At 55.2% G+C, this 68,191-nt stretch overlaps 3 protein-coding genes across 12 annotated transcripts; all 3 read left to right on the forward strand.

Annotated features, from left to right (window-relative positions):
• The first annotated feature begins 15,293 nt into the window (after positions 1-15,293).
• On the forward strand, positions 15,294-36,835 carry GGA1 (golgi associated, gamma adaptin ear containing, ARF binding protein 1). Of its 10 annotated transcripts, none has more exons than XM_058308791.2 (17): positions 15,294-15,732; positions 19,440-19,524; positions 20,861-20,936; positions 21,848-21,946; positions 22,562-22,685; positions 23,136-23,236; positions 23,955-24,035; positions 25,330-25,470; positions 25,545-25,626; positions 26,840-26,947; positions 27,609-27,761; positions 33,253-33,317; positions 33,758-33,930; positions 34,307-34,548; positions 35,330-35,499; positions 35,676-35,786; positions 35,872-36,835. In XM_058308791.2, the coding sequence occupies exons 1-17, from the start codon at positions 15,690-15,692 to the stop codon at positions 35,980-35,982; spliced, it is 1,965 nt and encodes a 654-aa protein (XP_058164774.1). In that variant the 5' UTR covers positions 15,294-15,689; the 3' UTR covers positions 35,983-36,835. The 10 variants fall into 10 exon arrangements, with proteins under 10 accessions (XP_058164774.1, XP_058164775.1, XP_058164773.1 ...); XM_058308792.2 differs by having other exon boundaries at positions 34,355-34,548; XM_058308790.2 differs by having other exon boundaries at positions 15,300-15,732; positions 33,719-33,930; positions 34,355-34,548.
• Positions 36,836-41,395: 4,560 nt separating this feature from the next.
• SH3BP1 (SH3 domain binding protein 1) lies at positions 41,396-53,956 on the forward strand. Its single transcript, XM_058308795.2, has 18 exons — positions 41,396-41,586; positions 42,769-42,811; positions 43,018-43,122; positions 44,143-44,219; positions 44,376-44,487; positions 44,578-44,654; positions 45,049-45,193; positions 45,714-45,782; positions 45,925-46,015; positions 46,303-46,448; positions 47,167-47,278; positions 48,037-48,118; positions 48,217-48,297; positions 49,217-49,333; positions 50,054-50,151; positions 50,413-50,560; positions 51,821-51,915; positions 53,169-53,956. The coding sequence occupies exons 1-18, from the start codon at positions 41,528-41,530 to the stop codon at positions 53,549-53,551; spliced, it is 2,040 nt and encodes a 679-aa protein (XP_058164778.1). The 5' UTR covers positions 41,396-41,527; the 3' UTR covers positions 53,552-53,956.
• A 1,801-nt stretch (positions 53,957-55,757) lies between these two features.
• On the forward strand, positions 55,758-66,797 carry PDXP (pyridoxal phosphatase). Its single transcript, XM_058308796.1, has 2 exons — positions 55,758-56,385; positions 59,544-66,797. The coding sequence occupies exons 1-2, from the start codon at positions 55,800-55,802 to the stop codon at positions 59,858-59,860; spliced, it is 903 nt and encodes a 300-aa protein (XP_058164779.1). The 5' UTR covers positions 55,758-55,799; the 3' UTR covers positions 59,861-66,797.
• Positions 66,798-68,191: the final 1,394 nt, after the last annotated feature.

Raw genomic sequence — 68,191 nt, forward strand, 5'->3', positions numbered from 1 at the left:
GTATTGGATTATGTTTGTAAACTGATCAGTACCTGGTCATGATTAAATTATGATTAGGGCTTTGTTGTGGGGAACTGGTTTACCTATTTGTTGCTTCCTGCTATTGTAGAAGATGTTGCAAGTTGCTTCCTGTTATTGCAGATATTGTGTTGCTTCCTGTTATTGTAAATTACCTTATTGTAGATGTTGCAAATTGCTTCCTGCTGTTGTAGAAGATGTTGCAAGTCGCTTCCTGTAGCAAACAGCTGCTCCTTAGCTTTCAAATAAATACGATGTGGAGGTTGAGGCTCTCACTTCCAGAAGTTGTTGAGTCCCCTGGTCCCATCTTTACCTCCTCTCATGTCTCTCTCTCTGTATCTTATTTTGTAAAGTTCTGCATCGCCTTCCCTTCAAGGCAACTGAGAGCCGACTTATTGCAGCTTTGATTGGACCACATCAGTAGAGTGTTGAGTCTCGTCCCTTGGTGGGTGGGGACACACAGATAAAAGACATGGCAAAGGGCAGAGTCGGAGCTTTTTGATACTGGGGTTTTCGATGTTGGAGTTTGACGCTGAAGCCTTAAGCTGGAGCCCCAGGAAATCAGCACACAGAGGAAAGAGAAGCCAGCCCCAGGGAGAGAGGACCAGCAGAAAGCCTGAGCCCTTGCAGACATCAGCAGCCATCTTGCTCCAACACGTGAAAATAACTTTGGTGAGGGAAGTAACTTAGGCTTTATGGCCTGGTATCTGTAAGCTCCTACCCCAAGTAAATACCTTTATCAAAACCATCCAATTTCTGGTGTTTTGCAGCAGCACCCCTTTGGCTGACTAATATGCTTGGCAAACCTGTTTATCTCTCTGCCCTCAGTTTCCTTATCTATGAGATAGAGGCAATCACAAGACACCTCTCAGGGTGGCTACCGGGTTTAAGTCAAAGAGAAAATATGGGATGGGGCTGGGGGTTTCGGCCAGGGACAGGGGACACACAGGTGAAGGGCTGTGTCATCCCCCCGAGGAGAAGGTGGACGGCAGCGGGGGGCCCCAGTCCTGCGACGTGGACAGGAGACCCCGTGTTTGCCTGGCGCTACCTCACTGTGACGCGCTGGGCAGACGCGGTTGAGGTGACCACAGGCCAGCCGTTCTCTGGAAAAGTGGGGAGCCAGCCCCAGCAGGCGCCCCGGGCCCGCTGCAGGAGTGTGTGAAGGGGAGGCCAACAGAGAACCCGCACAGTGAAGTCCCCGGGGGGGGGACCTCATTTACCCAGAGGCCAGAGGAGGCTTGGCGTGGGGAGGAGGAGGTGAAACTGCTTCTCGCTCCTTAAATGGGGGTGGGAGTGGGGCGCCCGGGGTCCTCAGATGCGCCTCCCTTGGCCCTGAATGCAGGAGGCTTTCCCACAGCCACCCCCAGGGCCTCACAGCAGACAAGGGCACCGCAGGGACCCGGAGGCAGAAAGGCACAGGTTCTCATGCCCCCCTGGCCGCTGCCCAGCTCTGTGACCGCAGCCAGTGGCCGCACCCCTCCGAGCCTTGCCATCCTCCTCAGTAAATGGCAATGATAGTTCCAGAGCTATTAAAAAAGTGAATGAACCCACCCAAGTCAAGCACTGGCACACAGCAGGCGCTCAGTAAGTGTTAGCCCCTGAGTTAGTTAGTGTTCTCTAGGGAAACCGAATCAACAAGGGATATCTGCCAATAGTATGTAATTACATAAGACTCTTTCACAGGGGAGCGGACTTGGCCCAACAGATAGGGCGTCCGTCTACCACATGGGAGGTTTGCGGTTCAAACCCAGGGCCTCCTTGACCTGCGTGGAGCTGGCCCATGCGCAGTGCTGATGCACGCAAGGAGTGCCCTGCCACGCAGGGGTGTCCCCCGCGTAGGGGACCCCCACGTGCAAGGAGTGCGCCCCATAAGGAAAGCCGCCCAGTGCAAAAGAAAAGCTCAGCCTGCCCAAGAATGGCACCACACACACCAAGAGCTGACACAACAAGATGATGCAACAAAAAGAAACACAGATAGATCCCCAGTGCTGCTGATAAGGATAGAAGTGGTCACAGAAGAACACACAGTGAATGGACACAGAGAGCAGACAACTTGGGGGGAGGGGGAGGGGGAGGGGGAGGGAAAAGAAATAAATAAAAAATAAATCTAAAAATAAAAGAGTCTTTCACGCCACTGTGGGGGCTGCACAAGTCCAGGTTCCGCAGGCAGGCAGTGAAAGTCCAATGAAGGTTCTTGATGAGTTCTGGGAGATGGCGATTCTCCAAAGCTGGGAAATTCTCTCTCAATGCTGGAATCACTTCCCCTTTTAAGGGAGTCACCTGGTTAGGTTAAGCGTCACTCTTGCCAATGGCAATCTCCCTGATTAATGTAATTACAACCAGCTATCTATGATTCACCACTGCAGTAAAGTTAACGGTGAGGAAAGTCCATAAATGCCCTTGTATTACACTTAGCCCAGGGCTTGCCTGACCAAACAACTGGACACAGTTACCTGGCCAAGTAGACACAGCCTAACCATCACAGCCCCCAACCACCTTCTGAGGCAGGCACCGTTATTATTGTGCCCATCTTACAGAGGAGGTCTTGGGGGACACGGGCAGGAGACACCCTGGCAGTGGAGTGACCTTGGGTAAGTCCCGTCTCCAGCCTCGGTGCCTGGGGGAGATGCTTGCAGGAGATCCTTGGGGATCCAGTGGTGTGTGTTCCTTTCAGGCCCAGGTTGGCCACTGTCACTGGGCACTCCCTGTGGCCACATGCTTGTGGATCTTGTTTTCAATGAAGTGACAGGCAGCTGTGAAAACCCCAGAAAGCCTCCTGCTGAAGCAGGACATAAGGGCTCACAGGAAACCAGCTTAAAGTGGGCAGGAGAGAAGTGATGCGCGCAAGGAGTGCCGTGCCACGCAGGGGTGTCCCCCGCGTAGGGGAGCCCCATGCACAAGGAGCGCACCCCGTGTGAAAAAAGCGCAGCCTGCCCAGGAGTGGCTGCACACACAGAGCTGACCCAGAAAGATGACGCAACAAGGAGACACAGATTCTCGGTGCCACTGATAAGAATACAAGCGGACACAGAAGAACACACAGCGAATGGACACAGAGAGCAGACAATGCAGGCTGGGGGGAGGGTGGGAAGGGGAGAGAAATAAATAAATAAAACCTTAAAAAATAAAAAATCCCCAGCATAGTGTGATTTCACCTGACTGGCAAAGGAGTCTGTGGAGCAAAACAGGTTAAGAACGCCTGGTTTCCGTGGTTGCGGATGGGGTGGTTGAGGTGCTTGGAAGAGAAAGCATTTGTCTCCTCCTGCTGGCCACTGAGAGAACAATGTAAATTAGGAAGAAAAAGAGCCTGTCAATTGCTAACCACCTACCTACAAGAAAACTACAAAATTAAGCCATGCTTGTGATTTTAAAAACACTTCAGACAGCTTAAAAGGGTCTACAGTGGAATGGGAGTCTCCTTCCTACCCAATCCCCACAGCTACCCTCAGGCGAATGTCCTTCTTAAGGCCCTTTCCAGAGGTAACCACACCACACACGCACAGTGGTGAGAGCAGCTGTGTTTTTCTTTTAACAATGTAATCTTGGCGATTGTTCCATATCACTAAAACACTTTTCTCTACCTGAAGGCATTCCACCCACAGCGGTTTTCAGGAAATCCCCTTCTGGTGGACGTTTAGGTTATTACTAATCTGGTTTTTACAAGCGAAGCAGCATGACCACCCTTGAACATGGTCCTTTACACACCTGTGTTATGCTTCCAAGGGCTAAATCAGGACTTAACTTTTTACGAAAGTTCTTGTTTTAACCACACAGCAAATTCTGACATAGGTATTATTATCTCCATACTATAAATGAGCAAACTAAGACTTAGAGAGATTAGGTAGTTTACCCAGAGTCACCCGGGAAGTGGGAACCTAGGAATGCCAGCAGGGTCGATGGTTGCCCATTCAGTACCTTTGTGTAAATTAGAAAAATACACAGCCCCACCCCAGGTAGAGGGACTGGCAGGTGGAGGTGGGCTGATTTCAGGGCCTGTTTGAACCCTCAGCCAGGTGCTAATTACACAGTACACAACCTGTCCAGCCCTAGGTGGTGGCTTTGTTGGGTTCCTGAGTTGGCACCTGAAGGTGAGTTATGGGGTCTGGTCCAGGAGATCTGGGAAGAAGGGATGAATGGCATTCATTCCATTCGCTCAACTGTGGTCATTTAGTCACTACTGTGTGCAGGGCCCAGGGACACTGGGGGAAGCAAAATAGACGTGGCTCTTGGCCTCATCCAGCGTCCACTCCAGCAGAAAAACAGACCCACAGCCAAAAGCAGCCAAAAGCAGAAAAGTGTTTAATGGGGAACAGAGAAAAGAACCATTGGCTGAGGCAGGTGACAGAATTCTGAAGTTGCGATGGCTGTGTGGCATGGTGTAAATCACAGCTCCACTCTGGGCCCCATTAGATTTGAACAAGCATCTGCAAACTGAGGATGCAAAGCAGACCAGGATAAAAAATATCTGCGTGCCTGGCATGTAATAAGGGTAAATATTGTTGCATGAAACCTGATTTACCTTTAGGAGGCCCTGCTGAGTTCAGCTCAGCAATAGGTTGGCTGCAAGGGACGGCAGCACAGAACTTTAGCAAATAAAAGGACAGAGAGAAAGACACAAGAGAGAGATAAAGATGGGACCAGGGGACTCACAGCTTCTGGAACTGAGAGCCTCAGCCCTAGTTTCCACCTCATATTTATTGGAAACTCCCGAGCAGCTGTTTGCTATCAGAACTGCAGCATCATCTACAATAATAGAGAACAACAGCAACATCTACAATAAGGCAACATTTTACAACAAAACAGGTGAAACTCTTTTTCCCACAAAGTACCAGGAATTGGACCGAGGACCTGGAATACGCAAGGCAGGATTTCGTCCAGTAAGCTAAACTGGCGCCTGATTTACCTTTATATATGCAAATACTTCTAGAGATCCAAACAGAAATAGATTTACCATGAAGCTAATGGAGCTTAAGCTCCCGGGCCCCTCCTTTGTCTTGGGAGGAGCCCTAGCAATGTTCATACAGCCGTAGTTGCACAATTTGCTTAAGTAAGAGCTTTAAATCAAGCCACATAAAGCCCTATTTTGCTGTCTGTCACCCTTTCTCTTGTGTAGGTCCTTAATGGAGTGCCCATAAGCATTTTTTTTTTCAGACATTCTTTCCCTCCAGACCATCTCCCCCATCCCATGTCTCCCTCATTTGTCTGCTCTTTGTTTTTGCTCAGTTCATGCTTGTTGTCTGTGCTCATTGTCTGCTCGCTGTGTCTGCTCATTGTGTCTGCTTGCTGTCTGCTCGTTGTGATCTCACTGTGTCTGCTCATTGTGTCTGCTATTTCTGTCTGCTTGTCTTCTTTAGGAGGCACCAGGAACTGAACCCGAGACCTCCCATGGGGGAGGCGGGCATCCCACCACTTGAGCCACGTCTGCTCCCACCGCAAACATTTTTGATTTCCAACTAATGAGAAGTTGAGTTGGACATACATTTAGTTTGAGTTTAGTAGGTTATAGTTATAGGGTCCACAGTCATTTCCGTGGAAAACTAAGTGAGTGCTAGCCACCTAGGGTAGGAATGGCTTCCAGAAATACCCCTACCACCCACTCTGCTGAGTCACCTGGTACCCTGACGTCATGGTGCAGGGACAAGAACATCGCTACGTGACCACCAGATATATCCGAAGCACCAGAAGGGGTAGAATGTGAGAGAGGAGAAACAGCTCTGCAGTGAGCGGAGCCAGAACCTAGTCTGTGGAAAATACTTCCAATCAGCAGACGTGTGAAATGTAGAGGTGTAGGGTCAGTTCCCATTGGCGCCTCGTCACAACAGAAGTCCCCTCCTATTGAACATAGTCAAGAACGCAGCGTATGTGATTAGAAACGCACCACACACTCGCCCCTTCCTTCCCCCCTCCCTCCCTCCCTTCAAATGGTATGAAAGAGAATTGATGAGAATGTTAGCAGAACGCTCCAGGTTCTAGACTTCTAGGTTTTTGGCTTATGTCACATAAAAGAATTTAAGGATACACCATAAGGTAGGCAAGGGACTAAAGAGTTTATTAAGAAACAAGAAAAGAGGGAAGCGGACTTGGCTCAATGGATAGGGCATCCGTCTACCACACAGGAGGTCCGTGGTTCAAACCCCGGGCCTCCTTGACCCGTGTGGAGCTGGCCCATGCGCAGCGCTAATGCGCACAAGGAGTGCCCTGCCACGCAGGGGTGTCCCCCGCATAGGGGAGCCCATGCACTAGGAGTGCTCCCTGTAAGGAGAGCTGCCCAGCATGAAAAGAAAGTGCAGCCTGCTTAGGAGTGGCACCGCACACACGAGAGCTGATGCAGCAAGATGACACAACAAAAAGAGACAGATTCCCATGCCGCTGACAAGAATAGAAGCGGACAGTGAATGGACACAGAGAACAGACAACTGGGGCATGGAAGGGGAGAGAAATAAATAAAAATAAATCTTTAAAAAAAAAAAAGAAACAAGAAAAGAGAAACAGTACACAGTCTGAGCCATGTGCTGCAGGATGAGGTGTGCACTTTGGGCCCCAGGTAAGGCCTTTCTAAAGTCTGTCCTCCTCCCCTTTCCTAACCTTGGGGAGGTCCCAGCTCTTAGCTCTCAGGGGGCCAATGGGGAGGCCTGTTGTTTGAGGGTATGTGGGGCTTTCCTTCACCCGGGAAAGAGGTCTGAATGGGACCTCGTGGCCCAGGTCTCAGAGGGGTCTTTCCAGCCTTGTTCTTACAGCAGCCTTCCCCTCAGGAGGTTCCGGGCAGGGTCTCACGGCCACACTGTCTGCCACCGGCCATGTTCTCTGCAGGTCTGAGCCGCCCTCCCTCTCTCACTACACTCACCTGCCTCAGCGATGGGCTGCTGCAGGGCTGAAGCCTGTAGCAGGGCTGCAAATGGCAGGTACCTCTGTAAGTCACGGCACACGCGGAGCCAGCTAGTAAGATAAGGAATCAATACATGGATCTGGAACCTGGCAAGATGTCTACGTGGGGAAGCAGACATGGCTCGACTGGATAGAGCATCTGTCTACCATATGGAAGTCCCAGGGTTCAATCTCCAGGGACTCCTGACCCGTGCGGAGCTGGCCCACGTGCATTGCTGATGCGCACAAGGAGTGCCCTGCCACGAAGGGGTGTCCCCCACGTAGGGGAGCCCCACGTGCAAGGAGTGCACCCTGAAAGCTGCCTCTCACGAAAAAAGCACAGCCGGCCCAGGAGTGGCGCCACACACGGAGAGCTGACGTAGCAAGATGATGCAACAAAAAAAAGAAATACAGATTTCCGGTGCCTCCGAGAATGCAAGTGGACACAGAAGAACACACAGTGAATGGACACAGAGAACAGACACTAGAGAGAGGGGATTTTTAAAAAAATCATTTAAAAAAAGAAGTTTATTGTGCAAGGCAGGAGATCAACTGTCCCGTGGCCAAAAATCTGTCTTCTGTAGTCTAAGGAGTTGAGGGATTTTACAGATTAGAAGAAGGGAAGTTGTTACCATTACCATAGCAAAGTGTGAACACTGTAGTCAGAGATTTCCATTACAGACGGTAAAGCTGAGAAAAACTTTCCTAAACTATTGATTTTTTTTTGGCTCAACTAGGCGAAAGGGTTGACTTTTCTTTGTCTTTATAGAAAGTATAATGAAAGTATTGCTATAGGAAGAGGATGCAGTCAAAGGCCATAGAAAAGAGATTTTATAGTGATGTGTCAGGTAGTTAAATACAAATCCCTCATTTTTCTGATTTTGTGATTGTGGTATTTATCAGCTTTTTAAAATTTGCAATATATGGGGATTTAGTTTCTCCCTTTACACACTTTTGCACCTAATTTTGCATAAGTAATTATATATATATATATATATATATATATATTTTTTTTTTTTAAGAGGTCTCCCAATTTTCTTTTACAGATTTCAGGCTCCACAAAAAACTGACCGGGTCCTGATGTAAAATGCACTTCTTATATTGTGTATCTGTCAAAAAAGACTGAAAAGTTCTAGACTAGATGATCTCAAAGATTTCTTCCAGCGCCAGAATTCTCTAACTCTGTGGGAAAGTGCCCCGCCTCCCTCCCCCTGCCCGGCAGCTGCACTTTGACAAAGAAGAAGTCCTTTCTTAGAGTTTATCCAAGTCTTTCCTGCTGTCCTCTGTAGTCTGTGTCCTGCTGGGAGGTAGGAAGACAAAGTGCCAGCAGGCAAGCTCCAGGGATGGGGAAGGGGCCAACGCATACCCTGAGGGTCTATGTCTGTGGGTGGGGGGGAAGATAGAAACAAAAGCCTCAAAAGCAGGGAAAGGAATCCTGGGCCTCTTCCAATTTAACAACAGTGCACACCACTGGAGCTTTATTTAGCATTTCTTTAACAAGTGCCTCTGAGTGGTAGGTGTTCTACTTAAGTTATCTCTAATCCTCTCAGCTCAGAGAGGTGAAGTGACTTGTCCAAGGTCACACAGCTCTGCTCACTGCTGTTCCCTACACTCATCACCAGCACCTCAAACAACACCCTCTGCCCAAACTCCCCATTTTGTTTTGTTTTGGTTTTTTAATTTATTTCTCCCCATCCCTTTGTTTTTACGCTCGCCGTCTGCTTTCTGTGTCCATTTGCTGTGTGTTCTTCTGTATCTGCTTGTCTTCTCTTTAGGCGGCACCAGGAACTGTTCCTGGGACCTTCCGGAGTGGGAGAGAGGTGCTCAATCTCTTGTGCCCCCTAGCTCCCTGGTCTGCTGTGCCTCTTATTGTCTCTCCTCTGAGTCTCTTTTTGGTGCGTTAACTTGCTGCGCCAGCTCTCCACGTGGGCCAGCACTCCCGTGCAGGCCAGCACTCCACGTGGTCCAGCTGTCCACACGGGCCGGCTCACCTTCACCAGGAGGCCCCGAGCATCAAACCCTAGACCTCCCATGTAGTAGACAGGAGCCCAATCACTTGAGCCACATCTGCTTCCCGCCCTGCTCTTAAAGACTTTACGCACCTCCCCACACACCGCCCCTTCAGCTTAGGGGGGAAATTCCTCTTTGTTCTTCAGCTCCCTGCTCAAAGGCCTCGTCTCTCTCCCATCTCTCACTCTATCCTCAGTTAGTGTTTTAATAAATCCACTTCGAATAAATCTGCACAGGACTTTTTACAGAGCTGCTGGCACCCAGTTCTGGGGGGGGTTGTCGTCCTGCCACCGTGGCTTTCTGAAATTATATTGTTCCTTCGTGTGTCTATTTGTGACTAGAATGTAAGCTCCGTGAGGGCAGGGCCTTGCCTGTCTTATTCACCCTGAATCCCCCACGCCTGGCACAGGACTGGGCACAAGGTGGGCGTTCAATAAATTGCTATCTGCGTAACCACAACCTTAAAGTGCCGCCCAAGTCCTAGAGCACAAAAAATGAGTGGGCCATCTAGCCATCAGCCAATTAACAAGGGGCAAGTGTATTAGTCAGCCAGAGGGGTGCAGATGCAAAATACCAGAAACTGGTTGGTTTTTATAAAGGGCACTTATTTGGGGTAGGAGCTTACAGATACCAGGCCATAAAGCATAAAGTCTGCTTTCATGTGTTAGAGCAAAATGGCTGCCGACGGCTGGGAGCGTTCAGGCTTCCTGGGTTCCTCCCTTCCAGGGTCTTGCTTCTCTCTGAGCTTAGGGTTCCCTCTCTTCCCAGGGCTTGCTTCTTTCCAGTCTCAGCGTTCCTCTCTTCCCAGGGCTCCAGCTTCAGCATCAAACTCCAATAACAAAACTCCAACATCAGGGAAGTGGACTTGGCCCAATGGATAGGGCATCCGCCTACCACCTGGGAGGTCCATGGTTCAAACCCAGGGCCTCCTGACCAGTGTGAAGCTGGCCCATGCTCAGTGCTGATGCTTGCACGGAGTGCCCTGCCACGCAGTGGCGTCCCCCGCATAGAGGAGCCCCACGGGCAAGGAGTGCACTCCGTAAGAAGAGCCGCCCAGCACAAAAGAAAGTGCAGCCTGCCCAAGAATGGCACTGCACACACAGAGAGCTGACTCAGCAAGACGACACAACAAAAAAACACAGATTCCCGGTGCCACTGATAAGGATAGAAGCAGTCACAGAAGACACACAGCGAATGGACACAGAGCAGACAACTGTGGGGGGGGGCAGAAGGGAAGAGAAATAAATAAAAAATAAATCTAAAAACAAAAAAACTCCAACATCAAAGCCCCCCAACCCTGTCCTTTGCCACGTCTTTTATCTGTGAGTTCCCACCCATCAAGGGGTGGGCACTCGTGCCCTAATGATGTGGCCCAATCAAAGCCCTAATCATAACTCAATCATGCCCAGGTACAGACCAGATTACAAACATAATCCAATATCTATTTTGGAATTCATAACCATATCAAATTGCGACAGTAATATTTGTATCTCGCCTTCCTATTGGTGAATTCCAGGTTCTCAAGTTTCCTTCCAGCCAGTGGGGCAGGGGAGGGACAGGGTGTCCAGCCCGCTCCACTCCCCAGCCTCTTCTGCTTCCTACCTGGGTTGGCGCGCAGTGCACTCACCTGCCAGTCTGACTCTGTTTGGCACACCTGAGCACCCAGGAGGCTGATGCTACAAAGAGCTGGCGGGGAGGAAGGCTGGGGACCAAGGTCTCACTGCACTCACTAGAGGTGGCCCACACCAGTAGTCAGACGTTGCGGGTGAGCCTGCATGACCCAGCGGGCCCATCTTGGATCAAAGGTCCTGGGGTACTCGGAGCAGGCAGGCACGATGGGTTGGGGAGCTGGGGGAAGTTAGCAGGTTCAGGCCAACTTTGCACCGTGCTTTCCTCTGTGGCAGCAGGCCCTGGGGTCTGCTCATGACCTGACCCCTTCCCTGGAGCATGCATGCTCAACTAGCTCCCTGGGGATTCTAACACAATGGTCCCCACGGAAAACCACAGCCTTGGAAATCAAGCAGAGCTGGGGCCCAGCTCCCCACTTACTTGTGGTCTCAAGGACTGCAGGAGACCTGGGGTGTATATGGGAAAGGCCTGGCAGGTGAATTAGGAAATGGCACGAGGGAGCTACCCCCAACATCTGTTCTCCAGTGGCCACAATCCTCTCCTCACACACGCAAGAAATGGCCCAGTCTCCTTGGCCCAAATCTTATTCTTGTTCTCCCATTATTTCAGGCGCTCTACGCTTCCTGGGACAGCCTAACAAACTACCAGTGAAACCATCTTCTGTAGCAGGCATTTATGTTTCCACCGAATTTATATTTCCTTCCACCTCAAAGGTCATTCTTTTCAATAAAGATAATTTATTAAATATACAAGGAAATAGGGCTGAATTTTAATAATTTGTGAGCCAATTCATTTGTGCAAGTTCATTAATGGGCAATAATCTTCTGTCAACGAAGGTTAAGAATTAACAATAATTACAATTATTGAATTTTTTTAATTATTTATTTATTTTTTTAAATTACATTAAAAAAAATATGAGGTCCCATTCAACCCCACCGCCCCCGCCCCCCACTCCCCCCACAGCAACACTCTCTCCCATCATCATGACACATCCATTGCACCTGGTAAGTTCATCTCTGAGCATCACTGCACCCCATGAATTATTATATAGATGCCTTTTTACCTTCTAGTATATTATAAAAGTAAACCTGAAATTATTAATACTAAACTTGCCTTGATCTCTGATAATGATTATAAAATTTTATGACCTTTATCTTGTGACTGTGAAAACCCTCATTTTGCACCTACCCCCTACCTGTTTTAGAACTTTAAAGTCTAGACATCTCTTAATGTTTATTCATGAAGGAACCCCACCCCAGTGACTCATTAGCATAAACTTGCTAAACCTGAATCCTATAAAACTACTAGAATTACTGCAGCTCAGGGAGGCAGATTTAAGCCTTTCCATCTCTGACCTTGCTAAGCTCTGGCAATAAAAATTCTCTCTCCCTTTAAAGCCCTGGTGTCTCAGGAATTGTTCTTTGAAATGCTTTGGGCAGAAGAGAACCCATTTTTGCTCAGTCTCACTTCCTTCTGTCGTGTGGCCTGGTTCTGATTCAGAAAATACGAGCATGTCCTCACCCGTGCACACGCCCACGCGAGGGGCTGAAGATCTACCATCTTCCTGAGGCCTGCCTCCTCCTCAGTGTGGGGACCTGGGACCAAGCATGGACCCTGGGGACAGAGACTCAGGCTTGAGTTCCAATTCTAACTCTGCTCACCCTGGCTGGCCTCCGCCATCTTCATACCATCCCATTTGGGTCTCTTTATAATTATCTCCTTGTGTTTTGTTTGCTTTTTGTGTTTTCCACCCTTTGAAGGCGAGGACTTGGTCTTGGGCAGACCCTGGTGAGGGAGGCTGGGTGGGAGCTTGGCCAGCCTCAGGAGTCTGGGTGGAAGGGAGAGGTGAGCCAGATCTGGCTGGGGCCACAGGTGCTGGAGTTGGGGCCACGTTTCAACTTCATCCCTGGGCCTTCTGCATCCACCTCCCCAAGAAAGGATCGAGAGCCCCTACATCTCTCCCCCAAGGATTCCTACCTCCCTATCTCCTCTCTGAAACAGGTAAGAGAGGAATCAATAGATGGATCTAGAATCTGGCTAGAAGTCCACGGGGCCATCAATACCCCAAGATGGCTGCTGGAACACACCCCCCCATACGATTCTGCCATTCAGAATGAGATTTCCTCTGGAAGCCAGGAGAAGCCCCAGATATTCTCCAAGGACTTTATCAATGGGCCCTTCTGGGGATTGATTGGTGGGGTAATCAATCAAAACACAGCTGGGACTCCTCCTGTGCAATTAGCAAAGGGGTGGAATAATTAATGGTTTAAAAAGCAAGCAACAAGACTTTCTGCTATCTCTTGCTCTCTCTCACCTTTGGACGCCTATTCTGGCCTTCTTCACCCCCACTTGGACCACTACACAAGTAAACTTGGGATTTATAACCTATAATGGGAAATTAATAGTCTGTAAATCAGCCCACTTTATCAGTTTTCAGTCCCTTCCTCTCTACCCTGGGACCCATGATCCGTTACTTTCTCCCATTTCTCTTCCCTCCCTACCTTAATAAATTACTGGCCTAATTCACCCAACGTGCCCTTGACATTTATTTCTGCAGCATAGTCAAGAACCTAGACAAATCTGGTTACATCTTTCTCTCTTCGATCCCATCAGCAGTTCCAGTACAGGAAACTTTTCCTGGGAAGGGTCTGAGATATTAACCCCTGGCAGTAATTACGGGCTAGGTGATGCTAACTGCTCCAAGAGCAGCTCAGCTTTACTTGTCTCTTGTCGTTCCCCTACCATCACCACCACCAGGGGCTCCCCAAGTCTCTGAGAAGAACACATTTGCAATTGGGGGAGGAGGAATAAGAACAGTTGCCAAAGGCCAAGTTCCCATTTCAGGTCTCTATCCTCCTTCCTAAACTTTCTTTTTTTCTTTTCTTTCTTTATTCCTTACACTCTTGAAGGATGATTTTCTCCTCATCTCCTCACCATTCTCAGGTTCTTCCTTCCACACAGCCTACCATGACCCCCAGCTGGGACGAATTTGAACCCAGGTCCAATCTAAGCCATCTTTAAATGTGCCTCCTGGGAAACGGATTTGGCTCAACAGATAGAGCATCTGCCTACCACATGTGCGCAAGGTGTGCCATGCCACTCAAGGGTGTCCGCCACGTAGGGCAGCCCCATGGAGTGCGCCCCGTAGGGAGAGCCACCCCGCGTGAAAGAAGTGCAGCCTGCTCAGGAGTGGTGCTGCACACATAGAGAGCTAACGCAGCAAGACCACGCAACAAAAAAAGGACACAGATGCCGGTGCCGCAGACACAGAAGAACACACAGTGAATGGACACAGAGAGCAGACAACAGGGGAGGGGGGAAAGGGGAGAGAAATAAATTTTAAAAAATTAATCTTAAAAAGAAAAAAGAGATCATGTTTAAAAAATAAATAAATAAAGGTGCCTCCTGAGAGCATGAATATATTCCTAAATCAGTGTAGTCTACCCGGTCTGCGTTTTATTTCAACAATGAAAGAAAGAAAATGAGCTCTAAGTACATCTAAGTACCCATTATGGTACTGCTTCTGTCAAGGAACGTAATAAACATATGTATCAGTTTCAGCATAATTTTAACGGCCTGAGGGGTTAATTTAGAAAAGCGTCCAGGTCTGTGAATGGCTGGGTTTAGGGGAAAAACTGACGCGATGCACCCCCCTCTTCTCCCAGGGAGGCCACTGCGGTTCTACAAGGTGAATCGAGGTCTTCCCAGCCGAGCAGGATTCGCCACATTCTCCCGCGGCAACAACTGACTCTAGTCGTGCTTCAGTCCGTCTTGGGCGCCGCTCGAGGAGGCGTCACGTCCGCCAGGGGGCGACGGAGGACAACTCACCCAGGTGAGCCCGCGTCTCGGAGTCCCCTGGGCGTGACGCCATCACGGGGGTGAGGGCTGCAGGTGGAGAAGGCAGAGCTGACGCGGGGAGAAAGGGCAGGAGAAAAAGGCACGGAGGCTAGGACAGTCTGTTCATTCCGCCCGCCTTGATTTCAGTCTGGCGCTCTCCAGTGTCTTCACACGGACGCCTCCGGGCCCTGGACATCTCTCAAACAAAAGTCTGACTTTGTCACCCTCGGTAAAACTCTTTAATGAGCTACCCAGCATTGCTTACAGGGAGTGGGAAAAAAAGACGCTAAACACACGTCTTGCCTGACCTAATTCCAAGGCATCTCTCCTGCAAACACCCCTGGAGTCGCACTGAAATTGGAATTTCAGTTTCCTGATTTCATCTTACTCTTTCTACCCTGTGAGCCCTAAAACGTTTGGACCTACCACCTGACATCCTTCTTGCATCAGGTCAACCTGGAAAAATCATAACCGACTTTCAGTTAAATACTACCTCCTCTGTGAAACCTTCCCTGACACAACAGCCACCCACCCCACCCAGTGGCCATCCAGTGTTGCCATCACCTGGACTGCCATCATATTGTGTAATAAATATCTGGCCTGGCCTTTCTCCTCCCGCGTCCCTCACAGAGCAAAGCAAATACGGAGTTCATGAAATGTTTTCCCATTGAATGCGAGAGAGTGCAGGATTCAGGCTCTACCGCTTCCTTGTGTGAACTCAGGCAACTTAACTACCTGGCCCATGGGTTTGTTGTGAAGAGTAAATGGGTTCATGCGTGTAAAACTGCTTTGAACAATACCTGGAACACCGTAAAACACTCAACAAACTTTGACTTATCTTTGCCATCAGTTTCCAAGTGGCCAATATACGTCGTTGGCTTTTTAAGGGCCCCGCCCACTTTTACACCTAAGCGGAAGTGACGGCTCGGCGTTCCGGAAGTGAGCTCAGAGCACCGCAGAAAGATGGCCACGGAGCATTCTCCCGGAAGTGGTCACAGGAATCTCCGTGACGCAGAACAAGTTAGAGCGTCCCGAGGGGTTTCCATGGTGCCGCCCTCTGCCCCAGGGCCCTCCGCTTCCTCTCCCGCCTGAGAGCTGTGGATGGGAAGACAAGCGGGGGATCGTAGACGCCGCTTGGGGCAAGGGTTAGGAAAGGAGGCGACGCTCTAGGCGGGCTCGTTCGCCTCCCTATGGTGACGAGCGCTTCTGCGCGTCGCTCCCGCGCGTCGGGGAGGACGTTGCCCCTTTAATCGGCGGAGGGCGGGGACGAGAAGGTCCCGCGAGAGCGGCGGGGGTCGGGGGGCGGTGCCGAGGCGGGGGGACCGTGGCGGATGGAGCCCGAGATGGAGCCGGAGACTCTGGAGGCGCGAATCAGTGAGTGTCCGGGCGGGGCGCGGGTCGGACCGGAACCGGAACCGAGGGCGCGAGGCGGACCCCTCCCGGCGAAGGCGGGGTACGAGGCGCCCCCTCCTCACGCCCCGCCCCCGGCCCGGGAGGGACGGCGCCCCGAGTCCGCCGCTCGGACCTGGGGAGAAGGAGGAATCCGGCGGCCGTCCGGACCCGGGTTGGGAGCGGGCGCCGCCCACCCCTCATCTGATCCCTGGGCCCAGACCCCCGTGGGAGAGGGAGCTGAAACTCCGTCTGCGCTCGCATCTGTGTCCTGAGCCCCCGGGGACGGAGAGAGTGGCCGCACAGCCCTCAGGCCCAGACCTCTTCCCGAGGAGGGAGCCAAGGAGCTGTCCCCCGGGCTGCACTTCAGACCTCAGAGGGAGGGACCCCAACTCTCCTCAGGCCCTCATCCTCCACTTTCCGGCCCTGCACGGTATCTCTTTCTCCCATCTCCTCTTCGAGTCTCCAGCTGTCCTCCCATTTGCTCTTTCTTCCTCCTAGGAAGGGAGGACCCACTGGCCCAGCTGATCCCCCGAGTTCTGGCCACACAGTGAGAAAGCCCCCAAACCCTACAGGCTTGGAAAGGGACATGAGAAGTAATTCCAGGCTCCTAGTCACCACCGTCGGCCTTCTGTGCTACTCCCCCACTCACACTTCTTTCCCAATTCTTGCCGAGCTTCCTCCAAATTTCCCTGCACCCCTTTTCCTGTCTTTTCTCGGACACAGCTTCCTGCTACTCAGGCTTCTGAGTCTTCAGACCTTTCACTTGGGCTCCCTTTTCCCCAGTACTGATGACTGTTGGCTCTCCCAACCCCACTCCTGGTCTCTGCCCCTGAAAGCTGGAGCTTGCATTCCCCTGGTCTGGTGACAGCTGTCTCCCAAATCTGCACCTCCCGTTGAGCTCTCATCTGTGCCAGGGCCTGAGAGAAGCCCTTGGGTCTAGTTTCAGTTAGAAACTCTGGACTGGGATGCACCAGGGAGCTGTGTGGAGTGGTTTGGGAGCGTGGCCAGCCCCTTGTAAGCTGGACATGAGCCAAGTGAACCCTGAGGTTGACTCCAGAACCACATAGTCTCCAGGGATGTCAGAGTCAGTCTGGCCAGTAGAGGGGGAGGAACGAGGAAAGGAGGCACTCAGCAGCATCGAGACTGTTCTGGAGCGCCATCAATTTGTGGAACCACTTGTGTCCAGGGGTCAGCAACAGGCAGGGTCCAGCATCACAGACAGCAGGGCTTGGACTCTGGGTGATACAGAACAATCTCAGGTTTAGTAACAACGGAGGTATTTTGAGAGGCCAAAGAGCCTGAGCTGAGAACTGAGAACTGGTCAGGAGATGGAGGCACCTAGGGTTGGAAGTGTGGGCTGGGCCCTGATAAGTTGAGACTGAGATTTTTCTTTTTTCTTTACCTTTTATGTCCTAGCAAAATAAATTCTTCTTTCTTATGGGTTAGAGGTAAAGAGTAGCTTCTGGTAATGTAAATGATGACATGTCACTGGAGTGACAGGGTAGAGTCACACCCTGTTGTGAAACTGGCCTGGCCCCCCTCCCTCCTGGATGATCTCCCCTGCTGCCTGCCAGGGAAAGCGCTTCCCTGCAGGTGGAAGAAGGAGGGCCAGAGGCCAGGGGCCAGGGAGGTTTGTCAGATCTCTTTGGACCCAGAGGCCCTCATTCTGAACCACATGGAGGGGAGAGTGTTGCTGTCTCGTGATGCCAGAGCTTCCTCTTCACTGCCTTCTCACTCAGGAATGGTCCCTAGAACCAGCTTCCCAGTTCTCGTGCACTCACATGCCCTTGACACTTTCAGGAACTTCCTGTTTATAGGGTCCTCCAGCCAGGCGTCTTTGAGTGGGTGATATCCAGCCCCATTCTTCCTTCCTACCCCCAGACTGGTGTTCTCCAGCCTCTGGCCATATTGGGGTTGGGGGGGGGGGGCAGCTGGAAGGCCGAAGACAGTCACACCCAAGCCATCTTATTCCTGGTGTCCCCCAGATGGTCAGAAGGTCAGAAGAGACTTCACTTCTCTGAGGGACTGGGGGGCTTTGCAGGGCACCTGGAAGGCAGACTCATACCCAAAGAGAACGTGCTTCATTCAGATCTCTCCCCAGCTGAGCCTCCACTGCAAGCCCTCCCAGAGAGCAGACCCTCAACCCTGCCTACACCTCAGCTTTTCTTAATAGTCCTTTGCAACACAGTAGTCTGTTTTTATTTGCTGATCTGAGTATTCATTGTTTCTTATGCTGGCTTCTGAGTTCCAGAAGGGCAAGGATTTTGTTTCATTGACTGCCCTTTCCCCAGCACCCAGAATATTTTATTGGATAAATGTGAAGTGCACAAGTGGCTCCCAGGCCCTGTGCCCAAGCACAGGGCCCCTGAATGGGCAAGCACCGCATGTCGAGTCCCAGCCTCCCCCTGTCCACAGACTCTTCTCTGTCCCACCTCCTGGGCTGTACTCCCTCCCTGCCCCCGGCTTAGTGCTCAGGCTTGGACAGCTCCAGCCTGGAGAGGTGTGGGGAAGTGAAGATCCAGCCTGGCCGCCCCCATGGCTTTACCTCGCATAAAGTATCTTGTCATCCAGGTTCAAGCCATATTTCCTACTTACAGTTGGGGAAATGGAGGCTCAGGGAGGTTATATGACCTACTGAAAGGTTGTTGAACCAACGACGCAGGCCTGGGCATGATGATCTGGTCTTGTCTACTGCCCACCCCTCTAGACCTGCTGCCCTTTCCTAGCCCTTCCTTTTCCTGGATTCAGACTCCGCCAGAACCCAGCCCCTGCCAGCCCGCAGCTGACCCCTCATTCCTTCAGTCCTTCCTTAGCCAAAGGCACGAGAGCTGGCTCGGCCCACGGCAAATGTCAGGCCAGGTCCGGGGGACACAGAAGAGAGACCTGGTCCTGCCATGCATTCCTGGGCAGGAGTGGGGGGTAGGGAAGGCTGCCTGGAGGAGGTAACACCTGAGCCTTTCCCAGGGTGGGTGTTAAATCCAAGCCCCTCACCAACACCCCTCACGCTGGGCACCCTTTGTGATGGGCCCTTTGCGCACGCCCTCTTCCTCACACATAGCCCTTGAGTGTTAGTAGCCTGCCATGCCAGTCCCTGCTCGAGTATTGCCTCTGCCAGGCAGCCTCCCTTGGCCCCAAGGCTGAAGTGGGTCCCCTCCTCTGGTTTCCTGCAGCCCCTTTGCCTGCCTCTGCCACACTCTACTGAGAAGCCAGCCTGGCCTACTTTCTGGGCCCATTGCACTGCTCCTAGAGGGTGGGACTTTGGTGATATATATATATATTTTTTTAACCTTAATCTCTTCTGAGCATAAATTGTGTGAGACTCATGGAGACAGTGTTTTCAGGAGTGGAATTAGAGAGGTGTGGTAGCGCATGGCAGAGGCATGGGGCGGAGGGAACTAGCTCCTGAGCACAGGCTCTAAGAGTGGACCTTGGATAGGAAGCGTGGAGGGGAAGCAGGTGGACGTGAGCGTGTCTCTCCACTCCTCCTTTGAAGCATCAGCACTCAGGTGTTTGAGGCTTTCCAAGCACAGGGGGTCAGTGGGAGCCCTTTCAGGTGCTGTGTCTCCAACACGCTCCGCCCGACCCTACCACGTGTCAGTGGTCAGTCTCCTGCTCTGTGGGTGGGGCGCAGGGAGTGGGGAAGACGGAGTCCCTTTGCCAGTCCACACTGACCCTTGCCCTTGCTACAGACAGAGCCACCAACCCCCTGAACAAGGAGCTGAACTGGGCTGGCATCAACGGCTTCTGTGAGCAGCTCAACGAAGACTTCGAAGGGTAGGTGGCCTCCCTGACTTCTGCTCACACACTCAGCAGAACCCACTGGCACCTGCCATCCCCTCTCCAGGAGGGGATCCCATCTCCCCTCCGGCAGAGGAACATGGAAGCTTTGAGACCCAGCTTCTGTTCTCAGTGTGGCCACGAATTAATGATGGTGGACACTTCATACTGAGTGCCACTCCTGTGTCACCTCTGAGGTGGGCCTCCCTAGACCCATTTTATCGGTGCAGAAATGAAGACTGGGGGCTCAGTAAATGCCCCCAGATCTCACATAGAGGAAATGGCCGTCCTGAGCTTGATCAAACCGAGGCCTGCCTGACCTGCAGGTGGTACTGTAAGGAGGCCCGCAGGCCTGCTTTGCTCAAGAAAGAGCCTGAAGCACTTGCAGTACCTTCCTCCTTGCTGCCTTCTGACTTAGGAGCAGTCCCTAGAACCAGCTTCCTGCTTCTCATGTGCCCTCATGGGGTGCTTGTCAAAAATGCACATTCTTGGGCTGTGGATAGACTGTCCAGGGGTCTTGAGGGTTGACACTTTGGGCAGGCTTCCTAGTTGGGGCTGAAGATTGGGGACCAAAGCTCTGTGTGCTTGTCCACACTGTTTCCTCTCCCAGAAATGCCGCTCTTCTGTCCCACCAGGCCAGAGGTTCCACGGGGGGCTGGGGCTGTAGAGCAGGGTGTATATGCTCTGAAGTCAGACTTTTTGGGTTTACAGTCCCTCCTCCATTATCTGAGCAAGGTGGGCAAGTAACTGAATAAGTTTCTTCATTGTAAAGTGAGGATGCTGTCTCGGTGGGCTCTTAAGAAGGTTAAGCAGGAAAGTGCTTAACCAGGCACCTGGCACATCCTTAAGCACTCAGTACATGTTGGCTGTTACAGTCATTAGTGACAGTGCTTTATAGTCTGGTAGATGATGACACCACCTCCACCAGGAAGCAGAACGTTCTTGAGTTACCAGGGAGCTGTGTCTGCCCATCACTCGTGGTACTCTGTCATGTTCCGCTCCCAGGCTGGCTCCTCAAAGGCCATGGGCATCTCAGTCAGTCTCTGCGGCGAGACTGGGAGGCAGCATGTTATAATTCTTGGTAAAGCTGCCCGAGGGGTTGAGCTGTACCTCTCCAAGGTCCTGGCCTGTGCACTCTGCCTGGTCCTGGCCCACTGCACTTCTTGCCACAATCCCAGGCCCCCATCTGGTCTGGAGAGGGAGCCGGGCTTTAGCCAAGGCTCCGCAGAGGCCATGGAGGGCCGAAGTCCTGGCAGGATAGTGACCCTCCCCTGGGGTGGCTGGGCACCACCGGGGTGGCTCCAGCCTATGGCTCTGTGTTTCTCTCACCCAGGCCTCCACTTGCCACCCGGCTGCTAGCCCACAAGATCCAGTCCCCGCAGGAATGGGAGGCCATCCAGGCCCTGACGGTGAGGAGAAGGGAAGACCAGGTGCTGCCTGGGCCCTGGACCACATGGCTAGCATGGGGAAGGGAGGGGCGAGACCGAGGTTCTTGAGGTCCTACCAGGCCTTTCATTAGAGCACGGGGCCTTGTCCTGGGATGGCCCAGGATGGGGCTCAAGGCAGCCCCTGAGGGGTCCCAGGGTAAAAAGCAGGCTGGCCTCAGCCCTAGACCCTGCCAGGTCCTGTGGGCAGAAGGCCCCTAGGGTTGGCCTCCCTGCGCCAGCTGCGGGCAGATCTCTGTTAGACATGCTGGATCAGAACCCCCTGCCAGAGCCCCATAGTGTGGCCCAGGAATCTGGAAGCTGATGAAGCTCCCTAGGGGAATCAAGGAGCCAGCCAGGCCATCTGCGGTCTTTGCCTGGCTTCTGGCCAAGGGTTCGAAGCTGTCTTGCCAGCAGAAGAGTCAAGGGGCTCACTTGACATGGACTACCCTTCAACGTGGGTGCACAAATTGGCTGTAATGGGTGGTGGAAGCACAGTTTTTCTTAATCACGTGTTTTTTTCTGACATGCTAGGTTATTCTCCCTCTCGCACACATCACCTGTGATTTCACAGATACAGCTTAGGATAAGGCCAAGGTAAATCGAAGGCAAAGTAGTTAAGAAAAATAACACGTAAGTGATCTTCAGGAGTGGTGAGCCTGTGGAAGAGCAGAGCAGTGCTGCAGGCCAGGCATTGCCAGGCACTGAACGTCGCCCTGCCGTGTCCCGCCACGGCAGGTGGTGACCCGCTTAGAGGCCTCTGTGAGCCTCAGACTCCACTTGTGCTCAGGGCCGTTCCCTCCCCACTAAGTATTTGTCCCTGGGCCTCTGAGCCTTGGCCAGGGGGTGGAAGAGCCTCCCTGGGGTGTCCCCTGACCCGTCTCTCCCTCCCTCAGGTCCTGGAAACATGCATGAAAACCTGTGGCAAAAGGTTTCACGACGAGGTGGGCAAGTTCCGCTTTCTCAATGAACTCATCAAGGTCGTGTCTCCCAAGGTGGGTGCTCCTCGGGCGCCTCAGACTTGCTCTGTCCCACATGGGTTGAGGAATGAGGCTCCCCAGATGGCAGTGTGACAGACTGCCGCCTCAGCCCCCCATTAGAACCCTGCCCCGGCACAAACACCTCTCTCCTCTTCCAGTCCCCTGCCTAGAGCTGAGTTTGGAGCAGGCTGGTGTTTTAGGTGTGCTGGCCCCCTCTCTCCTCGCAGGAGGGGACTCTGGAGTGGGAGCTGGTCCCCCCCAGCCCCTTTTGCTGCTGGGACACTGTTAGTGGGGCTGAGGGCCAAGCAGTCCATACCTGCCCCTTGAAGCCTCTGGCCCCACCTGCCTGAAGCCCCAGAGACCCTTCCACGAGCTGGCTCTGAGCCAATTCGCTGCATCCTCACCACAGGGCTGCTGTCATCATCCCCATTTAACAAATGGGGAAACTGAGACCCAGAGGGCCAACGTGGCTAGCAAGTCACAGCGCTAGGGAGTGCGCTCAGTCTGTGTTGGGCTGGTTGGGTGGGGATGTAAGGACCCAGTAAGCCAGAGGGCTTGGGGGAGTGGGGGCTGCTGAAGTGCGTGGGGACGAACAGTGGCAAAGACCTCCCCTTCCCTTCGTCCCTAAAGTACTTGGGGTCTCGGACGTCAGAGAAGGTGAAGAACAAGATCTTGGAGCTCCTCTACAGCTGGACGGTCGGCCTACCCGAGGAAGTGAAGATAGCAGAAGCCTACCAGATGCTAAAGAAACAGGGTGAGGCACCGAGGTGGGGGGGTGTGGTACCAGCGCCTCCCCACCTCTCCTCCCTGAACTGGGGTGCTGGCAGCTCCAGGGGCTTCTGGGCCAGCAAGATCACGGGTCTGACCTTTCCTTCTAGAGGAGCACGCACAGCCAGTGGTGTTTTCTCGTGGCCCTGCCTGAGGCTAGCTTGGGTGTAAGGAGTTTGGATTTGTGTCAAGCTTTCCCTCAGAGAATAGCCTCCATGGAGTGGTCTCAGTTTGGGTGCCCAAACCGTCCTCTCCACAGCAGTTTGCCTTAGTAGGCTGGGAACAGGCCCTGGCTCATAAGAGTCATGAGCAGGCGTGCTGGAGAAAGTCGGGCCTCCACCGTCCAGCTTACTTTGCCCGCCCCCCCGTCCCCTTCTCACCCCTTGCCCCTGGCCTGGGCCCTGTTGACAGCCCTCCTGCCACCCGTCTACTCCAGGGATTGTGAAGTCTGACCCCAAGCTTCCAGATGATGCCTCCTTCCAACTTCCTCCCCCACGGCCCAAGAATGTGATCTTTGACGACGAGGAGAAATCCAAGGTGAGACTCCCAGGAGGAGAGGGACCCCAGGGCCTGTTCTGGGTCGGGGAATTCAGGCCCCGGCTCTCAGAGCAGAGGCTTCTGGAGGGCACGGGCACCCTGGGGACGGGCACCGCTGAGGGAGCACTTCCTCCTGCCTGGCACCAAGCTGAGGACTTCCCCCACAGTGTGCCCACACAGACCCTGGGCAGCAGTGTGTCTTACCTGCTGTGCCTAGGGTGGGTTTGAGGACATTTCATAGGTTGACCAGAAGTTGTTTATATAGCTTTATGCTTTTATTTAACCCTTTCAACGATAATTTGATTAGTTTTTTGTTAAGGAAGAATGTGCTCATGGACAAGAAATTAAACAGCACAGAAGAAGTAGGATAAAAAGTAGAAGTTCATCTCTCCCCATTCCCAGCCCCAGAAAGTAATCATTGTTGGGTTTCTTGTACATCCTTCTAGAAAGGTTCTTTAGGGTTAGTAACATAATGAGCACCATTGGCTGAAAACGCCTGTCTGCAGGCACCATGGGGAGCACTTCCAGCAGTGACTCTGTTGTCCTTCTGGGGTGAGCATCAGATGTCAGTAAACCCTCGGCGTTTCTCAGAGAGCTTAGTAACTGAGGTCCCACAGCCAGGACTCACAGAGCTGGCATGTGACCCCATATCCCTGATTCTGAGCCCGCCCCGTGGCCCAGATGCTGCCCTCTTGGTCATGCCCCTGCGTCTCCACAGATGCTGGCCCGCCTGCTGAAGAGCTCCCACCCCGAGGACCTCAGAGCAGCCAACAAGCTCATCAAGGAGATGGTGCAGGAGGTGCTAGCCGAGCCCTGGTTACAGGGAGGTGGTGGGATGGGGACGGGGAGCTGGGCTCCTGGTGGGGGGTGCTGGGGAGTGGCAGGCGAGGAGCCCGGTGGTCACCCAGCTGAAGGGCTGTCACGGGGAAAGAGGCACTGATGCTGGGGGACCCCGGTGGGCGGAGTCAGGACCTCTGTTTAGAGGGAAGAATTTGCCAGCAGCCTGGATGGCCTTCTGTGAGGCTATCACTTCTAGACAAATGAGAAATAAATAAGGCCTTACAATTTTTAATACAAACACATGTATATAGAGAGAAATCCACATAGGTGTAGTTTATAAGTAAAAATGCAAATGTTGTGGGTGCAGGCTGGAACCTTTTTTATTGGTAGGGGAAAGTCATCAAAACTTGCAGATCAGTAGTTAATAGCATCGATGAAAAGAAAGAAAACATTCAAACTAATGTCCCAGAGTCTGGGAATTAACAACAGGTGAACAACAACAAACTGGGGCACCAGCAGCCTCTGGGACAGGGCAGCGAACCACACATCCCTGGAGCTCCCATCTCAAGGGCCACCCAGCTCCAGCCCAGCAGGGCCAGATCTTCAGGTAGTTGTTTTTTCTGTGAAGACCACCCAGAAGTCTGGAATTTTGCATGCAGTCTTCAAATTCATACATGACAGCAGGCACTTCAAACTTTTAAAACACTGGGTGTATCCAACCTGTGGCCCAGTCAGCCCAGGGAGAAGATTGGGTCCCAGGTTGACTGCATTGAGGGGCTCCTCTTTGAGGTTTCCTGCAGCACAGATGAAGAGATATGCTTTCTGCCAGAGAGCCCCAGGGCATAAATTCTGAGTTGGGTTCTGAGGGCGGAGCTGTGTGTTCTGACAGCCAAGAGGAGGTCGGGGCAGACCCTTCCAATGAGGGTGGCTGTCAGAATAGCATAGCGCGAGCCCATGTTTTACTCAGCAAAGGATGAAGCACACAGCAGGTGGGGGGAGGAGAGCAGCTTTTAAAGGCCAGGCACTCCCCACCATTCGCCAGGCACTGGGAGACACTGGGAGAGGTCACTGCTCTGGGTTCTAGGTTGTACTTGATGGCCAGTAGAGTCCCTCATCATGTACCAGTATGACACCTCCTTGAGGGATAAACACCAGCAAGGCAGGAGTCTCCTGGAACCACAGGTCTAGGTCTGGCCCTGGTCCAGCCAGCTGTCTTCCCAGAGTTCCACATACCCTTTCCAGAGCGGCGTGGAAGGGCCTGGCTCAGGCCTGGCATGACGCAGGCTCTCGCACCGTTTGCCAATGTCCTCCAGGACCAGAAGCGGATGGATAAGATCTCCAAGCGGGTGAACGCCATTGAGGAGGTGAACAGCAACGTGAAGCTGCTGACAGAGATGGTGATGAACCACAGCCAGAGCAGCCCGGCCTCGGGCAGCAGCGAGGACCTCATGAAGGTGCGCCGCGCCCCCCCCCCCCACCCCACTGCATGGCCCCCGGGGGCCCTGACCTGCCCTCCTCCTGCCCCCAGGAACTATACCAGCGCTGCGAGCGGATGCGGCCCACGCTCTTTCGACTGGCCAGCGACACGGAGGACAATGATGAGGCCTTAGGTGAGCCCAGGGCAGGTGCTGGGGACAGGTGCCCAGGCCCAGAGGCCACCCTACCCTCCCGGGTCCAGGCATCTGCTGTTGATAGAAGCCGCCACCAGGGGGCCCCCTTCTCCAGCACAGATCTTGAGTTTCTCTTTGAGGAGGAAGAAAGCAAAGTGCAGGCTGGGGCTGATGGTGGTAGATTGACCACTGAGGGCCAAGCCCACTGGCACCCTCCACAGGAGGGGAAAATGTCCCCAATTTACAGCAGGGCCTCCAAGAGGGAAGGCCCTTTCCCAGCTCTCAGAGCAGAAGAGTGGCAGAGGCCACGGTAGACCAAGGGCTGTCTGCTTCTAGACCCTGCCTCCCTGGGAAAGGGGCGCTAGAAACCCAAGCACGAAGCCCACAGGCCCAAGCAGTTCCAGAGCTGGACCCGATTGTGCCTGCCAGAGTCACATAGCAGGCCTTGTCCTTCTCTGCCACCAAGTCAGCCAGGGCCCTTCTTGGGCAGCAGGCCGTGCACTTCCTCCATTCAGCAGTTTACTGAGCACCTCCATGGACCAGGTCCCTAGTCCCTACCCAAAGACCACAGCCATATTCCCTGAGCACCCACCTCAAAGCCCTGGCAGCCAAAGAGGCCAAGATTTGATGAGGGCCCCATCTGTGCCAGGCAGTATTCTAAGCCCTTGGGGATAGAACCTTGATCTAAACAGACAAAAGCCCTGCCCTTGTGGAGTACATAGAGTCACAAAAGGAGACACATACAAACCAGATAAATTAGAAACAATATCAGGTAGCAGTAAGTGGCATAAAGAAAAATAAGCAGGAAGGGGCACTGGTAATGCAGTGGTAGGGGGGTTACAGTTCTCAACAGGGTAGGTTAGGGAAGGCCTCGCTGAGGGGACTTTTGGGTAAAGACCCGAAGACGAGAAGGAATCAAGCCCTGCAGATCTGGGGCATCAGACAGAGGAAAGCCAGGGCAGTGGCCTTGAAGTGGGAGCGTGTCCAGCAGGTTCCAGGAACAACCAGGAAGCACATGGTTGGAGAGGGTGGCGAGGGTGAGATGAGACAGCAAGGGAGCAGGGGGCCAGACCTGGGGGGCCTGAGCCTGAGTAGATATGGTGGGACGCCGTCACCCTCCCCCTCGCACCAGGCTGGGATGGATGTGGGGTGTCCAACTCCCCACCCCAGAGCCCCCCACACCCTTCAGCCTGGCCTCTCCCCTCGGCTCCAGCGGAGATCCTGCAGGCCAACGACAACCTCACCCAGGTGATCAACCTGTACAAGCAGCTGGTGCGGGGCGAGGAGGTCAACGGTGATGCCACCACCAGTTCCATTCCTGGTGAGGAGGGGGCAGGACACCCGTGGAGGTACACAGGTGGAGGGACACAGAGTTCAGGTACAGGTAGTCCCAGAGCAGTGGCCCTGCCTAGCAGGGGAAAGCCCCAGGTGGAGCTGGCGGTCAAGTCTGGCAAGCCAGCTATGGGGGGAGAGCCTCCAGGTCGGATGGAGGGGGAGGAAGGCAAGGGCTTGGGGAGGGCAGGTGGCAGAAGGAAGACCTTCCTTCATTTGACAAGCCTGGCAACTGTTGTGCAGGGTGAGATGACACCCCCCAAGACCAGGGTTAGTGATTAGAAAGTGGGGAGGGGGTATTGGACACAAACTTTCCAGACCAGGTTCTGGCAGGGTAGATTGACAGTCCTGGGGGCCACAGAAGAGGTGAGAATTGGCCCTGATTTTGGGGGTGGGTGTGTATACACTACCCAGAAGCAGCAAAGTATAAGCGGGGCCTTGAAGGATGGGTAGTATTTAGTCAAGTAGTTGAGAAGGAAATACATCCCAGACAGTAGGCTCGGTGAGCAGATTCTAGGCTAAACTGGGCAAAAGCTGGTGTGGCAGAGAAGGGGAAGCAGGAGGCCAATTGTGAAGGGTGGGGGGAATGGGTGGTGCTGCCCCTAAGCCCATGGACTCTTGAGTTATCTGACTCTCCTTTCATACTCCAGGGAGCACCTCGGCCCTGCTGGACCTCTCAGGCCTGGAGCTCCCTCCTGCGGGCACCACCTACCCAGCCATGCCAACCCACCCTGGTGACCAGGCCAGCCCCGAGCAACCCAGTGCCTCAGCTTCCCTGCTTGATGACGAGCTCATGTCTCTGGGTAAGGAAGAGGTCAGGTTCAGGGATGGGCGGGGCTCCGCTGCCAGCATCATCTGTTCCTCACTGAATCCTTTGGGCACATTTCACAGCTCTGGAAGCTCAGGGAAATGCAGGAGGTTGTATAAGGTCATACAGTCAGAAAAGGGTGAGGCCAGTCAGCCTCTAACCTAGAGCTCACCTCTGACAAGCTGGCCCCGCCCTGGCTCTGGCTGCCTGAGGAAGAATCAAGGGATTTCCCTATAGCAGGTTAGAGCCGAGTGGGGGCTGCCCAGGCAAAGTCAGCAGTTTCCCCACTGGCTGGAAGAGAGGGCAGGCTCTGGGCTGAGAAGCCCCAGGTGTCTGCAAGGAAGGCAGGCTGTGCTTGTCCTCAGTCACTCCAGGACGCAGGCTGGGCCTGGACTGGCTCTTACACCAGGCCAGGGCCCGGCAGATCAGGCTCCCCACGGGGAAGAAGCAGGTTTCAGGCCTTCAGCAACCCCTTGATGTCTGAGAGCTGAGACGCTGAAGCTCGTCATCCCCATCCTCGTCAGAGATGCCAGAGTTTTAAAATATAAAATAAATATAAAAATAGGTGCTAGGGCTCTGTCAGAGGTACCCTGGAGAAGTCAAGGCTGAGGAGACAGTGGCTTGCCCAGAGTGACAGAGCTCGTGAAGGAGAAGACGCAGCGTTCAGCCCGGCCCTCGGGGTCCACAACCACACTGTGAGCTACTCGGCTGCTCTGACTCATCGTTTAAAGCAAGAGAAGGAGAATAAAAGCTGAGTGAGGCGAGGGGGAGCAGACAGGGCTGGGGGTGTCCCTGGGTGGGTCCTTGAGCCAACACCCTAGCTCAGAGGGTCTGGCCACAGCTGGCCGTGCCTGCTCCCACCCACCTGCCCCCTCTTCATTCAGAGCCCAGGGGTACAAGACCGAGAGGACCCTCACCCTGTGTCACAGAGGGATAAAGGGTGGGCCAGCGAGGCTAAAGCACATACCTCATGGCTCCTCGTCCCCAGGAGAACCAGAACCAGGGTGGCAGCTACTGATGGTAGGGAAATAACGGCAGGCTCCAGCCCCCAGGGTGCAGCCTGGCCCTCAGCAGGTGGCTGTGGCCAAGCCTCTGCATGAGAAGCGAGATGTGCTTTGCACTTCCTGTCCCCGGCTTGCTTCAGCAGAGCCCTGAGCCTCCAGCTTCCTTCTGGTTTCTTCACAAAGGCAAAGGGAGTGTGGGAACAGAAAACAGAAGTGCCAGGGCTTCTGGGTGCAGAGAAAGCCTTGGGACCACAAAGGGGACTTGTCCGAAACCATTCTTGGCGGGAAGGGTGGGGGCTGCGGGAGAGGGAACAACGTGGATCCCACTGGCTGCACGTGATTGGTCGTGCCTTCCCAGCTGTGGCCCTGGGCGTTTGCAGCCTGGTGCAGGGTATGGGAGTGCCCATGTCGAGTGGCTTGTATGTGGGTCCCAGTTCTGCCACCTGCCAGCTGTGTGACTCTGGGCACGTTGCTTCTCTCTGGGTCTGTTTCCTGTCAAAGTGGGTGTTTCAGGGGCTATTCAGGCACTTTATCTGATTCATCTAATTTATTGCTCACAACAGTCATCTGATACAGATGTCTTGTCTCTGTTTCCATAGGAGGAAAAGGAGGCACAGAGAGGTAATGTCACCAGCCCAAGGTCACAGAGCTAAATGACAGAGCTATGTTCAAACTCTGGCAATTAAGCCCTGCTCTGTCCAAATCCCAACTCTACCACTTTCCACCTGTGTGACCATGGGCAGGTTTCTTAACTCTTCTGTAGCACTTTGATATGCTTATGAATTCCAAAAATAGATATTGGATTATGTTTGTAACCTGGTCTGTACATGGGCGTGATTTGGGCCATGTCATTGGGAGGGTGGGGACTCACAGATAAAAGGCATGACAAAAGACAGAGTTGAGGATTTTTGATGCTGAAGCCTTAAGCTGGAGCCCCAGGAAGTAAGCCCACAGAGGAAAGAGAAGCCAGCCTCAGGAAGAGAGGAACCCTAAGCCCACGGAAAAGAACACAGAGGACTAGAGACAGCTCCTTCGACAAGGCAGAAACCCCAGGGAGAGAGACAGCCATTCACCTGATAGTCTACAGCTGACTTTGTGGAGAGAGGCAAAGCCTAGAGAGCCTCATAGTCTATAGCTGACCTTGTGGAGAAAACAGGGGACCTTAGCCCAGAGAGAAGCAAGACCTGGGAAGAGATGAACCCTGGCAGACGTCAGCAGCCATCTTGCTCCAACATGTGGAAGTAGACTTTGGCGAGAAAAGTAACATGCTTTATGGCCTGGTATCTGTAAGCTCCTACCCCAAATAAATACCTTTTATAAAAACCAACCAATTTCTGGTATTTTGCATCACCACCCCTTTGGCTGATTAATACAGGATTTGGTACCAAGGAGTGGGGAAGTGGTTTTGCAATTACCAAAATGTTGGAACGGTTTTATAAATGGGTAAGGGGTATTTTTTGGAGGAATTATGAGATGCTTGGAAGGAAAGACCTACAGTGCTCTGAAGAGACTGTTGATAGCAATATGGATGCTAAAGAGACTTTTTATGATGCTTTACAAGTAAATGATGAAACTATTATTGGAAACTGGAGGAAAGGTGATCCGTGTTTTAAAGTTGCAGAGAACTTAGCAAGATTAACTCCTGGTGTTTTATGAAAGGCAGAATTTGAAAATGGCAAGCCTGGGCATTTAGCTGAAGAAATTTCCAAAGTAAACCTAGAGAATGCAGCTTGGCTTTTGCTTGCAGCTTATAGGAGAATGCTAGGTGAGAGAGATATGCTGAGGACTGAACTGTTGGGCACAAAGGAAACAGAAGCTGATTCTGGAAATTCCAAGCCTCTAGAAATCAAGCTCCCAGATGAAAGTGCCCCACTGGAGGACTTAACTAAACTTGGAACTGGTAAATCAAGATTGAAGAGGTACTTATGTAGGAAAGACTTGTGTGAAGTCTTACTGTGTGAGGGCTTGGATCCCTGCTTCTTGCATTCTAAACCAACAAGTGTTTTGAGAGAACTGTATAAACAAAACCACTGTCAGCTTGGACTAAAACGGACATGGAAAGAAGAGATTGAAGGAGAAACTGCGTCAAGAGGAAAACCAAGGAAGCTGAGATCTGGAATTAAGACATCACCTTGGGCCAAGAGAGGAACCCTTGTCCTCTTGCTGGCCTCTCTGCTGGGGCATGTGTACAGAGAGGGTGAGTTTGCCCCAGCAGTTGAAGAGGGTGGATGTTCTTGTGAGATGTTCTGGGAGAGTTTTGCCGTCCCAGAGAGGGACAGAGCACATTCCCCAAGGATTATGGTGGTTAAGGTCAGCACCCCACAGGTCTGAGAGGATTGAACCTGCAAGCCAAAGGTTAGGGAAGGCCAGGCGGTCAACTCATTGCTCCGAGTGGGTTGAGCCTGTATGCCAAAGTTTAGGGGGAATGTTTTCTTCATGTCACTCTACTCGGGGGTTAAGACTCTAACCCAAAGATTGGGTAAGGTGTGGCAATCACCCCAACACCCTTGGAGGGTGAGGTCTGGAGCTTAGTCAACACCCAGATGCTCGATGAAGGTAGAACCAAGAAAATGGCCGTTGGGCAAGCCTGTAGTTCCCCGTAAGGCACCAAGGAGAAGAAACCACCATCTTAAGAGTGACTCTTAGAACTGCAATGGAATGGAGGATGCCCTTCAAGTTTACTGAACTGTAGAGGACCCTTGACTCATATTTCCCTCCCAGTTTCTCCTTATTGTAATGAAAATGTTTGTCCTTTGACCATTTGTGTATTGGAAACATAAATTGTTTTGTAAGTTTCAGAGGTCTATAGCAGACAGGATTTTGCCCCAAGACAAACTGTATTTCTTTAAATTAATTATAGTATGATTTAGTACTTTTATTTTTGCTGATTTAAGATTTTTTCAAATATTGTAGTGTCTTTTTGGAATTCACAGGGTGGAGTATAGCAGTTTGATATGGTTATGAATTCCAAAAATAGATATTGGATTATGTTTGTAATCTGGTCTGTACCTGGATATGATTAAGTTATGATTAGGCCTTTGGTTGGGCCATGTCATTAGGGCCCACCAAAGGGTGGGGACTCACAGATAAAAGGCATGACAAAGGACAGAGCTGAGGGCATTTTGATGTTGGGGTTTTGATTTGGAATTTGATGCTGGAGTCTTGAGGTGGAGCCCTAGGAAGTAAGCCCACCAAGTAAAGAGAAGCACACCCCGGGAAGAGAGGAACTGAGCCAGGAAAAGGACACAGAGGACTAGAGACAGCTCCCTGGACATGGCAGAAACCCCAGGGAAAGAGACAGAGCCATTCGCCTGATAGTCTACAGTCCACCTTGTGGAGAAAACAGAGGTGCTGAGCCCAGAGAAACCCAGGAAGCCTGAATCCTCATAGCCGTCGGCAGCCATCTTGCTCCAACGCATGAAAATAGACTTTGGTGAGGGAAGAAACTTATGTTTATGGCCTGGTATCTGTAAGCTCCTACTCCAGATAAATACCCTTTATAAAAACCAACCAATTTCTGGTATTTTGCATTAGCACCCCTTTGGCTGACTAAGAAACCCTCTGAGCAACCATTTCCTCATCCCCCAAATTAGGGTGAGAACCCCACAACTACCTTTTAAGGTTGGTTGAGGATTAAGTGAGACCGCATCTTCAGTGCCTGGTGATGATGTGACATCTCGCTTTATTAACCCTGGTCTCAGACATGAGTCTAGGGGGGACATAGCAGTCACAGCTTCCCAGCCCCTACCTTGGCCTGTCTGCCAAATTTGGCCCTTGAATATTCAGGATTTGTTAGAAACAGGGTAGCTTTCCCAGATCAAATCTGGGGTGAACTTGGTTGAAGGTGTGTTTCAGAGCAGGCAGGGGCAGACTTCCAGAACTGCTGGCTCGTCCACAGCTTTTTTATTTAGAACCACCCAGAGGCCCCCCGAGCCCTTGGTGCTGCTCAGTCAGCCCTGCTGGCCATGTCTGGTGCCTGCCAGGCCCCTCAGAGTCCACCTGGCCCAATCCTGTCATTGTCCTGCTGGAGACGCAGAGGCTCAGCCAGCTCAGGGCTTGCCCCTGGTTGTCCAGTAAGTCGGGTGGGCCTGGGCCCAGGGCCTGTTCTCACGCTGCAGTCATCGGGCAGTGACAGTGCTGCCCCCCCCCCCAGTGCTGCCAGCTGAGGGCCACAAGGAGGGTGAAAGTCCTGACTCCTGCATTGGAGCTGCTGAGCGGCCTTGCCTAGAGTGGAGGAAGTGTGTGGGGCCTGGGCATGGGCTGCCAGGATCTCTGGTTTCTATTTCTGTTCTGCTGCTATTGGTTCTGGTTCCCTCCGAAAGCAGGGGCTTTCCCCTCTGAGCAGAGCCTGGGGAGAGAGAGAGAGGCAGGGTGGGCGAGAGGACAGGCTGGAGTCCAAGCCAGCACCCAGGCCCCCCCTCGGCCCTCTTGCCTATGCTCAGGGAATCCACTTTCTTCATCTCTGCCTCGCTTTCCCTTTAGGCCTAAGTGACTCCACACCCGCTTCTGGCCCCAGTCTGGATGGCGCCGGATGGAACAGCTTCCAGGTAGGAGGGGCCAGGAGCCAGCCTGACTGCCCCTGTCCTGGGGGCAGGGCAGCAGTGGAGGGAGAGGCGAGCTCCGCAGGAGGCCTGGTGTGGCAGGGGGCGGCCCCATCCCTGGGTGGGAGCAGCAGGCCGCGTCTCCCCCTCTAGTCCATTTGGGTCTTCATTGGAACTGCCGCCAAGCCTTTGGGATTGAGGTGGGGGTCCCTAATCCCGCTTCCTTGGGAGTGCCTTTGAGGTTCCTGGAACATGGTGCGCTCTGGAGTAGAACCCCTGGCCCAGCCTGAGGCGGGAAGGCCCCTCGGAGTCCTCCCACTCCCACCCTGCATCACCCCACCGGGGTGCCAAGGGGTAGTGTGCCGACTCCCCCAGAAGGGGCCTGGCTGAGCCTGGTGCCTTTCCAGCACAGCCCCACCCACCTGCCTCCGTTCTGTGCCCGGCAGTCCTCTGATGGCACTGAAGCCCCGGCCCTGGCTCCGACCCAGGCCCCCGGCGTGGACAGCCGGCCCCCAGCACAGCCTTCCCCGCTGGCCAGCAGTGGTCTGGATGACCTGGACCTCCTGGGCAAGACCCTCCTGCAACAGTCGCTGCCCCCGGAGTCCCAGCAAGTGCGGTGGTGAGGACACGCCCAGGCCCAGCAAGGAGAGGCCCACTGCTGGCTTGCTCGTACGAGCGTGTGCGAGTCGTGCTTGGCTCCAGGGACACGACAGGCTAAGGCAGGCACAGTGCCTGCCCCACGCAGCACTGAGTTTATGAGAGACCAACACCTGTGCCCCACTCGCGCCCTCCTAGGCATTTCCAGCAGCCCAGAGAAAGACCAAGAGCCCAAAGGGCAGTGATGACGAGGACACGGTGGGCAGTCTGGGCACAGAGTAAAGGTGGGTTTGGAGGGAGGGAAGAGAAGCAGAGCTGCCCATTCTAAAGGTGAGAGACCCAGGGCCAGAGACAGGGACCAGAGTGAGCCAGCAGCCAGCCTGTCCTGTGCTCCTCAGCTCTTGGCCACTGAAGAACCACTTCTTAATGCACCATCCCCCAAAAAGGGAGAAGCAGCAGCCAGCCCCCCGCCTCACACTCCGGGACCTGCAGAATAAGAGTGGCTGCAACTCTCCCAGCTCCGGTGCCACCAACCTTCTCCACCGTACGTCCCCAGAGCCACCGGGGCCTCAGCAGCAGCCCCCGCCGCCAGAGCTCTCACTGGCCCACGTCACTGTGCCCCTGGAGTCCATCAAGCCCAGTGAGTAGGGCGGGGCCGGCGGGCTGGGCCAGGACCCCAGCTCAGTGTCCTGCCAGAGCAGTGGAAAGGCAAAGACAGGAGTCTCCTCCCAGCCCTGCTGCTGGTGGCTAACCCCGGGAGAGCCCTTGCCCTGCTCACAACTCCTCCTCACCCAGCTGCCGTCACTCAGGGCAGGATTTCCACAAGCAAGAGGACTGTGGGACAGCCCCTGGGCACCTTTCTTCCCCATGAAGGCAGCAGCCAGGACATAGAACAGGCTGGGGTCTCCCCAAGGTCACAAAACCGAACTCAAATAACCAGCTCAGGGCTGAGCCTGGAGCTCTTCCCACCTGGGAGCAGTCGGGGGGTCCAGGGTCTGAGCAGACCCATGAGGACTGGGGGTCTTCTCGTGTTGTCGGGCTCTGTGAGGGCTTCATCCCTCAGTCTCCCTGGAAGGCGGGGAGCACTGCCCCCGTTTTACCTGTCGGGAGGACCCTGAGCTTGGGAAGCCGAGTGACTGGATACAAGGTCACGCAGGGAGAGCATGACCAAAACGCACACCCAGATCCTTTGCTTAGCACACCAGGCAGCAGCCACCAGTGCTGGGGTGGGGTGAGGTGGGCTGTGACTCAGCACCATCGTGCCTCTGCTCTTGGCCCTTCAAAGGCTCCAGGGTCGAGGTCTAGTCACACTCTCCTGGCAGAGCAGCCTGCGCCAGACCACGCCGAGGCCAAGCGATGTACATGGGCTCAGGTCTGGCTCCCGCAGCCTGCCCGCTGCCCTCCCACCTCTCTCCCGCCAGGCAGCATCTTGCCCGTGACCGTGTATGACCAGCACGGCTTCCGCGTCCTCTTCCACTTTGCCCGCGACCCGCTGCCGGGGCGCTGCGACGTGCTGGTGGTGGTGGTGTCCATGCTGAGCACTGCCCCCCAGCCCATCCGCAACATCGTCTTCCAGTCGGCTGTCCCCAAGGTGCTGTGTGGGGGCAGGGCCGCCCTCCCTTCCGGGGGGGTCAGTCAGTGGGACCCAAGGACAGGGTCCCAGGACGCCCAGGGGAGAAGCTGGCAGGCGGGCTGGGCCAGGTTTCTCCAGGAGCCTGGGGAGCGGCCTGTGCTAGCTGTGCCCCCGCCCTGCCCTGCTGTCCACAGGTCATGAAAGTGAAGCTCCAGCCCCCCTCAGGCACAGATCTGCCAGCCTTTAACCCCCTCGTCCACCCCACCGCCATCACCCAGGTTCTGCTCCTCGCCAACCCCCAGAAGGTGAGGGGCTGTGACAGGGCGGTGCGGGGGTGGTGGGGATGCCGTGTCTCCTGTGACCCATCTGCCTTCCCCGTCTCTGCCCCAGGAGAAGGTTCGCCTCCGCTACAAGCTCATCTTCACCATGGGCGACCAGACCTACAACGAGATGGGGGACGTGGACCAGTTCCCCCCACCCGAGACCTGGGGGAGCCTCTAGAACAGACCAGAGCTGGGGGTGGGCGGAGGGACTGGTGGTGTCCAGCCTGGGTGGGAGGCTGGCGGCCTCAGGCACCCTTTGTCGCCATGGCCGTGTGCCCCTGAGCCTGGTGCTTCTCCCTCTCCCCCGCGCCGCCAAGTGACTCTTCCTCCCCTTCTCCCCTCCCTTGCTGAGCCAAACCCCGCAGGAGGCTGGGCCTGGGTTTGCCCCGCGGGGTCTCCACCCTGGTGGCAGCCTGGAGCAGGGAGGGGCTGCCCAGCCCTGGGAGGACGTGGGGTCCTGGGAAGAAGCATGGCTGCTGGGGAAGGGCCGGGACCTCAGGCCCAGCCCCAGCCTGAGCGGGGCCGTCGCTGCCTGTCTCTTATGCCTTATGGGAAGGCCCAGCCATAACTCGGGGGCCCTGCTGGAGCTGGGGCCCAGCGCCGGCCTCCTCCATAGGAACCGGGTGACGGGGGGTGGTGCTCGCACCCCCAGCTGTTTGCACTTCTCTGGTGTGTGGTTTGACTCTTGGCTTTCGTTTCTGAGTGGGCTCTGTGGTCATGGTCTCAGGGTGGTGGGGGCCCTGTTGGGGGAGCCCCCTGTCTCCCACTACTCCCTGGGGAGCCCCCTCCACTCCCTGGCCTCTCAGTCAGGCCTTCTGAGGGGCCGTGGGGGCTCTGTGACTACTGGACTAGGGGCTCCTGGCCGCAGGGGCTCCTGCACTGGGGTTCTCAGTGTGTCTCCTCCATTCATTGGCCTCTTTTGGGGCCTTCTGTGGACGTCTCACGTCTGTCCATCCGTCTGTCCATGGTCAGAAGTGGGTTCTGAGTGAGAGCAGGAGTATTTATGAAAATAAAACGTCCTTTTTCCTGGACCTGATGCTTTCACGGCTTTTCTGAGGTTCAGGGAGGAATCCAGGAGTTGGGGTGGGGGTTCCCGGGGTTCTCAGTGATCAGGCCATGGCCCCTCTCCCAGTCAGCCCCAAGTGCTGCACGGGAAGAGACCATGCTCCGGAGGCCGTGGCCAGGGCTGAGTCACCAGAGCGCGCCTGGCCTGGGGCTGCGGCGGGCCCACAGCAGTCCCTGCTGGAAGTGAGTGGCCGCAGGCAGCCGCAGCCTTGGGGAGGCCCCTGGCAGATACAACTTCCTGCTCGCTCAGCCCTCCACACACAACTTCACGACTTCCATGCTGCAGGCGCCTCCCAGAGATCTCAGATGCTGCCTCTCCCCAGAGGCTGTGCTCCCAGCTGCAGCCTTCCCATGCAGGGCAGTTCTCAGCGTCTCCCCTCAGGGCAATTCTCAGCGTCTCCCCTCACTGGGAGCCCCCCAGGGCAGAGCCGAGCCAGGGATGTTAGTCCAGAGGAGTGCCCGTGCCACGAGCACGGCCAGCCCGGCCCGCTGCCCCGCACAAGGTTCGGGAGCCCACCGTCTGGTTCCAGCTCGGTCACCTGCTCGGGCAGTGGCTTTGACAAGGTGCTGCCCTCTCTGGCCTTCAGGTCCCTCTTGTGAAAGGGTGGAGGGGACCCTTGAGGCCTTCTGAGGAGCCCTTGGGCCACGAGTCCCCTGGGCTGTTTTCTGGAGTGATCAAAGATGTTACAGTGCCGGGGGCTCCTACCTCCAGACCTTCCACTGCTTCCTGGTTCCTAGGCCACCCGCCTGTCTGCCCATCCGTCCTGCAGGTGCTTCTCGAGCAGCCTGTCAGGCAGGGCCTGTCCTCACAACCTTAGCTGGGAGCTTGCGGGCAGGAGCTCTGCAGGATAGGCTGAGAGTGAGACGAGGGACCAGGAGGCAGTTCCCAGAAAAGGGGGCCCTTGATCCCCACTCCCCGCAGGGGTCACTGCAGGCCTGCGTGCTGCCTCAGATGAAGGGCACAGCATGGAGTCCTGGAGCCTCAGGCTTCTCGGGCTGGAAGGGGGTGCACTGGGGAAGGGGTGGAGCAGTGGAACTTCCCAACCCACGAAGCCACACTTCCACTTCCGGCTGTGCAGCCCGAGGCGGCAGCTGCTTTAGGTTTTTAGCATCTGCAGCGCACTGGTCACCTGTTCACAGCAGCCAGGCCTCGCGGGCCCAGGCACCACAAGACAGATGGGAAGAGGAGCTGCCCGGGGTGGGGCACTAGGCTGGGCCCGCCACCCACACCCTCCCCTGGAATCCTCCCAGGCACCCTGTGAAGGTGGGACGCAGCCTCAGGGAGCTTGACGTGCCCGAAGCCAGGCCACAGAAGGCCATCCTGGGAGCAGCTGGCCACCCTGCCTCAGCTCTGGTGTCCGGGTGCCTTCTGGGGTCAGGGCTCAGGGTACATGCTCCCCCTGGGCTCTCAGGAGAGCCGGGGTGTCCTTGTGCCTCAGCCCCGTGGAGGGGGGGTGTCCTTTGGGCTCAGAGATGGGACAAGGCAGGTTTTTAGCACGCCAACAATCATACCCTGTGCTCAACTCCTCGGGGCAGAAGCCGCCACTCAGAGGGCAGCACCCTTAGGGCCACAAACAAGTGATTTGCCAAAGGGTCTAAAGTGGGATATTTTTGCAGGTTCTGAGCACCCAGCCCCGGGACTCCCTGCCCACATCCTCCGCAAGCTTTGCCAGGATACACAGGCTGTGACAGGACTTCACAGACAAACCTCGAAGGAGGCTGCTGGGTCCCTCAGAGGCTGTCATGGAGGCGAGGGGGTGGGGGCAAGGAGCAGCATTTCTGGAGTTTCCAGGCAGTGCCATCGGGCACAGCAGGACAGCAAGCGTGGGCTTTGCAGCCCTGTCAGGGCTCTGCCACCTGGGAGCCTTGGTCTGCTCAACTGTAAAATGGGGACAGGGCTACCATCCTCACCGGAGGATGTGCGAAAGAACATGACAGTAAGTTCCATGGCTCCAAAGGAGCCGGATGGGTTTAGGGGGCACCTGAGAGAGGAATGGGGGGAAAGGTCTTTCCAGTCCCGGCTTTTGGGAGTGAACCATGATAAGAAGAGACAGGGCCGGCACTGTTCCAAGCGTTTTACATACATTAGCATATTTAATCCTCACGACCAATGAGGTAGATGCTATAATGCCCATTTTCCAGAGGACACTGAGGCTCAGGGTGAGTGAGCCACAGCAGTCGGCTCCATCCATGTCCCTAAGCTCTGGTTTTACTGTCTTTGGGGCAGGAGACGAGTGTTCGTTGGAGTGTTCGTTCATTGGGGCAGCTACACCTTCCATTCAGGTCACCTCGTTTCTTAATCCTGTGTATACAGCACACTGCTGGGCTCGGGAGGATTCAGCAGGAGCCAGATAAGACCCAGCTTCCCGGATCTCTACCGGGATCAACAGACCCTAAGGATTCGGTGTGATAAGGGCTTGTCCTTGCAGAAAGGGCCCTGGGAAAAGTTGGCTAGTGCCTTCTGAAGTCACCACAATCCCAGCATTCACTGATCAACACTTCCGAGTCCAAAAGTCTCTCATTACAACATCCTTCGAAGGAGCAGCCTATGACCCAGCCTTCGGGGCTTCCAACTCTCTATGACTCAACACCCAAATGTGACCAGGGAGGGCCCTAAAAACATACCCATCACCCAGCCAAGAGGCACAGCAGCCCCACCCAGGCCGGCCGGGGAAGTGCGGGTGGCTCTCTGGCTCAGGCCCCTAGGTCTAGCTGGAAGGGAGCCTGAAGTCGGGGTGGGATGCGCGCCCAGCGCTCCAGTGGCTGACGATATGGCTCTAATTGTTTCCACAGCAGCTGCTGCTGCTGCCCAAGTGGACTGACCCTTCCCCAGCCCAGGGCTGTGGCTCAGGCCTGGACAAGCCGTGGAAGGACAGAGGTGCAAAGCAGGCCTTCAGCCCCACTGGCCCTGTGTGATCCGGGCTGGAATAGGGTGGGCCACCCATGGTGTCCAGGGACTTCCAGCAAGAGGCAGGGGCAGGAGGCGTGGCACCTGGTGTCAAGCCGCACGGCCTGTGGAGTCCATCGCAGAAACAGGGGAAACCGGTCTGTGGCCAGTAGGAAAGTGGAGACGCCAGGACTAGAGTCCACACAGCCCTGCCTTTCAGAAGCCAGATGGATGCTGGGCTCCAGTGCCAGGTAACTGGAGGGGCACAGCTTCTCCCTCCCTCCAGGACCTTCCCGAGCCCCGCCTCCTTTCCAGAACCCACTCCAGGGTGCTGGCCTGTACAGCCTCCTTATTGGGAGAAGGGCGGTGGGGGAAGGCACCCTGCCCAGGATGTCCTCATCCTGCCTGCACCTTTGATCCTGGCCCACCCAGGGCCCATGAGTGCCTACTACACACCACGCCCTGGGCTGGGCACTGGGGACACTGTGCTATCTGAGGCCAAGGCCCTGCCTGCAGGAAGTGCCCAGTCTGTCCCAGAGCCTGGGCAGGTGGGAAACTCCTGCGGGCCCAGGCACCCTAACGGGGGTGGCTCCAATGATGGTCCTCTGACTGAATGGAGATGGCCTAACAACAGGGTGCAGTCTGTGGGCTGCGCAGGCGCCCCCACCCCTGCTCTCTCCCCACCCCTGGGTTCCTGATACTGAGGGATGCAGGGCTTCGGGGAAGGACAGCCTACTGTTTCCCAAGACTCTCCTTCCTTTATTAACTAACTAGCATTTATGGAGCACCTACTGTATGCCTAACCCTGTTCTGGGTGGAGGTCCAAAGAAGCAACTGCTGTGGTTTGGGGTGCAGAACAGCACCCCATCACTGCCTTACTAGATATCAGGGCAGGAAGTGAAGGAATAAGAGGAAGGGCCTTCACAGCTGGAAGAGGTGTGAGAGAGCAAGGTGCTGGGAGCTGTTCCCAGGGGCTTCTCTGTGGCTGGAGGGTGGCATGTGCCCCCCCAAAGGGGTGACGGGACCAGGGGTCTCTCATCAACTCTTTAAGGTGAGCAGCTGCCTGTTAGCCCACTAGAGACAGTGAACCCAGAATTCTAGGGACTTGTCCAAGGGCACACCGCAGCGGGCGACTCCAGGAAGCCAGAGCTTCCAGCCCATAGTCCAGCAGGGGCCAGGGGGTTCTTGGAGGGAGGGAGGCCAAGGCGGTGTCCTCGGGCAGGCCCAGATGTGCCAGGACAGGTCAGAGAGGCCGGTCCTTGGCCTGTTCCTCCAAAACATGGGTGCGTCCTTCTCCCTGGAGGCGGGGTGCAGAGGTTATTTATAGCAGGGCCCGCGGGGCCGGGGGCGGGCCAGCCACCCCGGAGCGGGAGGGGGCGCGGAAGCCGGAGCGGCTTACCTGCTTCCCGCCCGCAGGGCCGGGCGGGGAGGAGGAGGCGGGCGGCAACCTGTGCACGGCCAGGCCGGCGGCGGGCGGGACCGACCCTCCGGGAGGCCCGGGGCCCGTTGGGGGGCCCTCAAGACCGGGGAGAAGGAGCCGCGAACTTGGCGAGAGGAGTGACCTGGGGGCCGGGGGCGGAGTCGTGAGCGGTGGCGGCGCGGGGAGGAGAGAGGCGCAGCGAGCGGAGCGCGGCGGCGGGCCCAGGAAGCGCAGAGCGCCGCCCACCCGCCGGGGCGAGAGCGGCGTGGGCCACAGCAGGCTGGGCCCGGGGCGGCCCGGGCCCGCGACCCCCGTCTCCCGTGACCCCGAAGCCCCCAGCCCGCCTCCAAGATGATGAAGAGGCAGCTGTATCGCATGCGGCAGCTGGCCCAGACGGGCAGTTTGGGACGGTGAGTGGAACCCCTCCCTTCCAGCGCCCTGCGCCCCCCGGACTTGGGTGGGGGAGGGGCGCGGGGGTGGGGAGGATGGGGGGTGGGGAGGCTGGAGCGTGGGGGGCCGCTGGGGACAGCTGGACAGCCACCCTCTGACCCGCCAGAGCCCTGCTCTCTCTTCCTCCCTTCAAAACAGGCAGAGCTTGGAGAGGCAGGCACTGGGCTTGGGGGGAAGGGGTGCCCCCCACCCCTGACTGAAGCGGGGTGCAGGGCAAGAAAGCGCCCTGACCAAGGGCCCTGGGCCTTCTCTGTCCACGAGCCTCTGAGTGCACCTCACTTGTTCCCTCTGGCCAGTGGGGATAGGGAGCCCTGGCTCCCTGCTGCGAGGGGGAAGGGGGAGGGGAGAGGGTCTGGCTGGTGGGAGGAGGGGCCTGGCCCTGCTCTGCTCCCCCCAGCTGCCCCCCAGCCCCCCCAGGCCCCCTGCTTCTCTGTCTTGCTTCCGCTTTTCCCAGACTCAGGTGGAAATGTCCCCAGGTCTCCTGGTTCCCACCCCCAGCCACTGAGCCGATAGAGCGGTGGCCGGAAGTTTGGGGAGCCACTGAGGGCCCACTGAGAGCCTGTTTTCTCCCCTCCTCTTCCTCCAGTGTCGAAGAGTTCCCCATTCTCTGGGCCGAAGGGAGGGGACTGGGTGTCCAGAGGCCTGGTTCTAATCTCAGCTCAGACCCCCGTGTGAGCCAGGGCACAGCTGGGCCACCTTGCTCAGGGCCTGTGTCCCCATGTGTCCCAGGGCAGGGGCCCAGGGCCTGCCCCCCCCCCCCCCCCCCCCCCCCGGCACAGTCCAGAGTCCGGGTGAGCGACGGCCCAGGAGCCTGAGCTGATACACACTTCCCGTTCCTGGGGCCACCTCTCCCCAGGGCAGACCGAGGATTTGAGGGTGGGAAGAAGAGAGAGGCTCTTCCCGAAGCTGGGCCCCCTCCCTTGGTTTCGTCTGCCCTCTCTCGGGGCACAGCCCTGGGTGGAGGAGGAAAAAGCCTTGTCTCTCCTTCCCGCCCCCGTGGAATGTGCTCCGACTGGGATGAGGCAGATGGGAGGGGCCCTGGAAAGCAACTGGGGTCCAGGTGCCCCTGCTGGGGGCGGTGCAGGGTTGGTAGGGGGCTCCTAGCCTGGGCGGGCCCAGCAGAAGCTCTCTCCCCACCGCAGCACCCCAGAAACGGCCGAGCTCCTGGGTGAGGACCTGCTGCAGGTACGTGCCCGGACGGGCTGCAGGGAGGCAGGTCTGTGCAGGCTCTCCAAGCAGGGAGGCCCCCTGGGGACCCGGATTGAGTCATCCCCAAGCCCTTGACCACGGGGACCCCCGGAGCAGGGAAGAGAAAGATGGGTCCTGCCCTGGAGGGGAGCAGGGCGGTGGGACCAACCCCCCAGACCCCGTAATCCCCGTGCCCCTCCCAGGTGGAGCAGCGGCTGGAGCCGGCCAAGCGAGCGGCCCACAACGTCCACAAGCGGCTGCAGGCCTGTCTGCAGGGCCAGAGCGGGGCCGACATGGACAAGCGCGTGGTGAGCGGGCTCTCGAGAAGGAGGAGGTCCCGCAGGAGCCCTGGGTTCTGGGCTCCCTGGCACCTCACTGTGCTGCTTTGTCCCAGGGCATCTCAGGCTTCTCATTCCTGGGGTCTGGTCTCTTCCTCCAACCCCTTCTTGACCCCACTTCCCTCTCCACCAGTCCCTGTAAGCCAAGGTCAGGCCTGTGACAGCACCTGAACGTCTCTGTCCAGTCAGCACCCAGAGCTGGCGGCCTTTGTTGAGGCAGCCTGGAGGGCTTCCTGGAGGAAGTAACATTTGCGCTGGCTCTTGAGGGCTCCTACCAAGCACTTACTGATTCCTGCTAGCCCGTTGTTAAGATTCGTTCATGCGTTCTCTCTCTTAATCCTGCCTACAACCCCAGGAGGCTCTTTTTATTAGCACTGTTTTACAGATGAGGAAACAGAGGCTTAGAGAGTTAAAGTTATTCGCTCAAGGGCACGCAGCTAGTAAGTTGCAAAACCGGGTTTTGAACCCTGGTCTCTAAGATCCCAGAGCTACTGCTCTATTTTGCCCGAAGTGGGTAAGTGTAGCCAAGTTTTGGAACCAGCCTCCAATTCATTGCAGCCAGAGCCCTGGAGGGAGGAGAGGTGAGGAGCAGTAGGGCACCACGGAGAGATCCAAGTGCAGCAGTGGCCACAAGCCCTGGGGCAGAGGAGGGAGCCGCACACAGAGGCCTGGGCGTGCTCCCAGCTCCATCCTCCCTCCACCCGGGGCACGATGGCCAAGCTCCTGTCCCCTCTGCATCGCCGTGAGCCAGGCAGTGCTAAGGGTTGGCGTCCCACCCTGACCGATCAAGTGGCTGCTGGGAGCGGGTCAGGGGACTGCAGATGGGTCGGGGCTTTGGTCATAGTTTCGGGGTGATCACCATCCTGTCTCGGTGACGGTGGCCCTGCTGGGTTCCCACCTCCCGTGCCAAGGTCACGGGGGCTTGCCTGGGCTCCAGCCGGGGGAGGGAGGCTCCACTCACCGCCGGCCCCACCCCTCTCTTCCCTGCAGAAGAAGCTTCCCCTCATGGCTCTGTCCACCACCATGGCCGAGAGCTTCAAGGAGCTGGACCCCGATTCCAGCATGGGGTAAGCGCGGCATGGGGGACCCAGCCCCCGCCTGGGCATGCCGAGAAGGGATCTAGGCTGGGAGGAGGCCCAGGCCAGCAAGGGCATCCGGGCTGGGGTGGATTGGGGTGCCGAGGCTGGGGGAGCCTGGGGCTCACTGGGTGCTGTCGCCCACAGGAAGGCCCTGGAGATGAGCTGTGCCATCCAGAACCAGCTGGCCTGCAGCCTGGCTGAGTTTGAGATGACCCTGGAAAAGGATGTCCTGCAGCCGCTCAGCAGGCTGAGCGAGGTGACCCTGGCCCTGCGCCCCGCTTCCCCCGCCTCCAGCCTCTGGTCCCCCACAGCCTACTGAGCCCGTCCCCTGCCTGCCCCCCTCCAGGAGGAGCTGCCAGCCATCCTCAAGCACAAGAAGAGCCTGCAGAAGCTGGTGTCCGACTGGAACACGCTCAAGAGCAGGTGGGAGCCGCAGCCACACTTGCTAAGCCCACAGAGACGGCCTCAGACCCTGCGGGTTCACTGGGTGCAGCGTGTGTACTTGTGTGCACGTGGGGACACGCGCGGGGTGGGTACATGTGAGGGTGCCTCTGTGCACAGTGTGTGCACAGGCTTGTGCCGCTGTGGCCCCAGAGCCTAGGGTGCCCTAAGCAACTCGGCCAAGATCCCTGGGCGTGGATGTCCCCGCCCACAGCCCTGGAGCTGGATACTGCGATCCCCAAGCCCGCCGCCAGGGGGCACCCAGAGCGCTCGAGGCCCAGGCGGGTGGGGCTCCTGTGTCTGGAAGGCCAGGCAAGGCTAGGCTTGTGGTCAGGCGGCAGGGCCAGTGACCACCTGGCCTCCGGTCCGTCCCCAGGCTCAGTCAGGCAGCCAAGAACTCAGGCAGCGGTCAAGGCCTGGGTGGCGGTCCCAGCAGTTACAGCTCCGCCGCCACGGCCAACAAGGTGGAGACGCTGAAGGAGGAGGAGGAAGAGCTGAAGAGGAGGGTGGAGCAGTGCAAGGTGAGGAGCCGCTTGGGGCTCCCTGGATGTGCAGTGGTGGCAGAGGTGGGGACTGTCCCATTTCACAGATGAGAAAACCGAAGGACAAAGATGATGTGACCTGCCCAAGGCTACAGAGCCCAGAAGCAGCAGAGCTGGCAGTCAGGCTCCAGGGTCTGCGTCTCAGCTTTACCTCGCAGCCCCTTCTGTCTATACCTCACGCGTAATGCCTCAGGGGCGGGGTCTTGATACGTTCATCTGGAACCTCCTGGTTGTTAAGTGAATGAGTGAAGGGTGCGTGAATGAATGAATGAATGAATGAAGCATGACTAATACAAGAAACTGCTAAGGATATGGGGACACAGAGATGAGGACTTGAGGCCAGAAAAGCCCCTGGAGAAAGTTTGAGGGGTTTCCGGTGGGCCAACCCACATAAAAACCCTGGCAGAGAGGAGAAGTGGCTGGGACCCTCGTGTGCCAGCTGCGTGGCCTGGGGCACATCCCTCACCCCTCAAGCCACGACTTCCCCTCTGCCCCCAAGGATGAGTACTTGGCCGACCTGTACCACTTTGCAACCAAGGAGGACACATACGCCAACTACTTCATCCATGTGAGTCCAAACCCAGCGCCAAACTCACGGACCACTGGGACCCCTGGGAGATGGTGGGAGGGAGGGCCTTGCTCTCTGGGTACAGGGACTGGCTCAGCATCCCCCTTCCCCCTGCCCCCGGGGCTCTCGTCTATACCCGCAGCTCCTGGAGATTCAGGCTGATTACCATCGCAAGTCCCTGAGCTCCCTGGACACGGCCCTGGCTGAGCTGAGGGAGAACCACAGCCGAGCAGGTACGAACACAGGGGGCCACCCATTCCTCTGTCCCTACCCTGTCCAAAGTTTGGACTCACCCTGAGAGGCGGTAGGGAGCCATGGGTGAGTTCTGGGCAGGAGAGGGCTGGATTAGGTTTGTGATGGAGAGACGGCTGTGGCCGCTGCACAGAAGGTGGAAGGAAAGGGGCAGGGCTGCAGCCAGGGCACCCGGCAGGAGGCACAAGGGAGGCGGTGGTGGCCGCAACCAAGCAGATGATCGGGTCATCTCAGGACCCTGAGTCTCCGGTCTGTCTCGTCCCTGCAGACCCCTCCCCCTTGATGACCGCCACCCCCTTCTCCAGGGTGTATGGGGTGTCGCTGGGAACCCACCTGCAGGGGCTGGGCCGGGCCATTGCCCTGCCCATCGAGGCCTGCGTCATGATGCTGCTTTCCGAGGGCATGAAGGAAGAGGTGGGGCTCCCTGGGGCAGGTGGGGGCAGAGCGCCGGGTCCCCCGTCCATCCCCAACCTCCCGCATGCTGACCTGTCCCAGCGCCTGTAATAACGCCATTCGAACTCAGGTCCCTGGGAGAAGGCCTGGTCTGGTGTCGCTGAGCTGCCAGGCGCCCCCCCCCCCCGGCCCAAGGCCACCCATGTGGTCTGGGTGCTGTACTATCTTACTTGCTCAGAGTTATCCCAATAACTGTCAGAGAAAGATCTCCCTGGCTCCACTTTACTGGGGAGGACAGAGGCAAAGAGGTCAACGTGTCCAAGAGAAGGTGGCACTGGAACCGGTGACTCCAAAGTACAACGTTGCTGCATTCCGGTTCTGAACAGACCCTTGCGCCTCAGCGCGTGAGCACATCAGTTGCAACCTGAAGGCTGGACCCTCAGGAAGCAGGAAACACTCAAAGACAGGCTGAGGCTGCCCTCTAATCCTGCCGAGGCGCCCTTTCTCCCTGCCCCTCCGGGCCAGCACCTGTCTCCCCGTGACTTTTCCCAGTTCCTCCCAAACTTCCCACCCCTGCCCTCTGCTGAGAATGCTAGACCCTGCTGGTTGAGAGGCGCCACAGATCCTGGGGTCACCCTTCTGCCTCCAGCCCAGCGGGGACACTGAGGCCCAGCAACCCAGCCTGGGTGCCCCAGCCTGCCTGCCCCTCCATGGCCCCACTTGCTCCTCTCCCACCCAGGGCCTCTTCCGCCTAGCCGCCGGGGCCTCAGTGCTGAAGCGCCTCAAGCAGACGATGGCCTCGGACCCGCGCGGCCTGGAGGAGTTCTGCTCTGACCCCCACGCCGTGGCAGGTGCCTGCCCCCAGGGCATGCTGGGATGGGAGGAGGGGAAGGCTTCCCCCCTCGCCTAAAATGGTCCCGCGGTAGCTGGACTTAAGGCCTGCTGTTCTGTTGAGGAAACACGGGTTTTTATTTTTATATTTTTTAAATTTATTTCTCTCCCAGTTCTCCCCCCCCCCCCCCCCCGTTGTCTGTTCTCTGTGTCTATTTGCTGCGTGTTCTTTGTCCACTTCTGTTGTCAGCACCATGGGAATCTGTGTTTCTCCTTGTTGTGTCAGCTCTCCGTGTGTGTGGCACCATTCCTGGGCAGGCTGCACTTTCTTTCGCTCTGGGCAGCTCTCCTTACGGGGCGCACTTCTTGTGCATGGGGCTCCCCTATGCGGGGACATCCCTGCGTGGCACTGCACTCCTTGCGCGCATCAGCACTGCGCCTGGGCCAGCTCCACACGGGTCAAGGAGGCCCGGGGTTTGAACCGCGGACCTCCCATGTGGTAGACGGACGCCCTAACCACTGGGCCAAGTCCGCTTCTCTACACGGGTTTTTAAATGGGGGGAGGGCGTCTATGGTGAACCCCTTTTATATGCATTTTTCTGGAGACAAGAACTCTAGCCTTGAACATTCTCTCAAAGAAGTTCATGGCCCAGAAAAACTATCAGATCTCGACACTTTAGTGTGAGCAAGGGCTGGAGGCTCTTCCCACAGGAGATTGTTGGGTAGCAGAGATGGGAATGGGGGCCTGGGGCTCTGCTTCTGACCTTCCCCCTTCCAGGTGCCCTCAAGTCTTACCTGCGGGAGCTGCCAGAGCCCCTGATGACTTTTGACCTCTATGATGATTGGATGAGGGCAGCCAGGTGAGGATGTGGGGGGAGGGGAGGCTTGCAGGTGCTGCCCTGGACTTGGCTCACCTGGTCTCTCTCTCCCCACCCCTCACCCCCCACCCCACCCCTAGCCTGAAGGAGCCGGGGGCCCGGCTGGAGGCCCTCCGAGAGGTATGCAGCCGCCTGCCCCAGGAGAACCTCAGCAACCTCAGGTGAGCCCCGGGCCTGCCTCCTTCCTTGGATGCCTCTGCCCAGGCCAGAGCTCAGCTGGGAGTCAGGGCCCTGGGTTCGAGTCCTGGCCTTGCCTCCAGCGTGCTGCCTTGTGCCATCCTGGGCTCAGTTCCACCTGAAAAGTGGTTGCAGGACAGGGTACCCCAAACTTCTGCTGTACCCGCAACCCTCCTTTAACTATCATTTTTCTTAAATATTCACCTGAAAGTGATTTGTTCTCTTAACTCTTTTATTCAAAAACTTCCTTGAGTCTTGTCCTAAGCAACATTTCTGAGGACACAGCTTTGATGTGTTAGTCGTAATTTTTTTTTTTAGAAGGTACTGGGGATCGAACTGAGAACCTCATACATGGGAGGCAGGCACTCAACCACCGAGCTACATCCACTCCCCAGTGAGAGATGGTTTTTTTTTTGGGTTTGTTTTGTTTTTAGGAGGTACTGGGGATCTAACCCAGGACCTCACACATGGGAAACAAGTTCTCAACCACTGGAACTACAGCCACTCCCGGCAGTCATACTTTTTTATACTAGACGTTAAAATAAACAAATACCTTGAGTCTTTGAAGCCAGACTGCCTGGCTTCGATACCTACCACTGCCACTGTGTGACCCCGGGCAGGCTACTTAACCTCTCTGGGCCTCAGCATCCTCATCTGGAAAACATGGATCCTAACAGTCCCTACCTTATAGTGTGGCTGGGAGGATTCGCAACTCAGCCCAGTCCCTGGCCCATAGCCCTCAGTAGGTATCAAATTTCACTTAAAAAAGTTTAAACCATCTTGGGTGGTATCTTCCAACATTGGCTTTCCCCTCTTTGGAAACCCTGGGCTAAGAAAACCTCAGGCCCCTGGGGCTCGGGTGGGCGTCCCTGGCCCCGGCCCCAGCCGCTCCCCCTTCCCCAGGTACCTGATGAAGTTCCTGGCGCGGCTGGCTGAGGAGCAGGAGGTGAACAAGATGACACCCAGCAACATCGCCATCGTCCTGGGGCCCAACCTGCTGTGGCCACCCGAGAAAGAAGGGTGAGGGGCCACGGGGTGGGGGAGACGGCGGGGGGCAGGCAACCCCCACCCCAACTGCCTGCTCTTGTTTTCCCATCCGTTGAGCGAGTTGAGCAGCTGCCGTTGTCAAGGCAGCCGCAAGGAGCAGCCCGGAGGCATCCAGGGCCACACGCAGCTTTGGAGCTAGGCATTTGGGGTGATGGTGGTGCTGGGAGCCCCAAGATATGGCTGTAGCTCTGTCCCTCCATCTTCCATAGAAGTGCCTGTGTCAGTCACTTCCCTTTCTGGACCCCCATTTCCTCATCTGCAAAATGGGAGGAAATTCTAGAAGCTTTGAGGGTTGTTGCTTTGGGGATGACATGAGATAATGGAAGAGATCATGTTTTGTAAACTGTAAAGTGTGGTGATATGTGAGAGGTCATTATTATTCACTTGACCATGGATGGCCAGAAGATTCCGCCTCATTTGCTGAGTGTCAGTGATTGGCAGGGTGGCCCAGGGCCAGGAACTGTGAGGAGAAGGATGCCACAGTAGACTAGTGATGTCTGGCATGGGTGAAGGAAGGGGTAATTTGGCATGTGCACAACACACTTATCATCAACGAGTCCTCTTGACTTTTTTTTGAGAATAGGGACTCTGATGCATTCTTGTATCCCCAGTACCCAGTCAAGAACCAGACAGAGTCGAGGTCACTAAATTTCGCTTGACGGATGGCCCCTTTTCTCTCCCTTTTTGTTCCAGGGACCAGGCCCAGCTGGACGCAGCCTCCGTGTCTTCCATCCAGGTGGTGGGTGTGGTCGAGGCGCTGATACAGAATGCAGACACCCTCTTCCCTGGAGGTAAAGCTCCTGCCTTTGGAAATGTACCCCTTGGTCTCTCCATCTCCCCATCTTGGGGCACCCCAGACCCAGCTTTAGTTCCTGGCAGCCCCACAAACTCACCGCTTGGCCTGAGGGAACTGCTTCTCCACTCTGGGTCTCAGGGTCTCATCTGTGAAAGGGGGCTGCTGAACACAGTCTGAATCACGCCAGGGGCGGGGAAAGTGGCCCTGACACTGGCGAAGGCTCCCACCGTTACGTCACACGCCTTTCCATCTGCAGACATCAACTTCAACGTGTCAGGCCTGTTTTCGGCCCTCGCGCCCCAGGAGAAGGACCACGAGAAGCCAGCCCCCGAGGAGCTGCCCGCCACGCCCACCCCAGCCAGCGCTCTGGCTCCAGCCCCAGCCTCAGTGGCTACCAAGGAAAGGTGAGGACTGAGGGTGACAGATGGGCCCTGCCCCGGCCCCACAGAGGGCTGCAGCAGCATTCGGGAGAATGGCATCACTGGTATTTTCTCCCAAAGACCAGGTTTCCCAGTTTGAGTGGGCGGGGATGAGCCTCCGCGGTGATGTTCTTCGCAGCCTCTGGTGGGCTCCCCCGTTTCCTGAATGGCTCCTTACTGAGCACCTACTATGAACCAGGCACCCCTTTAGGGAGATTTGGAATCTAAATCCCTTCTGGCCTCTTTTGATCCTTTAAATCTGGAAGGGTTGTTCAGGACTGTGTGGCCTCCATACCAAGCAGGTTGTGTTCAACTCGCCAGAGGCACCATTGCCAATCCATGGATTTCACAGGCAGGACAGACAGATGCTACCCTTAGAGCTGGCATCCCAGGGGTGGGGAGCAACAGATAAGAAACAAGGATCCTGATGCGCACATACCACCACCAGGTAGTGTCGTGGTTTCCTCAGGCTGCTTTAACAAAGGACCACAGACTGGTGGCTTCAAACAACAGAAACCTATTATCCTGGTGCTGGAGTGGGGAGGCCGACATCAGGCAGCAGCAGGGCCAGGCTCAAGTGCAGTTGCAGGGGAGAGCCCTTCCTTGCCCGCTTCAGCTGCCAGTGTCTGCCAGCCAGCCTTGGTGCTCCTTGGCTGGCAGCTGCAGCACTTCCTCTTGGCCTCTGCTGGCACCTGGCCTTCTCCCCTGTTCATGTCTGTGTGTCCACCAGCCCTATTTGGCCTTACCTTTACTCCTGTCTTCAAAGACCCGATTTCCAAATAAGGTCATGGTCCTAGGACCAGGGGTGAGGACTTGGGGGTACAATCCAGGCTTAACAGGTAGTGCTGCGTCTACAAAGGGAAATAAAGCAGGATACGGGGACAGAGTGACACTGCTTTAGACCTATGACACTGCTTTAGCTGTGAGGTCAGGAAAGCCCCTTCCCGAGGTGACAAGTGAGCACAGGCCTGGAGGCAGTGTGGGACGAGCTTCACGGGCCCCCTCTGCTTCTCACCTGCTCTCTGGTGTCTCGTGGCCAGGACATCCCAGAAACCACACACGAAGGCGAGAGCTGCCCAGGGTCAGCCAGGAGCCAGGAACCCAGGGGACACAAACCCTAGGGGTCCTGGCCTGGGGACAGGTTTGAGACACAGCCTTAGGTCAGTGGGGCACAAGTCCTAGAAGGGCTGAACTCTAGCTGGCGGCCTGGCCAAGGCTGACCCTGACCCTCACCTTCCTCGGCAGGATGGAGTCCGAGGCACCCCCCAGACCAGCCTCCCCCAAGGTCAGCAGGAGCTCCCCGGAGACAGCCCCCCCAGCAGAGGACACGGCTCGGAGGAGTGAGTTGGCTGGGAATGGGGAGAACGGGGCAGAGGGGGCAAGGAGGGGGGCTGGGGAGCCCCAGGGCATCGCCTGCTTCCAGGTGGCTAGGGCTCAGGCTTCGCTCCTCTGCTGCGTGACCTTGGACTCTTCTGTTAGGGGAACAGTAACTGCACTACCTTGTAGGGCTTTCTGGAAAATTAAACCATGAGGAAAGGCAGTGTCTGGCTCACACTAGCACACAGTAAATGCTCGCACAGGTTAGCCAGGCAGTCCCCCAAGAAGCCGGGAGGAGTGGGAAGATGGATCTTCAAGGGGCACTGGAGGAGGTGGTGGTCGGAAGGAACTCTGCACCGCCTCCTAAGCCCCTTTGGCGCACTCACCTATTGACCTGGCCCAAAGCCAGACAGGTGAGACAGCCCAGGGTTCAGATGGAACGTCTTTCCCCAGGGCAGGAAAGAACGTGTGGGAGGTCCCGCCAGCCTGTTCTGGGCTGGCCCTCGAGGCGGTGGGATTTGGGGTTGGGTGGACAGCGTAGAACTGGAGAAGCCGGAGCAGCTAAAGGAGCCCCTGAGCCAGCGGGAGCCAGGCAGGTCACATGGGGGCCCCTTCCTGGAGAGGGAGGGCTTCTAGCCCTTTTCTGGATGAGGGGCAAGGGGGGGGTCGTCACTCACCTGAGCGCAGTGCTCAGAGGACTGTCGAGGCAGCACCGAGGCTGGTCCTCACCCCGTCTCACTAAGGAGGAAACCGAGGCCTGGCGGCTAGGAGATGTGTCCCAGACCCACAAGGGGTTACACGCAGCGCCTGGACGAGGCTCCTGATCTCCCAGCCCCGCCCAGCCCCGGGGCTGTGGAGTGGGCTGTTGGAGAGCTGGACGGGGTAGTTCTGGTGGGCTTCTGAGAGGAGGTGAGCGAGACCCAGGTGTCAGCAGGGCCTGAACACCGACTGTTCCCAGTGCCATGCCAGGCGGTAGGTCCTAAGCCGCCCTCACTTAGCGTTCTAGTGGGGCGGGGGCAGTAACCCAGTCATCAAGATTGACAAGGGAACTCCAGAGGGTGAAAAGTCCTGTGACAAGAATAAAGCTGGGGAACGTGTGGGAGGCTCTGGGGCAGGCAGAGGACCTCAGAGGTGCAGGAACGCACGGGAGCCGACCGTGGGAACGCTGGTCCCAGCAGAAGGGACAGGGGAGACCCAGGTCCCGAGGTGGCATCGGGCTCGGTGGCTTCTCCACAGCACCACGGACGCTGAACTTCCCCCTTTCCTTCCTCCACAGCCAAGCGCCCAGCGCCAGCCCGGCCCACCATGCTGCCCCCCCAGGTCTCCAGCACCCGCTCCTCCCCTCCAGTCCCAACCCCGCCCCCAGGCCCTCTCAGCCCTGTGACCCCCCAGGCTATGCCCCGCCGCATGGTGGGCAGCAGCCTCCGAGCCCCCACCGTGCCACCCCCGTTGCCCCCCATGCCGCCCCAGCCTGCCCGGCGCCAGAGCCGCCGTTCGCCAGCCTCCCCCAGCGCAAGAGCTTCCGGCATGCCTGCACAGGCGGACCTGGGGGCCACCACAGAGGAGGGAGGGGCCCCTGAGCCTGTAGGTGGGGTCACCACTCCCCCAGCCAGTCCCCCTCAGCCCCGGCCCAGGAGCCTGGCCTCGGAGACCGACTGAGGACACAGCTCCTGCCCGCCTAGCCTGCAGCAGCCCCTCCCCGCACCTACCCTCACGCCTCCCAAGGGGCGGGGGCCTTCAGCCTTTGCCCACAAGTGCCTCGGTGCCCACCGGGCTGGGCCCCATGGCCAGGAGGACTCCGGACAGTCCTCCCACCTCCAGACCTTTTCTTCTCCCACCCTGGGCTTGGGGGCCCCACACCCAACTCCCCACCCTCTGGCAGGTCCCAGGGGAGCTGCCAGAAGGAAGGAGAGGCTTGCCTGCTCCTGCAGGACTTATTTTTCTCTTGCCAAGGTCCTTTTTGGTAAATAAATTATTTTTGGACAAAACTGGAGCAGCTGCCCAAACAATAGTTTTATTTTCTGTCCTTGAAATAAATAAGCCACTTTCATGAAGGGGGAACAATTACGTCTTCTTTGCCTCCTTTCTTTCTTCCTGTCTGGAAAGCTAAGAGTCAGCCTTCTTAGCACTCACCGTATACTCCATGCTGTGCCTTTTTTACATCACTTCCATTGAATCCTCTCCCAGGAAGTAGACATCATTACCTCTTCTTACAGGTGAGGAGGCTGAGGTGCAGAAAGAAGCACCTGCCAATGTCCCCTGGCAAGTGAGGCTCGGGGCTGGGGAAGAGCCAGGTCTAATTCCAAAGCTCGGGCTTGCTTCTCACATCCTGGGCCACCACGTAACCCCCCGTCACCCCAGTGTCCTCACCTATGAAACAGCCTAACCGTTTCCACCTCCCAGTGTCATCCTGAGGATTAAATTAGACGCTCCACGTAAAACCCAAAGCACTGCCCCAGGCATGCAGCAGCACCCCGTGACTGTTGGCTGCTGTTGGAGCTGTTCCTCCTGCCCTGCAGTGTTCTAGAGGAGGCAGGGATGCATTTGTCCACAAACCTTCTCTGAGAGCTGCTTGGTGCCAGGCCCTGTGTTAGGCCCCTGACTCAGCCCTGCACCCAAAAAAGATGGAGACAGACAGGCAGAACTGACAATTAGAATCAAGTGTCATGACAGACACTGAGAGCCCAGGAGCAGGACAGCTAACCCAGACTATGGGTGTGTGACGGGCTGTAGTCAAGGAAGCCTTCCTGGAGAAGGTGAAGTCTAAGAGGAGTCCTCCGAGGAGGCCACCTATCCCAAAGCCAGGAGCAAAAGGCCTGGGGCACTGAGGAGCAGAGAGCAGATAGTGTCAAAGCCTGGGTGAGAGGGTGTGACTTTTCCCAGGCCTCTGGTGCTCCAGTGGCTTCTGGGGTCAGGCAGGTTGTGGGAACTTTCTCTGAGGTTAGTGAACACCTTTGGAACCGTGTGGTCACATTCGTCCTTCATCCCCACCCTTCAAACCACTGGCTCCTGAAAGGCCCGAGGCTTGCGATCCTCCAAATCAGAAGCTGTCCACCTTGGGGAGCCGGCTGCTGCCGCACTGGCTGCTTCCCTGCCGGGATTCTCCCTGACAGCCGGCCTCCAGCCCAGTGCTTGCCTCCCCACCCCCACCCCGGTCTCAGTAGAATCCTTGGGTATTCAAGAAACAAACACACCTGCCCAAGCGCCACCCAAGACAAATCCAAATTTCTGAGCTCCAGCTACGCACCCGGTGTGTTTTAAAAGCACTTGTCAAAAGTCATCCAACTGTAACACTGAAGATTAGAATGTAAATTACACCTCAAGTTTTTTTAAAAAGTTCCCCAGAGGACTCTACTGCACAAAACGAGGGTGGAGAACCGCTGGTCTAGCACCTGGGTTACAGCGCCCGAGCTGACCGCAGGCGCCTCTGTCCCCGCCAAACGTGAAGCCTCCGCGGTGCAGAGCAAGACGTTCCCTTAGCATCCGTTTTCCTCCTAGCAACCCGCTCTCCTAAGCTTCTGATTGGCTGGCGAGCGCGGGACATTCGTAGCCCCTTATTGGTTAGGAAGAGCGTACGTCTCTTAGCCTCCCGCCTTTGAAGAGGTTAGTCCGAGAGGCTCCACCGACTTCCGGGAGGGAATAGCGGGTGGGAGCTCGGCGGCGACTGGCCCGGCAGAGCCTGGGGCCGAGGCGAGGAGGCAGACTGGCCCTTCATTGGCCACTCTCCCCGCGCTGGCCCCGGCCCCGCCCCGGACGCCTCGCTCCGATCCGAGCCGCTAGCCCCATTGGCCGCGGGCCAGGCCACGACCCCGCCCCCGGGCCCTCCCCGCGCGCCGATTGGCAGGCGCGAGGGGGCGGCCGGAGCGCGCCGTGCCCGGCGCGGGCGTGCGGGCGGCCAGCCGGCTGCATGGCGCGCTGCGAACGGCTGCGGGGCGCGGCCACGCGCGACGTGCTGGGCCAGGCGCAGGGGGTCCTGTTCGACTGCGACGGGGTGCTGTGGAACGGCGAGCGCGTGGTGCCCGGCGCGCCGGAGCTGCTCGGGCGGCTGGCGCGGGCCGGCAAGGCGGCGCTCTTCGTCAGCAACAACAGCCGGCGCGCGCGGCCCGAGCTGGCCCTCCGCTTCGCGCGCCTGGGCCTCGCGGGGCCGCGCGCCGAGCAGCTCTTCACCTCCGCGCTGTGCGCCGCGCGCCTGCTGCTCCAGCGCCTGCCGGGGCCGCCCGCCGCACCGGGCGCCGTGTTCGTGCTGGGCGGCGAGGGGCTGCGCGCCGAGCTGCGCGCCGCGGGGCTGCGCCTCCTGGGGGACCCCGGCGGGGACCTGGACGCGGGGGACGGCGCGGCCCCGCGCGTGCGCGCCGTCCTCGTGGGCTACGACGAGCACTTCTCCTTCGCCAAGCTGAGCGAGGCGTGCGGGTACCTGCGCGACCCCGACTGCCTGCTCGTGGCCACCGACCGCGACCCGTGGCACCCGCTCAGCGACGGCAGTCGGACTCCGGGTGAGCGCGGGGCCTGCGAGGAAACAGAGGGTGGGGGAGAGGGTGTCTCCAGGGGGCGGTGGGCCACCAGATAGGGATGCCGGGAGGCTCCCCACCCCACGAGAGGCCGGCGCGCCTTCCGGTCATTCTTGCAGCGACTGCCCGGGAGGGGCAGCTGTGGCTTCCCCGCGTGCAAGTGAGCACACCAGGCCCGTTGTGGCTTAGGGAATGGCAGGCGCCAGCCAGCGCTCCCCACTTCCGGCTCTGTCATTCCTGGATCGTCCGCCAGGACCTCTGTCATTTTGTCCTGCCCGCCTTCTAAGTGGGCCTGGAAGAATTGTCTCCCGAAGGTGGGCTGGCATACCGTTCCCGGAGGCAGGATGAAGTCAAGTGCACAGAACGTGGACTTTGACCTGAGTTCGAGTCCCAGCTTCCTTGTCAGTGATTTTAGGTTACATAATCTATCCGCGCATCTCTGTCCTGGGAGTAAAATGGGAATGCGGTGCTAAGGGACTAATCATACTGATTTTTACCAGAGAGAGAGTAATCAGGCTTAGCCCAGGGTTATGGGCCCAGAGGGCCTGGGGCTGAGAGAATCTAGGATGGCTACTTGGAGGAGGCCTCTTGCAGGGCAGAGAGCTCCGGGCACAATAGGACATGGGACATGGTAGAATCAGTATCAGGCTGGGATTCCACTGTTCTAGGCCTGCCCTCGCTCTGCTGCAGACCTACGTGCTGTGTGACTATCTCAGTCCTCAGATTCCCCATTAACCCAAGGTGAGAGCTCTGATCAGGGGTTCCAGCCCCAGCAGCAACTGCCAGTCCTCACCATGCCAGGGAAAGTGGGTTTTTACCTGGAGACCTCAGAAGCTTGGGGCTCAGGCAAGGGTTTGGTGGCACGGAGCTGGGGAGATGTGCCCACACCTGCCTCCCCGGCCTGGGGAGCCCCAGCCCCCTTCCATCTCAGCCCCCACTGCCAGGCCCTGCTGGTCATTCCCGCAGCCTGGAGGGGGAGGCAGAGGCTTAACAGATGGAGTGGTGCCACCGCATTTCTGCACACCTGAAGGATGCAGCTTTGAAACAGCACATAAATATATTAATAAGGCCCTGTTAGGCATAAAAGCTGAAACAATGCAGATCTTCCTCCTGCCGCTTCCTTGGGGAACCTTGTGGCCGCATTGCAGCCGCTTGAACTGTCTTAGTGTATATGCCACCAGGACACCAGGCGACAGGCTTGGATTACAGGATGTTGAGACAAGTGGATTAATGGGTGGTCTGAGAGGCAGAGTCATGTTCACAGACTGCCGGCCTGGGATGCTTGCTCCCCCACAGCTGGGATCTGCATTGTGGTCCCTGCTGCATCCCCAGTGCCTGGCTTTAGTTGAGCCTAAGTATTAGCTGAATGGGTGAAGTAGGGCATGGGGGTGGGGGCCAGTGCTGTCCTAGTGGGAAAGTAGGGTGCCAGCTGAGGAATACACTTTGGAGTGACTCAGTCCAGCCTTTCCCATCCTGGAAGGAATCTCCAACCAAGGGAGCAATGGCTTTTCTTTCCTACCCAGTTCTTAAGAAAACAAGCAGGCCAGTTCTAGGTCAGGTGTCAGGGAGGACCTTCCAGTGGGACAGCTCAAGGCGGGCCTGGGAACTTGAATTCTAGCCCAGCTCTGCCCTATTCCTGTGACACTGGGGCAGTCCCTCCTTATTTGGGGGCTATAGGACTGTTTTGCAGCTTGGCTCAACTAAGCGGAGTGTTGCCACTGACAGAAGGGAGACGGGAGGCCTTGGGAGAGGGGTTTACGTCAGACCAGTGCTTGATAGCCCTGCCTTGAACCACCTGCCATTTTCTGAGGGTGCCAATACCACCCCCGCAGCCAATTTTAAGCTACCACCGTGAAGTCTCTGGATGTGGAGTGGAGTGGGGAGGAGCTGTGCAGAAGCATGCTGTCAGACGGGATGCCCACCATGTAAGTGGCCTCGAGAGCACAGGCTGTGCTGTGATGGGTTTTTAGAATGTATTACCTTTGTTTTTAAAATTATTAATTGTAAAAGTTGAGATAAATTGATATTTAAAGGTTGCTTTCTTTAACCACCATCTCACAAAATTCCTGAAAATGAATCAGCACTCCCAAGCTGGCCCAGCACACAACCTCTCTCAGTGCAATTTTTTTCTGCTGTCTCTTAAGCTGTGCAGCCCCAGGTCACTGCGGCTCAGCTTTGTTATCGGTAAAGTAAGATGGGTTTCCAAGAGCAGCCAGCAAGGCCCGCGGCACTTTGGAATGTGTTTAGGAAGTGGTGATTATCATCATCGTTTGTCCAGGGACGTTAGCTAATGTGAAGGCAGAGCCTTCTGGCACAAAGACATGCCTGTAGGACAGGTACAGTGGACTCATTGTCCGGGAGTGTGATCCTGGACTGGGGATCAGGACTGTTATTTTTTTTCCTAAACAGCCGTCCTATTGTTAGCTACTTGGGCGCGTGCCACGATTTTACTTATTATGGTTCCTGCAGCCAGGGACATCTTCAAGCATGCAGCTTTTTGCCTCCAGTTTGAATTCTTTCTTTGTGATCCCTTTCTCAGCTGAGGATGACTGGTTAGAGGTGTGAACATTCCTGTGCCCCGCTGTGTTCCAGAAGGGCTGAGCCAACTTCCAAGGCCAAGAGCACACATTCTTGTAGAGTAACCACAACTTCTGTGGGTGAAATGCTCTTCCGTTTCCAAAGCACTTACCCCCGTGACCCCCACGGCGTCTCTTTCAGGCTAGGTGCCACTTGGATCTCGTCCTTTTGCAGCAAGTCCAGGGAAACTCAGAGAGGTCAAGTGGCTTGCCCAGAGGCCCACAGCTGCCAGGGTGAAATAGTGACCAGCAGGCAGGACTGACCGAGCCAGGCCCTGTTCTGAGAGCTTTACCCACAGTGGCTCATTCAGTCCTCACTGCAGCTGCCTTATTAGGAGGGGGCAGCGGCCCAGGGAGGCCTGCTTGGGGGTGCTGGCCTGGAGGCAGATTGCGGGCTCGGGGCTGGGGCCTGAGTTCCTAACCACTGCACCACGACTTGGAAGAAAGCCTTTGGACTCACTTCAGAGCCGAGTTTTATCCCTGTGGCAAGCCTGCTCCCTGGAGTCCCCTCTCCAGGGCCCGGGTGCCTCCCTGCCACCCCCCCACTGACCAGGTCTCTCCTCGCAGGCACGGGGAGCCTGGCTGCCGCCGTGGAGATTGCCTCCGGGCGCCAGGCCCTGGTGGCGGGCAAGCCGAACCCCTACATGTTCGAGTGCATCACCGAGAACTTCAGCCTGGACCCCGCACGCACGCTCATGGTGGGTGACCGCCTGGAGACCGACATCCTCTTTGGCCACCGCTGCGGCATGACCACCGTGCTCACGCTCACCGGCGTCTCCCGCCTAGAGGAGGCGCAGGCCTACCTGGCCACCGGCCAGCACGACCTCGTGCCGCATTACTACGTGGAGAGCATCGCGGACTTGGTGGAGGGCTTGGAGGACTGAGCCCGCCCTCCCTGCAGCCGCAGCCCCACCCCAGCCCCGTCCCCAAGCCCCTGTGGATGGAGGTTGTGGGGTCATGAGCTGCATTAAGCGCCACCGGCTCCCTGGCCCCAGTTCCTGCACCCTGGTGGTGCTGGAACCCAGGGGGAAATGTCGGACCCTCACACCCCTGCCCAGCAGTGGCTGGATACTCTTTCCTGTCCCCCAACCTGGTCACCCGGCCTGACCTAGCCAGGTGGCCTTATTTCCTACCCTGTCCCCTGCCGGCCTTGAAATCGGGGCCCTGGAGCCCACTGAATTCCCGCCAACCTGATCCTTAATTCCCCTCCCCCTCACAGGTAGCGCTCTACCTGCCCTTTGGGTCCTGACCGGTGGGTTCCTCTTGACCAATCAGAGATCTCGGTAACAATAAACCGTTGTCCTGAGCCTTGAGTCAACGAATCAGAAGGCTAAGTGATACCGAGTCACGGGTGTCGGTTCTGAATGGGCTTGCTGGGAGCCTACGGAACGATTAAGTCACCAAGTAATAGTGACCCCCTGGTCCCCTAGGTCCCGAAAAGACCAACTCAGAAGCCTGGGAGCCGGTGGCCTCTTGACAGTCTGGGTCTGACTAGACCAGCCAGGGGTCCAGGTCCTGAAGACCCCCCCGTCCCCAAAGCTTGTGATCTGGTGGCCACGAGCCCCACCCTTCCCTGGGCATGGAGGCCCAGCCAGTGTGGCTGGTGGTCCCAGCTTGGGAGGGGGGGCTATTGTGCCCCTCCCTGTGCTGTCAGTGTTCCTGTGCCACCGCGCCCCCACCCTGTTATTTATTTATTATTGTGTGACAGTGGGAAGGGGGGCTGGGTCTTCACCTTCCCCCTGTTGTACCCCACCCTCCCAGACGTAATAAAGTGTGAGTGGGAGCTATCTGCGTGTTCCACTCTGTGTCGGGGGGAGTTTGAGGAGTCCCCCTCAGCCTGAGCGCCCCAGAACCAGTCTGCCCCGACCAATCTTCCCTTCCAGTTCCTTTGTATTCTCTCTGCAGTGATTCAGTAGTACTTTGTACATCACCGAGTCTTAATATTACTAATGTGTTTTGGTCTTAACAAAAACCAGGCGAGCTGGTATTACTCATCCAGTTTTGAAGCCTTGGAAGCACACATCACAGACGTGCTGTCAGCTTACGCAGTGTAAGATCACCTTAGCAGGATTTAAACTTGGGTTGGCTGGCTCCAGGAGGCCACAGCCACCTCTATAGGGACTGAGGGAGGCCAGGAAGGCAGGGGAAGAGGTCCCCCGTCAGGGAGCCGGGGTCGGATGGTTGCAGCCACATGGTTTACTAGTTGCCACCTTCCCAGTGCCGCGTAGGGGCTCAGCTAGGAGCTGGCTGGAGGACAGACCAGAGAAGCTGCGTGGGGACATGCTAAGGCTGCCCCAGGCCTGTGGCCGATGACCCCTGGGTTTGTGCGCACCCTTCCTGCACGGCCCCAGTCTCATTTGTAAAGTGAGGGCTGGGACTCGGAGGGCCGACCTAGCCTTCCATGGTGGTTCTTCATGGGAGAGGAAGCACCTGACATGAGCCTGCCTGTTGGACTTGAGCTGGATCATGAAATTGCAGCAGATGTATTCTAGTTGTGGCAGTAACAGCTCAACTTGGCTAAGGCATAAGGCGGCTTACTGGCTGCCCCCACGGGGTAGCCCATTGCCCTCCAGGCCTACCCTCTCAGCTTGCTGCCCTGGTGGACAGCTGAAGCTTCTCACTCAACCAACATTCTGGGGCAGATTTTCAATGACATGGCCTAGGTGGGAACCTGTGCCCGAGGGGATGGAACACCGCTATGGACCAGTTTGGGTCATGTGTCCCCCACTGCCAAAAGGGGGAATGCTAGCCTTCCAGACTTGACCTCGGACCCAATAGCCACTCCCCGCTTCCTCGCTGACAGAATCCTGAATTCCTTTAGGACAGCACATGGAGACAAGGTCAATCAGGAGGGGAGCCACGTTAAGTCCTGAGCAGTGAATCTTCACTGGTTTAAAGCTCAAGATTAAACTAAATCATGGTTGTTTGATCCTCCTGGCCGGTGACTGGCTTAGGCATTGATATGTGATGCACTGTGGCCAGTATGGCATGATGGGAAGTCTGCTTGGAGCTTCTGAGAATGTTTGTCTGCTTCTAAAGCTGGGCATGGGAGAGAAAGTCATTCTGTGCTTTGGATGTGGTGTATGAAGGTGTTGCAGCCATTTTGTGATCATGAGGCATGATCCCGCAAAATGCCTTGGTCGCAGAACAGAAAGATGAAAAGAAGTGTTGGGGTTGTTTTCCCCTAATTTACAATTTTGGAAAGTTTCAACCCAACAAAAAGTGCAAGAATAGTTCAGTGAATACTCATACCCTTCACCTTGATTCACCAGTTGTTAAGATTTGCCCTATTTGCTTAAATGTTCTCTATATATTTACGTTTTTTGACTGAACCATTTAGTTGCAGCTGTCAAGCAAGACAGTTCACCCCAGATTCTTCAGCTTGTATCACCTAAGAGCAAAGACCATCTATATGACCACAATCCACCATCACAAAGAACTCAGATCTTTTTTTTTTCAGAATTTCTTTTTTACACTTCATTTACTTTTTTTTTTAAGATTTATTTTTTATTTATTTCTCTCCCCTCCCCCCATCCCTGCCTCCCAGTTGTCTGCTCTGTGTCCATTTGCTGTGTGTTCTTCTGTGACCACTTCTATCCTTATCAGCGGCACCAGGAATCTGTGTTTCTTTTTGTTGAGTCATCTTGTTGTGTCAGCTCTCCATGTGTGCTGTACCATTCTTGGGCAGGCTGTGCTTTCTTTCGCACTAGGTGGCTCTCCTTAAGGGGGGCACTCCTTGCACGTGGGGCTCCCCTATGTGGGGGACACCCCTGCATGGCATGGCACTCCTTGCACGCATCAGCGCTGCACATGGGCCAGCTCCACACGGGTCAAGGAGGCCCAGGGTTTGAACCACGGACCTCCCATGTGGTAGGCGGATGCCCTATCCACTGGGCCAAGCCCACTTCCCAAGAACTCAGATCTTTTGATGATTTCATTGAGCCACTGAATTAACCTGCCATGGAAACACCTAAGCTCCAGATGTCTTGTAACATGAAAGAAGTTTTCCTTAACTTTTTTTTTTAAATCAATTTTATTGATAGATATTAAAAAAGCATACAATTCACCCAAAGTGTACAATCAATGGTATTTGGTATAATCTCAGAGTTGCATATTCATCACCTCAATCATTATTAGAGCATTTTCATTATTTCAATAATAATAAACAATGAAACAAAATTCTTCACTCTTTTTTTAAAGGTTTATTTTATTTATTTCTCTCCCCTTCGCCTCCCCCCCTTGTCTGTTCTCTGTGTCTATTTGCCGCGTGTTCTTCTTGTCCGCTTCTGTTGTTGTCAGCAGCACAGGAATCTGTGTTTCTTTCTGTTGCGTCATCTTCCTGCGTCAACTCTCCGTGTGTGCGGCATCATTCCTGGGCAGGTTGAACTCTCGTGCTAGGCGGCTCTCCCTATGGGCATACTCCCCACGCGTGGGGCTCCCCTACGCAGGGACACACCCCTGCGTGGCAGGGCACTCCCTGCGCACATCAGCACTGCGTGTGGGACAGCTCCACACGGGTCAAGGTGGCCCGGGGTTGGAACCGCAGACCTCCCATGCGGTAGAGGGATGCCCTATCCACTGGGCCGAGTCCGCTTCCCAAATTCTTCACTCTCAATCTCTCTATGCTTCCCCTGCTGGATATAGTCACTATTTCGGCACAATGATTTATTAAGCAGTTTTATTAAGATATATTCACATACCATACAAAATATTTAAAGTGTATACTCAATGGCTTTTAGTATAATCACAATGTTGTGCATTCATCACCACAAAAAATTTTGGAATATTTTCATTAGTCCAAAAAGAAAAACTCCACACCCCTTAGCAATCCTTCCCCAACCCTCCATAGCCACCAATCTCAATTCATCTTTATAAATTGATTTATATTTACATTTTATATAAACCGAATCATACAATATGTAGTACTTTGTGTCTGGTTTGTTTTTTTTGTCTGATATTAATATCTTGTAGTAGTAACATACATTGTTCAAAGAAAGACTGTCTTATATATGCAATTTTACCCATATCCATACTTCACATGTGGTTTTACTATGCTATATAGTCCCATGTTACATTTTTTAGCTTTCCTTTTAGTAAATACATGACCTTAGATTTTCCCTTTAAACCACTTTCATATCCACATCATAATACTGCTAGTTATAAATATAATGTTGGACTTTCACCTTTTCTATTCATTTCCAAAGGTTAACACATCCTTTTTACCAATTGTGCACAAGTTAACTCTCAGCTTTCCATTCTCTAACCTCATTCTATTTTGTGGTGACCAATATTCAAGCTAGTAACTCCCTGAGATTACATAATGTATTTAATTCGTAGTAGCACAGTCATAACAGTATTTGTCCTTTTGTGTCTGGCTTGCTTCACTCAATGTCATGTCCTCCAGGTTCATCCATATTGTCACTTGCTTTATGATTTCATTTCTTCTTACAGCTACGTAATATTCCATCCTGTGTATACACCACAGTTTGTTAATCCATTCATCAGTTGATGGACACCTGGGTTGCCTCCAGCTTTTGGCAATCATGAATAATGCCGCTATGAACATCGGTGTGCGGATGTCTGTCTGTGTCACTGCTCTCAGTGGAGGGGGTATTGCTGGGCCACATGGCAAGTCTATATTCAACTTCCTTAGGAACTGCCGAACAGTCCTCCACAGTGGCTGACCATTCTGCACTCCCACCAACAGTGACTAGTCTCCCCACATCCTCACCAACACTTGCAGTTCTCTGTCTTTTTAATAGTGATCATTCTAATTGGTGTAAAATATCTCATTGTAGTTTTGATTTGCATTTCCCTAATCAATAGTGAAGTAGAACATTTTTTCATGTGCTTTTTTTGCCATTTGTACTTCTTGTTTGGACAGATGTCTATTCAAGTCTTTTGCTGATTTTTTTAATTGGGGTGTTTGTCTTTTTATTCTTGAGGATCTCTTTATATATCATGGATATTAATCCCTTATCTAACATGTGATTTCCAAATATTTTCCCCCATTGAGTTGGCTGCTTTTTAACCCTTTTGACAAAGTCCTGTGAAGTGCAAAAGCGTTCAGTTTTGAGGAGGTCCCATTTATCTATTTTTTCTTTTGTTGCCATGCTTTGAGTGTAAGGTCCAAGAAACCACCACCTATCACAAGATCTTGAAGATGTTTCCCTGAATTTTCTTCTAGTAGTTTTATATTTAGGTCTTTGATCCATTTTGAGTTGATTCTTGTATAAGGAGATAGTGCTCCTCTTTCATTCTTTTGGTCATGAATATCCAGTTCTCCCAGCACCATTTGTTGTAGAAACTGTCTTGTCCCATTAAGATGGCTTTGGTAGGTTTGTTGAAAAACAGTCGGCCATAGGGATGAGGGTGTATTGCTGGACTCTCAATTCATTCCACAGATTGATATGTCTATCTTTATGCCAATACCATGCTGTTTTGACTACCGTAGCTTTGTAATATGTTTTGAGGTCAGGCAGTGAAATTCCTCCCACAGTGCTCATCTTTTTTAGAATACCTTTGACTATCTGGGTGCACTTTCCCTTCCAAATGAATTTGTAATTACCATTTCTATTTCTGTTGGCGTTTTGATTGGTATTGCAGTGAGTCATCAGTCAGTTTGGGTAGGATTTACATCTTCATATTTAGTCTTCCAATCCATGAACATGGAATGTCTTTCCATTTGTTTGGGTCTTCATTGATTTCTTTTAGTTTCTTAGTTTTAGTTTTGTAGTTTTCTGCATATAGGTCCTGTACTTCTTTGGTTAAATTGATAACTAGGTATTTGAGTCTTTTAGTTGCTATTGTCAATGAAATTTTTCCCCTGATTTCCTCCTCAAGTTGTTCAATACTAGTGTACAGAAGCATTGCTGATTTTTGCTTTTTTTTAAAAGATTTTATTTCTTTCCCCTACCCCCTGTTGTCTGCTCTCTGTGTCCATTCGCTGTGCATTCTTCTGCGTCCACTTGCATTATCCCGCAGCACTGGGAAACTGCATCTCTTTTCGTTGCATCGTCTTGCTGCGTCAGCTCTCCACGTGTGTGGCACCACTCCTGGGTGGGCTGCATGTTTTTCACATGGGGCGGCTCTCCTTGTGGGGTGCACACCTTGCGCATAGGGCACCCCTATGTGGGGGCGCCCCTGTGTGGCATGTCATTCCTTATGCACGGCAGCACTGCACGTGGGCCAGCTCACCACACGGGTCATGAGACCCTGGGGATGGAACCCTGGACTCTCCATATGGTAGACAGATGTGCTTCCAGTTGAGCCACGACCGCTTCCTGATTTTTGCATGCTGATCTTGTATCCTGCCACTTTGCTGAACTCATTTATTAACTCAAATAGCTTTGTGGTAGACATTTCAGATTTTTCTAAAAATAGGATCATGTCATCTGCGAATAGTGAGAATTTTACTTCCTCTTTTCTTATTCGGATGACCTTTTTTTTTTTTTTTGTCTGATTGCTCTAGCTAGAATATCTACCACAATGCTGAAATAACAGTGGTGACAGTAGGCATCCTTGTCTTGTTCCTGACTTTAGAGAGAAAGCTTTCAACCATTCCCCACTGAGTACAATGTTGACTGTGGGTTTTTTATATATGCTTTTTTTCATATTGAGAAATTTTCCTTCTATTCCTCTTTTAAAGTGTTTAAATCAAGAAAGGATGCTGGATTTTGTCGAATGCCTTTTCTGCATCAACTGAGATGATCATGTGTTTTTTCCTTCAATTTGTTAATGTGGTGTATTACATTAATGGCTTTTCTTATGTGAACCAGCCTTGTATACAAGGAATAAATCCCACTTGGTTGTGATGTATAAGTCTTTTGATATGCTGTGAGATTCGATTTGCAAATATTTTGTTGAGAACGTTTGCATCTATGTTCATTAGAGACATTGCTCTGTAATTTTCTTTTCTTGTAGTGTCTTTATCTGGCTTTGGTACCAGGGTGATGTTGACGTCATAAAATATGTTGGGTAATTTTCCCTCTTCAGTTTTTTGGAAGAGTTTAAACAGGATTGGTGTTAATTCTTCTCAAAATGCTTAAATGCTTGGAGGAATTAATCTGTGAAGCCATCTGGTCCTGGACTTTTCTTTGTTGGGAGATTTTTTTTTAAGATTTATTTTATTTATTTCTCTCCCCCCGCCATTGTTGTTTGCACTTGCTGTGTCCCTTTGTTGTGTGCTGGTCTTCTCTTTCTAGGAGGCACCAGCAACCGGACCCAGGCCCTCCCATGTGGGAGGGCGGTGCCAATGGCTGAGCCACCTCCATTCCCTGCTTTGTTGTGTCATTGTTTCCTCTCTGTGTCTCTTGGTTGTGTCATCTCACTCTATCATTTTGTTGCTTCAGCTCGCCGTGCCTGCTCACCATCTTGCTCGTCTTCTCTAAGAAGCCCTGGGAACTGAACCCAGGCCTCCCATGTGGTAGGCAGAAGCCCGGGCGCCTGAGCCACATCTGCTTCCCTGTTGGGAGATGTTAATGACTGGTTCAATCTCTTTCAATGTGATTAGTTTGTTAAGTTCTTGTATTTCTTGTAGGGTCAGTGTAAGTTGTTTGTGCATTTCTTTTTTTTCTTTTTTTTTAGATTTATTTTATTTCTCTCCCCTTCCCTCGTTATTGTGTGTTCTTCTGTGTCCACTTGTTTTCTCATCAGCACCAGGAATCTGTCTCTTTTTGGTTGCATCATCTTGCTGCGTCAGCTCTGTGTGTGTGCAGTGCCACTCCTGGGCAGGCTGAGCTTTTCTCGTGCTGGGCAGCTCGATGTGGGGCGCACTCCTTGTGCGTGGAGCTCCCCTATGCAGAGGACACCCCAGCATAGCACAGCACTTCTTGTGTGCAGCAGCGCCACTCATGGGCCAGCCCACCACACATGCCAGGAGGCCCTGGGTTTGAATCCCGAACCTCCCATATGGTAGGTGGACACTCCATCATTTGAGCCATCCTCTTTCCTGTTTGTGCATTTCTAGGAATTTGTCCATTTCGTCTAGGTTGTCTAATTGTTGGCATACAATTTCTTATAATAGCCTTTTATGATCCTTTTTATTTCTGTGGGGTCAGTCGTAACTTCGCCCCTTACTTACGTTCACTTTCCTCACGTGCACTTCCTTGGTCCACCTGCACGTGGTGCACTTTGACAGCCCTCTCAGGTCAAAGCCTGCTCCCGGTGTGTGTGCTGCAGCAAGGACTGCAGCAGTGGAGTGGAGGAGCCTGCCT

Source organism: Dasypus novemcinctus, chromosome 12 (genome assembly GCF_030445035.2).
Source record: "Dasypus novemcinctus isolate mDasNov1 chromosome 12, mDasNov1.1.hap2, whole genome shotgun sequence".
Taxonomy (NCBI): domain Eukaryota; kingdom Metazoa; phylum Chordata; class Mammalia; order Cingulata; family Dasypodidae; genus Dasypus; species Dasypus novemcinctus.

Excerpts from the sequence above, each read along its gene's own strand:
- PDXP (XM_058308796.1), top strand. The coding sequence starts at position 55,800 with ATGGCGCGCTGCGAACGGCTGCGGGGCGCGGCCACGCGCGACGTGCTG. Across the intron at positions 56,386-59,543 it reads CGACGGCAGTCGGACTCCGG|GCACGGGGAGCCTGGCTGCC; the intron begins GTGAGCGCGGGG and ends CTCTCCTCGCAG.
- SH3BP1 (XM_058308795.2), top strand. The coding sequence starts at position 41,528 with ATGATGAAGAGGCAGCTGTATCGCATGCGGCAGCTGGCCCAGACGGGC. Across the intron at positions 45,194-45,713 it reads GGAGGGTGGAGCAGTGCAAG|GATGAGTACTTGGCCGACCT; the intron begins GTGAGGAGCCGC and ends TCTGCCCCCAAG. Across the intron at positions 46,016-46,302 it reads GGAGAACCACAGCCGAGCAG|ACCCCTCCCCCTTGATGACC; the intron begins GTACGAACACAG and ends TCGTCCCTGCAG.
- GGA1 (XM_071219055.1), top strand. The coding sequence starts at position 15,690 with ATGGAGCCCGAGATGGAGCCGGAGACTCTGGAGGCGCGAATCA. Across the intron at positions 33,318-33,718 it reads CCGGATGGAACAGCTTCCAG|CACAGCCCCACCCACCTGCC; the intron begins GTAGGAGGGGCC and ends GTGCCTTTCCAG. Across the intron at positions 35,787-35,871 it reads TCCTCGCCAACCCCCAGAAG|GAGAAGGTTCGCCTCCGCTA; the intron begins GTGAGGGGCTGT and ends TCTCTGCCCCAG.